The following is a 72089-nucleotide window of genomic DNA, read 5'->3' as shown; positions in this document are numbered from 1 at the left end:
CATCCAACACACATGAACATCAAATTTCAGATGCTTTTCTTTTCATAGCATTTTCTGATTTTGTAACAAAATTGACAATAGTCTTGCCATCACATGCTTTCTATTAAATATGACTCAAAAGTCATGATGATTGCCTTAAGAAAAACATTTTAAAAGCAAACATTTCCCCTCAGGGTTCCAATAGTGATACAGGATACTTAGGAAAGCAAATATCGACATTCACTGATCAACCGACATGTTAGCACTGCTGAAAGTTCATAAAGCCAAAGCTATCAATGTTCTTCATATCCTCAGGCTAGTTAGTTTCTCAATGTGACCATTCATCCATAAAATACTCTGGTCTGCCCCTGCAACTGTTCAACTGTAATTCATTTTGAAAAAGTAGAAGCTTTTAAAATGGTCATATAATTTCTTTTTTTTATCATTTTATGTTTTCCTCTAGGGTCCACTTACAAATATTAGTCAACGTTTCTTGCACCAAAAACAGCTGTGACTTGGATGTACATTACCATTTTTTTACTCTATCTCTCTGAAAGAGTAACAACAGGAGGGAGCTTTGAGTTTAAGTTAAAGGTAGAAAACTACATGGCACATCAAATTCAAAGCGCAAAAGACTCCTTTCAATGACCACAGTCAACTTCACATATAAACATTCACCAACGCACACATCAGATATGGTAAACCAATGAGGTTTGTTCTCGCACGTCAAGTAATGCTGTTTGCTAATGTTTGCTGATCACTGTGAATAAAAGCCTAAATTCAAAAATCTGTTCATCATATAAAGCGATCGTGTCGATTCAGAAAATTCGGACTAAACTGCTCGATGGATTAGTTTTAGTGTCAAAGTGGTAGTTGCATATACTGTCAATGTAGGGACAGGAATCTCTAGATTTCATTAAAATATCTTCATTTGTGTTTCGAAGATGAACGAAAGTCTTAGCCTACAGGTTTTGAACGACAGTTATTGATGACAATTTTTCTAATTTTGGGGTGAACTAGCCCTTTAATACTCACCAACGGTAATGCCAAATATCATGCATTTTAATGGTAGCAAGCCCACATGTAACAAAATTCACATCTATCAAATAACTTTTAAGATGGCTAAAATCTCCCAAAACTGCACAGTGAAAACATAATAATGAATAATAATTTGTAAAGCTCTGTTCTTCAATAAATGGTTTCATTACAGCTGTGCACCCTGACAAAACATTTTTCATGCTTTATAAGCATATGTTCACTGATTGGATATTTTGTGTACCAAACAGATGACTTGGACAGCTGTGCTATTGACCTTTAAGCTTTGAGCACATGATGTCAGTATTATGCCAAAAATGAATGCAATGAAATAATTTATGCACACTTGTAGCAGTCTACTAGTCTGATTGTTTTTACTCCTCCATATGTAACTTTTCCCCTGACTGTAATCTTTTAGGTATGGCAATTAGATATCCAGACATTACCAAACATTATGCATTTCTTTTCTTAATATAAAAATGTAATTATATTTAAAGAAAGTTTGATGCCTTAAAGATTAACCAGCTGGTCACACTTCAGTTGTAATAGTGAACATCAAGGTCATGGGTTTGATTCCCAGCACTAAAAAATTAAGGGTAGGATTTATTTTAAATACTTTCACTCAGTAATAGCTAGTGAATTTCACAGATAATTACAAAGAAATGGCAAAGTAACACAATGAATTAAACGTGAAATTTAGAAAGCCTAGTATTTTCGTGAATAATGTACTCCAATAATCTTTGTTTTATTTACAACTTCAAACTATTTTTTTTACAGTAAGGGAATGCAGTGAAAGTCACTTTGAATAAAAACATTAGCCAAATGCATACATGTAAATAAGATGCATAATTACTTACAGTAACATGTAAAATGGAAGTACTGTCAATGGGGCAACAAATGTTATAAACAGACATTTGTCCACAGGCATTACACTATCGGAGAATGTCCATTTACGTTTTCATGAGGATAAAAGCGAAAGCTCTTCACTGAATTGCAGAAAGTATTTTTTACATCATTGCTACTCGGCCATCTAAAGCAGCGAGAGCTATGAAGAAGACCTCAGAAGATCTCTCCTCTCCTCAGCAGTGCAGATACATCAGAGGAGGAGATATTTACCAAGTCAGTTTCATGGCTGTGATAGACTTGGTCTCTCACTGTTAAAGACCTCAGCAACTCCTCCTTTTCTAAGGGGGAGAATATAGATCTGATGAAGTACCTGTCTGCGAGCTAGTCTGTCATCCTGTTGCCCAAGAGCAATGGAAGCCCGGGGTTTAGCTTGAACTTCCGTGAATCTCAAATGCATCACAGAGTTTGATCTCTATCCTGTTAGTGGATGACTTACTGGTACTTCATCAGTCCCCTCAGTCTCCATAAAAGGATGTTGACATAAACTAAATCCTGTTGACCCCAGAGTGCTAGGGGTCTATTTCACAAACTGTGAACTGTTTAAAGTTCTCTGGGTTGACTAGAGTTCAACTGTTTGATCTGCAACCAATTCTGGATGGAAATTTCACACCTGTCAAAGCGGGAAAACTCACTGGATCTCTTAAAATCCTCATTTAAAAAGTACTCTGTGTGAGTTAAGATACAATGAGCTAGGCAACAACATGTTAAATGTTGATGAGTAGTTGCATAGACTTTTTTTTCTTTTTTCTTTTTTTTACAATAATTGCTATGGATACAAAGGATAAACACAAAAAGTTAACAGTTTTTAACAAGAAAATTATACATTCCAATAAAATCCACAATTAAAGGCAGCATAAAATGGCATTTGCAAACCATTTTACCTCCCCATTGTCATACATTTCTGATTGAACCAAGACATTTAATGACTCAACTTTATGCAACAAGAAAGATCATCATTGATCATCACTGTCTTGAACTGATCTCTTTAATGTTGTTTCACAAATACGTTACATTACGATTGAACAAAATAACTTGTGAATGCTTGATTTTAACAGAAACTAGCCAATATATACAACAAAATGTGTAGTTGGTGACATGTTAGCAAAGTTTTGTATAGATCCAGTCAAGGCTTGACTGGATTTTTGAACTTATGGTAAAACTTCCTGACATGGTCAAGCACTCTGATAATACAAGAGTTTACTAGCCCATCGTTCATTTGAACTGTTGTCAAAGTCAATCATAAAATCTCTGAGTGATGATGTACCTATACATGACCTTTCATAAGTGCATCCTGCGATGCATGTGACATTTCATTGCACATGTTTTAGCAACAATAACACACATTGGAAATGGACTTTTATGCATTATAGTGGCTGGTCACGCCTCACTTTCACATTTGAACATAATTTGAAGCATAGCCAGAGTGAATCACAGTAATTCTTAATGAAACTGAATTTTGTAGTACAAAGTTGAACTTGACAAAACATGAAAAATTCAGAATTTAATATTTGGCTGCCTTTTGCTTCATGCAAATGAATTTGAAATGAATGGGCCACAAAACTCAGGACATTTCAACAGTCCCACAACCACAGATTTCCAGTAGTCCAACAAAAGCAAATAAATAAATAAACTTCTAAATTTTAATATGACATTTTTATAATGACTAATAATAGCAATTTATTTATTATTAGGTTAAATGCATTTTAAAGCAATCAACAAGGCAATTAATATAACATGAATATAACGTAAATATAAATATAACATAACATAACATAACATTTAAATTATGTTGTGTGTTGTGTATATTAACATGTTTATGGGTAATTCATACTGGAAAAAATTTATTAAAAACTGGAACAACCTCCCTCCTTATTGAAATAAAAAGCCCAAAATATGGTTGGCATTATGAAAAAAAAGCTTCTCGGACCAGGTTAATAGTTTGGATATGTCGTATTGACCAGGTAATACTGCCACATTTGATATTGATTACTCATTTAGACACACAAATAGGCTCAGACAGCACGCACAACATGAAAAGGACACAGTCAGCACAAGAGGGGTAATTAGTAAACTGGATCAGACAGTGACAGTTATGCCAGTGGACTCGATTCATTCACCCTCTCAGGGTCAGTGCGGCAAGACAACAGAGGGAAGAGAATAGACAACAGCCTCATATGGCCAGAAAAAAGGTATAGTCTTCAAACAATGGCATGCTATGAGCATTTTAAACTTGTATTCTATATGCATCTTAAAGGAGATTGTGTCCTAATCTACATAATGTGTGTTGAATCTGTGACATTAGAAAGTACTGTTATCGAGTGATAAATATAATTTCTAGCAAGAAATTACTATCAAAAGTGGAAAACGTTTGTCAAAAACGTACATTCACACACAAACTGACCACCAACCTCAACTTACAGAAGCCATCTTTATTTTCTAGCTCAACTGCCACAGAATGGAAAGGATTGTTGGATATCAAAGGCAGCGAATGATACATATATGCTGCCTTCAAAAATCGATTAAATAAAGGTATCTCAGGAGACAGGAAGTGAAGCTTACATTGGATTTGGACGTGCCTTGATGCCTTTCTACCTTGGAATGCATCCTCTGAAGGCAACATTTTTAAGCTTTCGGACACAGCCCTAGTAAGTAAGCTTTAACAATAAAATAGAATTAAATAATTCACAATACATGTGAATAACCACAACTGTACTTGCAATACTATAAAAAATTCTCATTTTTGTACATGTAGGTAGGCCTTTCACAATCATCAATTTTGTGCTGATAATTAATTGTCATATACATAATTATGATTAACTAATTTAATTCTTTTTTTTTGTTCATGTCACTTACAGTGTAAGCCAAATATGTGATTTTTTTTAAATCATATATCATATAATAATAAAAATTATTATATGATATTATATGATACAATTTACTTGATATTATATGATACAATTTACTTTAATGCTGTAAAATATATATATATATATATATATATATATATATATATATATATATATATATATATATATATATATATATATATATATATATATATATATATATATATATATATATAATATCATATAATACAATATAGTCTGATTAAACCCACAAACCATCATTATATATAAATATATTTGTATACCTTATTACTTTGTGCACTTTTGATTTTATATTTTTTAATCTTTCATCGAGAAAAGGAGACACGATATTGTGCATTTGATGGCATTTCTTTAAGCGCTTAAATTTTCCCTCATTTGGATAGCAAAATGTGATGCGAACTTTTTAAACTGCACAATTATTGCAGTTATCTCAAAATGATTGCAATTAGATCGAATAACCATAATCAGACCATTAATCAATAATCGCGACAGGCCTGCTTGTAGGTATTCTTGTAGAGTACCACATGCATACCATGGTACATGAATTTAGTAAACACTCAGTCAGTACCACAGTATATATCATAATACCATGGCTAACAATTTATTTACCTCCTATAATTGTGCAATAATTGTAATGATCAAAGACACAAATATACTTAATTCTGTAGGAAGCTGATATAAATCAACTTGGCTCAGAAATCTGAGGGGGCATCTGTTGGAGTTGACTTTGATGCAGATTAAAAACAACTTTGAAAATGTTTAATGGCTAATTGCTTTGCTGACTTGCCAAGTTGCTTTGGCCTTTTCCATTACCCAAGCTGTTATTGGCAAACAGAATGGTGTGGTAGTTATCTTATCCTCTTTTGGCAAGTCCTCTGAATGAACCAGGTCAGACTGCAGAGCTCATTATAGCCATTTTGACACACAGAGTTAGCCAGAGGCCTTTTCTTTTCTGTTTGGTATTTCGGTGCTGATACAGAGAATTAATGGATTCTCCTAAATGGTGGAGAAGCATAAAAATACAGCAGAACTTTTTAATCATTAAGTATGTTTAATAATACAAATCAGTGCATACATAGTGATATAATAGAGCTGGTTATGGATTTTAATATTTGGATTTGTACATGCATTATTTTGCATTGCATATTATGTTTGCTGGTCAACTAGTCTAAAATTAAGAAACCCTTAGAAAACAGTAAAAAAAAAAAAAAAAAAAAAAAAAACAGTAAAACATCCGTCAGTTAACGAATTTTAAAATAATACAAAAATAAATATAATGGATAATACAAAATGCTTTCTGACGTTTTGACAGAAAAAAACACAGGCAAGAACAAAATTTAAACTTAGCCCGTTAATTTTCATTTTACAATTATCTTCTCTCTCTGTGTGCGCACGTCTGTTTGTGAGAGAGAGCTTGCGCAGCACTGATATAACGGTACTTTTTAATCCATAAGTAACTAACGCGCTAGTTTTTATACAAAATAAATATGTAACATAATTAGGTACTTTAGTTATTATTAACACAATAACGTAACACAATGCAGGCTATGTTTCTCAACACTGAGAATGAATAAATAAACGCCTGTTTCTCCAGACTCGCGCTTATCAGTAATCCACAAATCACAGCACTCTCATAATCACTAAGCCATAGGGATTTCAAATTTATTTAGATTTATTGTTCAGCATTACTTGAGCATTTTATAATTTGCATGGCTGAATGATGTCTTCCTCTTATCTGAGTGAGCATGAGTATTTTAAAATAATCCATGCGATCACTCCCATGTGATCATCGAATCCAGAGGATTAAGTTAACTCAATACAATATTTCAACTTTCCACATCCATCCCAGGCCATATACCTTCAAGAGTTAGAAGTACCGTGGAAGTGCCGCGGGAGTGGAAGGGGGATTGAGCGGGATTCTTTATTGGTGTCGATTTTCAGTCTCTTTTTAATGATAGGCCTTACGCATCTGTCAATCATCCCCACTTGCTATTTGGGGAATGAACCCAGCGCTATGATTGGTCAAGCTCTTCTTCTTTTGCTGGAAGATTTGAGGACTGCACGTGCACAGAGGCGTCACCAGGTTTTTGCGTAATTTAGAGTGACAAATCGTACCAGCGTACTTTGAGGTCAAAATGCGTATCCGCTAAAATACGTACAGGTTGGCAGGTCTGCGTTCATGACCTCAAGGCTAGATTATTGTTAGTGTAATAATGCTCTAATGGGTGGTTGCCCTACACGCTTAATAAACAAATTCCAGCTGGTCCAAATCGCAACTTACCAGAAACAGGAAGTATGACCATATAAGCCCGGTTCTGTCAACACTGCATTGACTCCCTATTAAATATACATTTTAAAATCTTGCTAATTACTTTCAAAGCACAAAATAGTTTAGCACCTCAATACTTGAGCGAGCTCTTAGCGCATTATAGTCCTTCACGTCTATTGCAATCTCAAAATTCTGGCCAGTTGATAATGCAGCTGGTAGATCTTTTTCCTATTTAGCATCCAAACTCTGGAACAGTCTTCCTTGTTCGGTAGACACACTCTGTCACTTTGGATCTAGACTTAAAACACATCTCTTTACCTTGGCATACACATTATCACATTTCTATAATTCACAACCGTTAAAGGATTGTTGGGCTGCTGGAATTAGGTCAGCCGGAACCGGGAACACTTCCTAGAACACCCGATGTACTTGTTACATTGTGAGAAGAATGGCATCTACACTAATATTAGTCTCTCTGTTTATCCCGAGGTTACCGTAGTCAGCCGTATCCATTCCGTATCCAGATCATATGGTGGACCTGCAGCTAAACAGGACCACAACGAATCCCTGAATGTCAGCAGAGACCGTGTCAAGTCAAGTCAAGTCACCTTTATTTATCTACTACACAATCCCCTGTGAAGGCCTCATCGACACGACAGTCATCGAAACAGATCCTCAGCAAAGACTAACTACAAGTCCTCTGCACAGACCCTATATGGCAGCTTCATCTCCATACTGGCGTGATGAATCCGATCTTCAAGCATAAGGAACTGGATGAAATGCTACCGATCCACAATCTGATTTCTGACTTGTGATGGAGCCTGAATCATAATGACACCATGTTTGTTCATTGGCCAGAGGAGAACTAGACTGAGCCTGGTTTCTCCATTCTGTCACCTGATGGAGTTTGGGTTCCTTGCCACTGTTGCCTCTGGCTTAGTTGGGGACACTTATTATTCAACAATATTATTGATCTGTATCTTTATCTGACTGTACTGACACTGTTGTATGTGATCTGAACTGAGCTGGACGATGACATCATTTTATGCAGAACTGCTTTATAGATGAAATGAACTAATTTACCAACTGATGATCTTTACAACAGAACTGAATCAACACTGAACTGACTTCAGCTGAACAATGACACTAATTTCTTTAAGAGCTGCTTTACAGCCGGAATTGCACATCTTGCATAATGTTCCTGTTATCACTGTAAAGCTGCTTTGAAACAATATGTTTTGTACAAAGCGCTATATAAATAAAGGTGACTTGACTTGAAGAACTTGATTTTTTTTCTTGGTATCTTGAAAAATCTGAGCATTGTTTGTGATATTGTTGAGATGAGATCTCTTGAAGATACACATAAAATTACTAGATTTTTTTTTTCTCAGGAAAAAATCTAAGAAGCAGGTAACTTAGTAAAAAGTCTCCATTTTCTCTAAATTTTTTCTAAAAGAAAAAGAGCCACTTGTGTGACTCACTCCATGATATTTGAGGATAATGTGTGGATTCCTAGAAGTGGCACTTGTGTGGCAGATGTGTACATTCGGACAGTCCAAGTACTTGTTTTCTTTGTGTCTTACAGGCAACTACCTCATAAAAAGTTAAACTTCAGTCTGCTTTCCACACACTGGGTAGTTGTGCACTTATGTGCACAGAAGAGATTCTAATGCAAAATGATTTACAAAGGTTAATTTGTAGTTATTTTTTACTCATTAAATGCTCTCAAAACGACATGAAACATAATAAACACCTCCTATACAGATGTTATGGGCTGATTTTAATGTAGTAACTATCCCAATTTGACATATAACACATTATTTTTTAATTATTTAAATAAACATTTTGGTTTATCATTCTGAACTGAGAATAAAATTGGGATCTAATTGTGATCCTATTATTTGATCCTGAATCATCAATCATTTGCACACATTTTATGCACAGTCACATACACATACACACTGAATGAAACATGATCCTGTAAATACATAAAAAAAGATTTTTCCACCTCTAATATATTTTATCCTTACAGCAGTCTGCAATGTTCTGCTAACTGCCTCATACAGTCAAAACACAAGCAACCTCCCCAAATGCTTATTTCAGCATTTATTTTTGAATAATTAGCTTAGATATCGTGTGCTCTTCCCTCATCATTCAAAACATCATTAGTGAGGTGAAGAGAAGAGAAGAGTCCCCTTGGGAGAGATGGTGAGCTCCTGAGAAAAAAATGATTAGCAAAAAGCCCAGGGATTAGATAATGATCTGCCAAAAAGAAAGTTCGCCACTGAGGAAATGTCCCACATGTACACGCCAGCAATTAATGCTCAATACCTTACAGATACGGTTCTAGGTCTAATTGTCTCATTCATTTCTTGCGGATCTTTTTTCATTTTGAAGTAAGCATGTGCTTCTGAATCTGTTCAGCTGCAGCCCATGATGAAACCCAGAGGGCATCATAAATGAGCATCAGACGAGCCTATCAGGGTGATTTTACATCTGTTACACTATTGATAGTTGCTAGAGGGGAAAACAAACATATCAGGAGGTTTGCAGTGGGAACCGATCAAAGAATCACTTTTCAGTGCACTTGTCAGTGGTGTTGGAGCTCATTGGCCACGTTTACACAGCATCAGAATACAGTTGTTAGTCCTGTGTTTGAGTCCTTAATACTTTATATACCTTAATAAGTGTGCTACACATACACGCGACTCAAATGATCCGCTCTCCACCCAGATATAAACACTGCTGTCGGATAATAAAGATTTAATGGATGAACTCGCAGCTCGATTGGACTCTTGTTGTTTTAAAAGTGGTAAGACATTTCAGGATGTCGCCATTACTGTTGCTATGACACATACAGACAGTATTTGAGACGCTACTGCAAGTTGCTGTGTGAACGGGACATGAGTGCATGCGGTTGCCGATCCCAAAAACTGACAATGTGAACGTTGCCATTTTGTACTAAAGTGTCGTCTACAATGCATGCTAAAAGTACTGGAAGGATCAGTGGTGGCAAAAAGAAGCTTAAAGAGCTGTAGAGTCTAACATCACAACCTCATTGGTTATTGATACATTAAAAGAGCAGTTTCGCTGGCACTTCTTCATCTCAGTGGTCATGGACGTTATACTGACCCCTACTGCCACGGATGCTGCAGATTCACAACAAATCCGTTTATCTTTTGTTTTGTCCATCTGTTTTTCTCCATCTCATCTCATGTTATTAGTATTTGTAGAGGTGGGCACATTGATCTTGATTTGAGTAATTTTATTTCACAATAATGATATTTCACAATATCAGCTTTCCTGACGCACAGCATGGCAATGTTACATGAGCGTAACCGCGATAGTCCAAAATCTCTACCAGTTGACAAATTTCTACCGGTTTATCATGTCTACTGGTGTATTGCCCACCCCTAAGTATTCATATGTTAAATTTACACATATAAGTGTGTAAATATAACATAAAATTACTAATACATTTACTTGTATGCATTCTAGTACTGTATGTTTGGTTATATGGTCAAACATACAAAAGGGACATATTGACAGAATCCAAAATAAAAAACTGAATGAATCCCTTATATTATAAATATCTTTTCTATAGCTAGATTTTACTACAATATAGATATTTCAATCATGACAACTCTCAGAATAGTTTTAGCATGTCATTGAATATGGCAATGTTATTGTATTTGGTCTGGGCGGACTAGATTTGCAACGCTGCTGCTGCTGTTGATGCTTCTGCTAGTAGATACACAGACACGCTGCTGTGAGCATGTAAGATATGCTGCTGCTGCATAAATCCTGTAGCAGATCTAGGCAGGTGGAGCTGGGGGAGGTTGAGAGTCTCAGAGGAACTCTGATAGCCTACAGCAAACACTGAACCAGACGATTTAAATCTCATTGGCTGCAGGATCAGCAGAGACCAATCAGCTTGTGCCATACAGCAATGATCTGATTGCTTTGAGATTGCATGTAAAGGACCTATCAGCTCGCGCCCTGAAAAGAGTCTAATGACTCTAAATTACTTTCAAGAGATTAAATTTAGGGCTGTCAAACGATTAATCGCGATTAATCGCGATTAATCGCATCCAAAATAAAAGTTTGTGTTTACATAATATATGTGTGTGTATGGAGTATAATTATTTTCTATATATAAATACACACACATGCATATATATTTAAGAAAAATGTGTTATTTATATATAAAATATTTATATATAATATAAATATATATACACAGTATATACATGCAAATATTTCTTAAATATATACATGCATGTGTGTGTTTTTATATATAGAAAATAATTATACACCGTACACACACATATATTATGTAAAAACAAACTTTTATTTTGGATGTGATTAATCGCGATTAATCGTTTGACAGCCCTAATTAAATTATTAACTTATTATTAAATATTGACAGAATGTTTATTCAGTAAAAATGTATGCTTGGCTGATTAAAAATCCGAGTTAAATGTGGCATCAGAAATGACATTTGTACATCTCTATAATTATTCATAAAAATTCATTGAGGATCTCTTGCTGATTATCCTCAGTCTGTTGTGACCTTATGTATCAAATTTTCAGCAACTTGCACAGCGGTTTAAAATTCACATTTGAGGTATGGCCGTGTGTAACTTGTGTGCCGTAAAGTCTCTCACTTTGCAAATAAATCGATCACTGCTATTCTAAAAACCCATTAGAATATCCCAAGAGAAGCTGAGGCAAATTAGCTTTCTGGTTTGGCCAACAAATTGACGTCATGATTGAACAGGTCTTGTGTGTGATATTTTAAAACTCTGCAGCTATTGTACTGCGGAAAGATATAATGTGTCGTTCCCGTCCACAGACTAGGAGAGAAAGGAGGTTGACAATTAAACTAACATTAATCTCTATTGATTTGCCCCAAGCGTTTTAATTACTTCAGTCCTTACTGTTTTTACTTTCAGAAACCTGCTGCTAATGAGCCACATTTGTCTGAGCTGTAAGATATGGCGCGACTCTTCAAAGCAAAATTATTGATTGTAAAAGAAAGAGATGAAAGACCTGAACTTCACAGTGCCAGAATAGTAACATTTCAAATGGACAGGCACATTAAAAATTAATAGTAATAGAAGTTAATTAAGGTTTGCACATTTTATTAGCCTCAGCCTCATACTGTGTACTCAGATGGAACATCATATATCTTTGTGTACACGGTTTTATATATTTTGTGTTCTGCTCTGAATTTCAGACAACAACAACAAGCTACTTCAAAGCGTTTAGTTCTGCGAGATGTCAGCGGATGAGTGAATAAATGGATTTTACCTCTGAAATCACTGACAGTGTGAAATGAAGTCTACATTCTCAAGTCTCTTTTATCTTACTTTAAGAAAATGTGCTGTATGATGCTCCTTTTCCCTTCTGATGCAGAACAAGAGATGAGGTTTAAGGAGAGCAAAGCAAATCAGAAAAGATCAGTCCGTGAAACAGTCCAACCAATGTTTCTTATCATCGTCTCCCCTCAAGTGTTTGTCAAACAAATGCGCAAAACACAGGCTGGCCACTGGATCGGACAGACATCGCCTGAGGGTCAAAGCAATGTCAGAAAATCTGATGTGGCAGTTGGAGTCAGTCAGACACCGTTATCTCACTCCTCATCATGGCAGCAAGGCCCATCAGATGCATTACTGGAGCAGAAACATTACCGCTAATTTCACATGGCATGAATATGCAAACTTAAGAAACATCACAACTTACATAGCTCTATTTAACCTGACAAAAAAAAATAAAAAAAATCCCATTTTCACAAATTTCTGCCTGTAGAGAGATCAAATCAAAAATGACATCTCTACAATTGTTTCTCCTAGACAGCAGTGACATCAAATTGAAAGAATATGCAGACTACCCATATTTCATCGGCTGAGAAAAAGACCCAAATAATAATAATACTAATAATAATATCATCTCTTCTAGAGTTTCAGATCTCGATAACTGTGCTCAGGTTTGCTACCAAAGTCTGCAATCAAACGTCTTAATACGAACTCAAACAATTCTCATCACTTTCAAGAGCTATCAACATTTTTTATTTTATTTTAATATCAACATTAATTTATGGTTTAAAGCTACAGTTCACGATTTGGGTTCCATTTAATCTAAACTAAGATCTAAAAAAGGTATGTGGACACCCCTTCCATTTAACAAAGAATTCTTTGTATTGTATATGCTTCAGTTTAATTTAGTTTTTAAAAGGGAGGAAATACGAGATAAGTTCTCTTTTAGCTTCTTTGCCAGCTTGGTCACATGACAAAAAGGCATTGATATTGCATAGCAGTAGTTGAGTTTCGTTAGACAACAATAGCGCTTTCAAAAGGCCCCTACTCTAATCTGAATGTTCTTTGCTCTAATAATAACGAAATAAGCCAAAAAGCTACTGAAAACATACAGCAATCTGCAACAAAATACACCAAATAAATAAATAAAGAAATAAGCGTCTGATGTTTCAGCATCCTTTGCACTTCAAAAGCTATCCATTTGTGACTCCAGGCCCAATAACTCTCCAGACAGCTTGCTTCTATGGATAAAAAGGATTGTGGAAACAACTCTAAGTGGTAATTTCAACTCATTTGTTTTTCAATCTGGATAGTTTTGTGTTTGCATGTTCCATGTTCTTTTATCATCGCAAATAACAGAATATGGTGTAATGAACACATTGAGGAGGGGGGGGGGGGGGGGGGATAATGGTGATATATATATATAGTATTTCGTAGTCAACTTCACAGCTCTGTGCTCTCCTATTGATTATCAGGCTCACAGTTTGTCTAAGCCAGTGAAGCATCCACGTGTTATGAAACCTGCAGAAACCAATCATTTGAGCAAATACTGTTGAATTTTTCTAAGAAAGCATTATTCTTTGACTGACTTACAAAACTCAAAAGCAAACAGCCTAATTTGACTATATTTATCATATATTGCTGCAGCGCAATTGCCTGAAACTCACGGTAGAAACATACTCTATGCGAGTACGCAGATGTCAATGCTTGGCAAACACATTTTAAGCCTCCTGTCCAATTGTACAAACAGTTATGATGATGGTAAAAGACATTAGTACTCAAGGGAGTGGTAGAGTTAAGTTTAAAGTCTATTCCATTAAATGTTACCTAACTTTCTCTGCCAGATTTCCTACAAACCGTTGCTCCTCCATGACAGCAGTTGAACTGAAAGAGAAAACTAACCATAAAATAACAAAATTGCTTAATTTAAGTCAATTGCCTACAAGAAAAAACAAAACAAAAAGTATTTATTAGAGAAAAAAAGTTTGCACTATACTACAAACAAGATGAGTTACTATTTTTCACCCATTTTCAAGGAAGAAACTTGCGTATATCTGCTAAACGTTTACCTTTTTTTACAACTACACTCTCAGAGGAAATGGCCTTAAAGCTTACAGCTACGGACTAAAAGAAACAACATTACTGTGTAAATAATGGTATGACACACTCAGAACTACAAAGAAAAAACATTTGGGGGCACCCAGCCCACCTTCACAATATTGATTTTGTTAAAACTGAAAGGGCTGGAAATAAAATTGAAGTTATTATCCTCAAACAGTGTAAGCACAGGATTCTTGCGTGATCATCATAACTCTCTTTCAAGCCATTTTCATACCACTTTGGTTATTACGCTAAAAGCACAATGAATAAAGCCTTTTGTGTGAACACAAAATCAGGAGCCAATGTGCTTTAATTTCTGCAAGATCTGCCATTAGTGTCATTTATTTAAGTGTTTTGCTCTTTCATCACAGTATTTCAGGCATGTTGAAGGTTCTCAGATTTCTCTGATTCTATTTGTTGTCCTCTCTTTGCAAGTTGATAAGCCTATTTATGTTGCTATCCTATTTTATCATGGTTATATTGAGAGTTGCGATTCATTTCATGCATTTAACATTGATCTCGCCCTGCTTTATGCGCCTTCATAAAAACAGACCTTTGACATGCTTTCGGGTCACAATCCACAAGTTATGAACCAGTGTAATAGACATAAATAAAATGGAAATGTAACAGTATAAATCAACAGCCACATAGACAAACTCACGATCACCCCACCTAACATGGCCTTTACATATGAAAAACCACAGAATCATTTTGAGGTCGGTAACTGATTTAAAAATGAGGCAATGGCCGTTCCCATTCCACTGGGACAACAAGTGAATGTGAAAATACATATTCATTTTTACCCATTCAGCCCTTTGCAAACGGCCATGAACCGACAGAGCCACGTTTAAAACACTCTGAATGATATGCGCTTGGCATAGAAGTCACATTAGTCAGTTTCTTTTTTCAGGCATTTTCAAAAAGAGACACTTTTCTCTTGCACCATACAAGGAGATCTGCTCTGTCTCTTCTTCATAAATAATTAACACACAAATGTTTAATGCTTCAAGCTGAAAGAAATCAATGAGACATTAGTCCTTTTAATCTTTAAGTGAAATGTGTTCTATCTAAAACTTGAGAGGATAATTATCAGAGGAGCTGACGGATGAATACATACCTTTTTGACGAGTGATGTTAATACATTTTTCTAGTGCATACCATATTCACGCATACTATTTTTTTTATCATAACCGTAAGCCTATAAAGGTCTATATCTTTTGAACTGTTTTGAAAGTTTTCCAATCCACACAGAGTCAGCTAGAACATAATAATTAGGTTAATATAACTGCATTCATTGTATGAATATAATATATAGTTCTACAAATATGAAATACTAAAACACTGAAAAGATCATTTCAAATATTACTTTGGTTTGAGAGATAATTTTTGCATTTTTTATTTTGTGCAATTAGTTGTGGTTTGTTTCACTCTAAAAATAAATAAACTTTCATTATTTCCATCAGTTGGCAGAATTAATTCAACTTTAAATTACATTCATTTTAATTAATTCTTAAAAATTACAACCAAATCATTGCCATTGTGAAAATCATGAAACTATAATTAATGTTTACGCATCTGAGCTTAAGAGCTTATTTGTTAAAAGGAGTTTATAGAAATAATTACTTTTACAACAGATGCATATAATTTTTTTTGAAAGTTAACAGGAATGACTCCCTAATGGCTTGATCTATTTCAGTTGATCTAGTGAAAATATCATCTTAAAATATACTGAAGCCCATAGTCTTCATGTCCTCTAAAGTCCAAAGCAGACATGTTAGCGATGGATTATTGCGTTCTATACTGATGTTACACAGATGGACATTTGATATCCAGCAAGAAGCAGGTCTGGCTCAATCGTATCAAAATTCCTGGCACTGATCCAGGTGTCAGTTGAGACTGAGGTCAGGATGAATTACTGTGGGGATGCGCTTGCCCTGGTCTGGGAATCTGAAATTAAATCAAACTGATGGTGGTAAGACACAGCTACATCTCCCTAGATCCAACAGGACCACATCTGAACCACTGTCACATGTCATGCCAGATTTATAGCTGTACAAAATCTACCCAGAATGCACACCATATCGGCCGGGCTCAATGGGCCAGTCCAGATGCCATATAAAACATAAATTCTAAAGCACAATCTCATAGTAAACACACACTCCACCATAAACCACAACTGTTAAAGGGATAGTTCACCCAAAAATTAAAATTAGCCCATGATTTACTCACCCTGAAGACATCCTAGTATATGTATATGACATTCTTCTTTCCGATGAATACAATCGGAGTTATATTGGTCCTGGCTCTTCCAAGCTTTATAATGGGAGTGAATGGGTATATTTTTTTGGAAGTCCATCAAAGCACATCCATCCATGATAAAAGTGCTTCACGCGGCTCTGGCGGGTTAATAAAGGCCTTCTGAATTGAAGAGATGCGATCGTGTAAGAAAAACATCCATATTTTAAACTTTATCAACTAAAATATCTAGCTTCCGGCAGATGGCCGTACACATTGATTTTTTTTGGACTTCCAAAAAAATATACCCATTCACTCCTATTATAAAGCTTGGAAGAGCCAGGACATTTTTTAATATAACTCCGATTGTATTCGTCTGAAAGAAGAATGTCATATACATCTAGGATGGCTTCAGGGTGAGTAAATCATGGGCTAATTTTCATTTTTGGGTGAACTATCCCTTTACCAAATTAAATATCAGACATCTATTTTTAAAATGCTTGTGTGACTACAGCTATGCTACATTAAAATATATAGCTCTATACCTTTACTGTATGCCACAGATTTCTCATTTGTTTCTGTTATTTTAAAATAACTTCTAAAGCTTAAATGAATATGCGAAAACCCCAAGTCTCCTGGGCTGTGAAAAAACAACCACTGAGCAAGAAAACCTTCCTCTGGGTTTGTAAGAACCTACAGAGTGTACTTGTGTAACAAAAATGTTGCATAACTGAATGACCGTGAACCAGTTTTTACTGTATACGTGAAGAAATGATGCACCTCAGAATTCAACATTTTTCAAAACTTGCGCCTTGGAAACTTTTTCTAGGTTTGCGTTCTCGAGCCACCAAACAGTGTTGTGTACAAACCAACTTGTCTGTGTGGTGTGAATTTGCCTTTAAACAGAGTATATTAAGTGTGGCATCTCGAAGCATGTGTCTGCTCCCTCTATTTGCAGCTTATTTGAAAAATCCAAATAACAAATAAGTAAAAAACATTTGCCTGTGGTTATTTAGAATACATGTAGCCCAGCCATGCAACATCGTGGCAGCTTTCGTTCAAGCTCAGTTTAGCCGCCTAAGGTGTTGATAACCTCAGAAACTCTGTGCCTACTCTATCCGGATCTCAGCCCGGGGAGGGCGGGCATCACTGAACCGCCTGTCGTTAATCATTGTTGACATCGGTGGGCATGGCTTCCTGCTGTCCGCACGGAGGACGGAGAGAAAGCGGCACACCGGCTGACACTAGGAGACAGGTGCGCCGATGAGGCACAGAGTCATCGCGGCAGACAGCGACAAGAGACCGCTTAATGGAAGAGAGCGTTCATGCAACACTTCACTTCCTCCGCCACAATAATCAGTGAGAAAGAGAGGGATAAAATGAGAATGTGTTTGAGAACTCTCATGGATTACTTGCCAACGTTTGTTACGACAAGCCAGAAGCCTCCCTCGGTGCACGCACCAGGGCCACTCCATCACATGCTGCCAACAGCTCTTACTCACACCAATAATAAGCTTTCATATTGGTATACGAACGCCCCTGCAGGCCCCCGTCGAGTCTGCATAAGCAGTTGGTGACACTATACTGATTGATTCTGGAGTGGCTGAAAAACATGCATATTGCTCATGCTTATGGCGAGGTATTTTTCAAATATTAAACTATTGCTATTGCTTTTCTAACAGGGCCACATCTGAACCTACACATGTCATGCCAGTTTAATAGCTGGACAAAATCTACCCAGAATGCAATTCATATCAGCCGTTACTAGGCCAGATTCTAAGTAATCTGATGTATGATTTTTGCTTAGACAATAAATCATAAAACAGATAAACATAAAAACCATCTTTTTTTGACCATCTTCCCAAACTTGTAATGAGAAGCGCTTATAAACCGGTTTCCTGCAGTTTTCTGCCAATATAAAAGCTTGATGGTTTAGCATTTGAAAATAAATGAATTAAGACAGCCTTAAATATTAGTATTGTAATTTTATAGTTGTACAATTATTATTAGGCCTATATTTCTTTTATCATTTTTTTTATTTTATAGTGAAATATTACAATAATAATATCGTTTAATATTTTTATTTAGCAAAAATAATAACAACAAGTATAGTAAAAAAATGATAATTATCATTATTAGTCATATTGATATATAATCACATTTATGCATTTGGCAAATCACAAAATGTTTGGCCAAATTGTGCAGCCCTACAAAACAAGCACAGCAAAATTTGATCAAATGCAAATATCACAATTTCTATCAGAAATACGTGGACTAGTAAGCAACTGGCCAAAACCCTAGAAACCAGCTAGCAACACCTTAATAACCACCCAAAAAAGGAACCACAAAGCAACATCCTCCTGGCTAACAACAGCTTTGACACCGTTGTTTGTTACTTGTTATATAAATGAGATCAAGATGAGATTTTTAGCTGCTTTGTTCCTATTTAATTTCAAAGGCATCTGAAACAACAGAGATGTCACATTTAGAAACATCCCTGTAGCAAAGACTACCACAAATTCAATATACATCAATGGACTTGTATCAAATTGGATTTATATCAAATAGAGTTTCAAGAGAGTGGACCTGAATAGATCTCATTGGCATTTCGTAGCTTTTCGAGCATTTAGTGGCACATATACCGGTATGCTGAATATGTCGTGAAGGAAAACAAAATTCTGTTCTGTAGTGTGATTCTATAGCTGAAAGAATGCTGAAGGACAGCTTGTCATGCATGATGGTGATACTATGAAATGTTGTGATCCAACCAGACTTATTTCTACTTCTCCAAGGTGGAAAGAAAGAAAAGCTTTACAAAAGTCAAACCTGTCTGTCTGACTACGTCATTCTGCCATCAACTCTGCCCCCAAGATGGAAGGGTTACTATAGCAACTGCCTGGGTTAATAACCCCTCCACAACAGTGTGTCCAAGCCCCACATTTTAACACATAATATAGGCCTATAATTTTATCCAAGAGAAATGGGAATGGTTTGTCTTAATGGCATGACAAATACAGGCTCTTGAAAGCTGCAATATCAAAGCAATTGCTGTCAAATCTTAAAAAATATTCATACTTGTGTCAGTAGGAGGAGCACATCTCAATTGCTAGCAATGAGTTCAATTGGAGAATTTTTATGGTTTTGATTTTGCAAGACCCTAGTTTCTCAGAAATTTCTCAGACATTTCAAGATACCAAACTAAAGTCTGCAATCAGTAAAGTTCCGCAGTAATGGTGTATTTTTGTAGGCCAACCCGGAAGTTAGCATCACCCTGTTTTCCACTGGCTTTAGTAAAGATAACAAAAGCTTATGATTATTATACGTTTTGATCATAGTGATAGCCATATTGAAGTGTAAATACAATCGATGGAAGTAAAAAGCTAAATGTAGGCTCTCTCGAGCAGGAACTCAGTATTTACTTTGCGACCACTAAAAAAGTACTTTCTATAGGCTATATAGTGTGAATGTGTGTACACTCTCAGAAAATAAAGTACATAATTGTACCTTTAGGGGTACAATGGCTTGTCACTGGGACTGTACCCTCAAGGGTACAATACTGTACCTTAACCTTTAAAAGAAACGGTACATATATGTACCTTTTAATGGTCCAATAATAAGCCCTATGCGGTACGTTAGTGTAGACTGTACCTTGGGGGACAGAAATGGAGTCCTACTGTACCCCTATTTCTGACAGAATGTTGTCATTATCATTTGAAGAACCAGTTGGTTGCTTCACCATCATTCACAAATCCTCTCCTGTGGCCTCATGGGAAAGTAAAGTATCCATCAAATGCACACTTCAAAATCTCCCCGGAAAAAGTAGGTCATCCGGGTACTTTTTACCTACTCTTTTATGAGTACTGTGAATTGGGATATAGTACTTCTTTTGTCACATACTATTTTTCACCTACAGTATAGCAGGGAGTACAATATAGCATATATATCAACATGGTGAATACAGTACATACAGATTATATTCATACTATACACACAGAATACTTTTTTAGCGGTTGTGAAGTAATTACTTATTCAAAATAAGTACCTACTAAAGACACAGCCAATGTTTTCAATATGAATGCAAATATTTCATTAAATTTCTCTAAGATCTGTTATACAATCCAATGTTACAGCTCTTTACTCTTACTGTACATTAAAAATGTCTAATTTGTGTCTCTTTATACTTTTTCAAGAGAATTCAAAGAGAAACAACTGAGAAACATAAATAATATCTCCAATAGGCACTTCCCACAAATAAAGTACATTTTGGTTTACTTTTTAAAGCCCAATTACTATCTTTCTTCTCATGAGATTGATTGTTTTAAATATTTTACATATCTATATTATACTACTGTACATAAAATTAAACATTTATTTTATAATTATTGCAACAAAAACACACAAATCATGGTTTTAAACTGTACTTCAAATGCTAATCATGAATAGAAATCCTGAAAATGAATAGAAGGAAAGAAAGAAAATAGCTCAAAATATATTTCATTTGACATCCTGAGGTTGGAGAACAACATTTTCTGAAAGTCTAGCTCCATCACTTAAAATCATTTGCTAAAAAAGACATTAATTAATTTTCAGGCGTTTCATGCCCTGTTTTGTACTGTTCGTTGAAAGTGGCAAAAAACCTCCTGAGCTTTGAAAAAAAAAAAAAAAAACCTCCGAGCAATAAAATCATCCTTTGGGAAAGGTTTATTTGGAGCAACCCAAATAAGGGGAATATGTTTAACTTTATTTATTATTAAAGGGGAGTTAATACATTTCAGAGAAACATTGCTTTTCTTTCAGATGTCCCTCAACTTTAGCCCATGGGGAGCTGATGGGGACAGGTTTTATCGTTTACTGTGACTGCAGGCGGCATTTTAACCCAGCATTTGAGAGCATACAAGCAAAGCTGAAGGCTGGCCTCGGGAGATTGTAAGGATAAAGCGTCTATTTAGACTTACCCCAGAGGATCATGGGTCAGACGCAGGTATACAGTGTATTCTTAGCTTTTAATGGAGAAAGAGCTATACAGCTTTATTGCAATGCAAATTCTAATTAAAACTCTCTAATAGAGGTTTAGGACGACACTTTATACACTCTCGTCATCAACACAGACCTTACTCTCTTTTCCAGTTTGTGCTTGATGTGAAGATTTTATTAAATCTTCACATTTTAATTAAATCTTTTCATCGTATCTAGCTGCTGAATGACCCCTGTATATTCTGCCTTTTCCTTTTTAAATTACACTGTGGCCAGCGAGAAAAGAGGAATGAGAAAAGAAACATGTCCGTTAAGCTAAATCATTTTAAAGCGCATTTATAGAATCGATATAACACGTCGTTCCTGCTGGCTCTGAAATACATGGTTAGTATATGTTTTATAATGTCTAATCTGAGGTATACTTTCATTCCACGACAGAAAGCAGGCTGTATCAATTGAAATCGATTGTGAAATCAGGGCTTACGGCCTTGGCTAAATTGTAAGTGTCAGTAGGAATCAAAATTCTATTATTTTCCAAACAATCACAGATAAAGCTGTATAAAAATTCCAATGCCTGGTCTCTGAAAGCGCTTGTTTGCTGTACCTGATTGAGGCCGCTCTCGGCAGCCTCGTTCCTGTCCTGTGGGACGCGCTCAATTTTCCGCAGGCTTATCTTGCCAAGGTGGCCAATTTAGGAACCTTTTGCCGCTTGGCTTTTTGAGATATGGCCCCATATGTGACTCTGGATCACAAAACCAGTCATAAGTTGCACGGGTATATTTGTGGCAATAGCCAACAACACATTGTATGGGTCAAAATTATCTATTTTTCTTTTTTGCCAAAAATCGCTCGGATATTAAGTAAAGATCATGTCCCATGAAGATATTTTGTAAATATATAAAACATTTTTATACAAAGCAATTTGTGTGAGTGAATGCAGCACAATCTCAAACATAAATGGACAACTTTAAAGGGGATTTTCTCAATTTTTTTGCACCCTCAGATTCCAGATTGTATCTCGGCCAAATATTGTCCTGTCCTAACAAACCATACATCAATGGAATGATTATTTATTCAGCTTTCAGGTGGTGTATAAATCTCAATATCAGAAAATTGACCCATGTAACTGGTTTTGTGGTCCAGGGTCACATATTACAAACGCAGGTGGAGGCAGTTGCATTTGTTGGAACGGTTTCTGGGTTCTGGGGATACAGTGAAAAGCCTGAATTAAAAACTTGATGGCCTTGTAGCTTAATGATCCAGAGTAACGAGTATGTTTAAAGGAATAGTTCAGCAAAAGATTTGTCAGCATTTACTCACCTTCATGTCATTCCACAATTTGTATGAGCAGAAAAGTTGAATCTTTTAAGCTGCTCTTTTGCATATAATGAAAGTGAATATGTCTGCCTTTTGTCATTTTCATTTTTATAAAACTATCAATTAATGTTAATTATTCAAAAAAAAAAAAAAAAAAAAAAAAAAAGTCCTCCGGTCAGCAAATAGAACTGATTGAAGACTGCAGCTGGCATATCTTTCAAACGTTGTGTATCTTTTCTTGACCATAAAAAAAGATCTATGAGATGTGTGATAATCCTGATGCTGCATGTGGTTTTAATAAATCTCATTTCTCTACTCCAGCATTAATTAACATGATCCACAACACTCACACTTACATTTATCCATACATTAGTGCTGCACGATTAATCATATCGCAATCGCGATGTCAAGCCTATGCGATTATATGACGCAAAATGCTGCGATTTTCGATCCGAGTCTCTGTCAGCAGCGGCCGGTTTTAAAGGGACAGCAGCCAATAAAGCTTTCTGTCAGTAAAGTTAATCAAAGAACAAAGGGAACAGAGAAAACTCTCACTGCTCTTGACTAAAGAACTATTGTAGCTTTAATACGGATTAGTCTATATTTAATTTATAATAATTTATGCTGTGCAGACTGTTTGATAACTTTATTCAATTTCTGTATATGTCCTACCTGTTAGACAGGAAGGGCACCGGTAAATATGACATTTATTGATGGTTTATGTGAGGAATGTTTGAAGTTCACTTCAATAAAAATTTGCTATATTTTTTTTAAGCCTAATAAATGTAAAAAAAAAAATTACTGACTGAATCACTGTAATGTTGGATGGCTATAATTAATGTTAAATAAAGGGGGGGGGGGTCATTTTTATCCAGACATTATAAGCTGTATTACGCTACATTTACACGTGGCCGGTTATTTTCATAAACGGACATTTCACCCTCTCCGTTTTCAGAAAAGTGTTCATTTACACAAACCCGTGTATATGCCGTCAAGAGCATGCCAAACCTGTAGGTGGCAGTGTAACGAGAAGCTCAAGCCCATGTTAGCCAATCAGAATCACGAAAATATAGGTCGCACCTTTGACGCAGAGCAAGTTCTTTCGCATACTGTGACGTCGACTGCCTAAAACTCTGTTTTTCTCAGTTTACATGCAAACGTGCAAACAGAATTTTCCAAAATCTCCACTCTGCCCGGAGTTTTTAGAAAGAATCGTTTTCAGAGGCGAATTCTCCGTTTGCGTGTAAACGAGGGGCACAACCGAAGGGAAATGTCTCTGTTTTTCAAAAATAACCATGTACGTGTAAACGGGCCCTTAGTATCAGTGATACTTGTAAGGGTCCTCTGTTCCTGCCTCCAGTACCACGCCCTCTTGTCTAGTCGAGTCCTTGTTTGTCTGAGTGTTGTCACCTGTTCCTCATGTTCTCTGCTCCCTTGTTGAGTCCTCATTTGCCTGAGTGTGTTCACCTGTTCCTTGTCTGAATGTGCTCACCTGTTCCTCTTGTTCTCAGCTCCCTTTATGTGTGTTCTCTTGCCCTCATGTTTTGCCAGTTTGTTATATACTTTCTATGTGCCATCTACTATAGTTTCTAGTCAGAGCTTACTTTAGTCTCACCTTGTCTAGTCTCGTCGTGTCTTGTGCTTGCTGTGTCTTTTGTCTTCCCTAGTTTGTCCTCCAAGCTGAGCATCCCCGGCCGCTTACACCATCAGCCAAGCAGCAAGACCGGTGCAGTAATTGTTTGTGCCCTGAGAGTCGATCCCCTTGTACTGTGTGATCCTGCCTGGCACTTACTGTTCTCCTCTAGTCTCTTGCTGCCATTCAGTGTCTACCCTCCCTCCTATAGTCATCCTGGGTTGGATTCAGCGGTCGATCTCTCAGCCTGCCTGTCTTTGTGCCTCTGGTTTGGACTGTTTGGCTCCTCTCCCTCACAATATCCTGTCTTGTCTGCTGTCTTTCAAATAAACCCCTGATCACTCATTTCTGCATGTGAGTCCTCCTTCATAGATCTATAAAAGATACTGACCTTCATTCATAAAAAGATGCCAATAAATAAGTATTTAAAATAAACTGTAAAATACACTTTAAAATATACAATTTTATGCTGTCTACATTCATTTGGAGATTAGCTGTGAAATTACATTATAAAATAATTATATTACATTATAAAAACTAACAAAATATCTTATTTTCATGAGCGTACGTACAAATGTTCTTATTTATTGTTCTATTTATTTTATATTGAGACAATAACAAGTTTGCAGTAATGCAAAGATGTCATTCTTTAATTTTGCAAAAAATATTATTTTAATTTAAAAACACTGTGCATTTAGGCTAGTTTGAGTTGAGAAATACACATTTCAGCATTATTGCTAATCTGTGTCTGCATTTTCCTTGAAAACCAAGCAAGTTGACTCATGAAACCATTTGTATATTATATCGCAATCGCAATATGACATTTTCCCCAAATCGTGCAGCCCTAATACAAATTACATAACACTTATTACTTAGCAATGCTAAAGCTGATGTATTATAGACATCGCTCAAGAGTGCTGTACTCCATCTATCATTCATGTTGTAACTGTATTGACTGCTGAGGGCTCACTGGCTGGACCTGGACAACTGCCTGTGCACACTTGTTGCACACTGCCATCTACAGGAATGAACGCGCAATTACAACAGTTAAAAAAATAAAAAACATAGGCTAATATTATTTCAGTACCAATGACTGCAACAAGAAAACAAACACCGTAGCAAAAAATACCTAAAAAAAAAGTAGCACGGTAATACTGTGTTTTTGGACATGTACCATGGTATAATATTATGGTATTCTTTACATGTAAACAGATACCATGCACTTCACTTATAAAAAGATGATGATACTACCACGTTTTTGGACGTTTACAATGGAACTACCATGTCTGGACATTTACCATCTAACCATATGTCAAAAAATGTCTCATTTGTGTGTCTTTATATATTTCCAAAGGAATTTAAGGAGAAACAACTGAGCTAACTAAAGTCTCCAATAGCCACTTTCCATACAGTTTGGTGTCCTATTTTTTTAAAGCACAATTTCCATTTTTTCTTTTTCTTCTTGTGAGACTGATTAGATCATTTAAAATAAAATAATATGATATAAAATAGGTTTACTTACATTAACTTCAATTAAATTCAATATTTTAGGCTAAGCGTTAAGTTTATTGAATAATTATCGCAAAAAAAAACACAAATCAGGGTTTTAAATTGTAATGTTGGTAACAGATCTACAAAAAAGTAAATTCATATAAAATGAGTATAAACCAGCTCAAATTGTATTTAGTTTGACCTCATGAAGTTGGCGAACAACATTACATGTTAGTATGCAAAATTATCACTGGAATACCATATAATACCATGGTACAAGAATTTCCATACATCAAATTACCAATATCATCTGACACCATCACTTTACCGTGGTACCACAGTGACTGGCATAGCCTTAAAACATAGCCTACCATACGTTACAAAATAATAATAATAATAATAATAATAATAATAATAATTATAAACACAAGATACAATAATTAATCAATAAAATAATAATAAATTGATAAATGATAAATGCAGCTTTGCCAACGAGTGACAAAGGCCTCAAGTTCAAATCCAAGCCAAACCAGGAGCAAACGTATGTTAGTGGATGTATATTTGAAGAAGGTACATTAATGTTGTGATTTGATTACCTTGACCAGCTATGTGTAGTACTTTTATCATCCATCCCACATTTTTTGGCTTATGGCAGGTGTAGGACTCGACTTTCGAAACACTGCTTCATGAAGTTTGTTGTTTCGTTTCCAATCTGTGGTTCGGAGCTTGTTCGCGTGGAACTTGCCAAAGTCACGTGATTTCAGCAAACGAGTCCAAAAAGGGTTTTCAGCAGTTTGATTGTTGATCATTTCAAAGCCTTAGAATTTCATGTATCAAATATGACACAATAGACCTTATAGGGTTAATACAGAAAAGGACAATAATATTTAATTGCTCCTAATTGGTCTAGTTTGTAAACCCCTGCCTAATAATATACAAAACAAGAATATACATCAATAAAATAACACAAGTGGTTTAACTGATTCAGAGTTGCGAAAAGCGAGGAGTACTTGACTACTTTTGACACCGCCAAAGAACTTGTGGTGCTCAGTGCTCAGTACACCTCCAACCTATAGGTGGCGCTATAACAAAAAAATAAAAAATAGTCTCGGGTCATTGTAACTCGGGTTAATAAATAGCTAAAAATAAGATAACGCTACGTTTTGCGTTATATTATATCTAAATTACATATATTCTCCATAATTTGAAAAAAATTGCCATTTATTAGCATCTGATATAACAAGTTTCGTAAGATCTTGTGTAATTTTCAGGGAAGGGAGGGGCCAGTATCGCTCTCATCCGGTGGAAGAGTCTTTTATCAGCAGAGTCAAGAACATGGCGGCGCTCCGTGTGGTCGTGTTCTCCGGCACCGGGAGAACCCTCCTTAACACATCAAAATCTCTTCATGCTCCTCGGGTATGGACGCATCTAGTATTTTATTTTTTAATTTGCTCTTTTCTCGCATTCTGGTGTCGGAAGGGTGTAAATATACTCCTTTATTCGTTGTCATGTCCCGGTGTCTCTTGCAGTGTATTACCTAAAGCAAGGTCACCGCATATGTGGCTCTTCTTACATTCGTATTATGACATTTCTGCTTTTATGTTAGTGTCGTTACACATTCGGCCTATCTAATAAGAAGTATTATTTGTTAGAAATCATGTATAGTTTGATTTAAAAAGCACTTGAAGTCTAATAACGGATGCGAGCTGCCATTCCTTGAGTTTATCCTTGGTGACATCATTGGTCTTTGACAGTCAAAGCTTATATAACACATTAGTAATCCTTCTAGTTTTTACAGAACTTGACAACTGTTTCTGTTTGTTTTGCAGTATGCTAACAATTTATGTCAAATGTTGATTTGAAAATGTAATATCTTAATGTCTTAGTAGCCTACTTGTTTTATTGACAGCAGAATTTGAGCTGGCATAAGCCAAGTGTAAGACCTGATGATCCTTGAAATCTAGCATGGTTTGACAATGTTACTGATTTGTTGGTCTGTATTTTTCACAAAGGATTTAACATGGTAAAGTCACAACTTTGCTTAGTACTTTGTGACCTTAGATATCATGCATATTTCCTAATCATTTCACAGTTCTTTATTTAATTTTTTCAAAATCCTAAACCCTCAAAAATCCTCAATAACATGTTTATGTGTTCCCAGATTTTTGGGCTCCACCATATTTGTTATGACTCACCATATTGTTATGCTATATTTATTAGTAGCCTACGTCTTTTTAATAGAAGCCAATGCATTGTAACAATGTAAGGAGTTTTTGTCATTTAGTCATTATTTAAAAAATAGTTTTCATGTTTTTTTGGACATGAATTCTTGAAGTACCTTGGAGTGGTATATAAATACCATGGTATATGAATGTGAAGACCGTAGCGTTGTTCATCTTATTAGTAACAATTTCGTATCATTTCTCAATGCCGTGTCGTTTTTGACTTGCATCTGTGAATGTTGGGATGACACTAATCGAGTTGCATTTATGCAGAGTTATCCATCAAATTACTAACTGAACTAATCCTTGGCAATGTTTTTGTCTTTTGTAGGCCAACATGTCATTCGCTAGCCTGCCGAAGGGGAAGAAGATAGCCCTTACCACGATTGGAGTGCTGACGACAGGAGGAGCAGGTCTGGCTCTAATGCTGCAGCAGTCAGTCAAGGCCTCTGATTTGGAGTTGCACCCACCATCATACCCCTGGAGCCACAACGGATTGCTGTCATCCCTCGACCATGCCAGGTACCACAGCCCACATCTTGTGCACTTTCCAGAGCACACAAAATGATGTTGTCTACTGATGTTATAGCAACAGTACGTTAAAGGTTATGTGTGCAATTTCTACATGGCGACTAGCGGCTTTTTTTTTTTAACCAGTTATAATACTTGACCCATCTACCATTTTTCAGCCAAACAGGAAAGCCCACCTCAAACTCGCACCATTTGATTCAGAAGTTCTGCTTAAAGGGTTAGTTGATTGAGAGATACAAATAAATGTTCCTTGTTAGAGTATAAAGAATGTAAAATCTTTGATGATTTTAAAACTTTGCTGATTCTTTAAAGGGATAATTCACCCAAAAATGTTTTAAATTGTCATAATTTACCCTCAAGTTGTTCTAACCTGTATGAGTTTCTTTCTTCTGTTGAACACAAAAGAAGATATTTTGGAGAATGTTGGTAACAAGATGGTTGACGATAGCATTGACCATTTTTTCCTACTATGGAAGTCAATTACCAACATTCTTTAAAATATCTTCTTTTGTGTTCAACAGAAGAAAGAAACTCATACCGGTTTAGAACAACTTGAGGGTAAATTATGACAATTTAAAACATTTTTGGGTGAATTATCCCTTTAAAGAATCAGCAAAGTTTTAAAATCATCAAAGATTTTACGTTCTTTATACTCTAACAAGGAACATTTATTTGTATCTCTCAATCATCGTGTTATGTATTGTGTTATGTTTTGCCCCCTCACACTAAAAATATACAGAGCTTTGATCATAAAGCGAAGCATTTAATCTTGAAAAGACTTATTATTATTATTATTGGGATATACAGAGTGATATTTTAAGTAGTCTGTTATATTTTTATAAATATCTCATTGATTTACATTACAAGTTATCAATTTAATCTTTTTGGCCATTTAAATATCAGCAACTGCACCAACTTGCATATTTTTGTTTAGAGTGTGAGCTCCATATTTTTCTAGTCCGATGTCACACTCTATGAGCCATAAAGTCACAAAAATTCACACACAAAAAACACATGCAATTTTTTTTTGATTTTATAAAGCTTCAATAAACTCAGGCTTTACAGAGTTAAATGTAATTAGGGATATTGGTTTTATATAATTTCTCCCTGTCTAGTGGAATTCATGTGGCATAGCTTCCCCTGCTCTGTTATACAGTTATTAAATATTTGCAACGGAATATCTATTTTCAATATATTCCTTGGCTTGCAGTATGATAAATATTTAGTCTCATTAACCACCTATAGGAGGAAGTGTACAAATCAATGGACAATATATCAAAATACAGAGAAATTACAATGCTCTGAGTTAACTATTCTTTCAATGGCCTTGTTTTTCAGTATTCGTCGTGGGTATCAGGTGTATAAGCAGGTGTGCTCGGCCTGTCATAGTATGGAGTATTTGGCCTTCCGTAACTTGGTAGGAGTGTCACACACAGAGGCAGAGGTCAAGACCCTGGCTGAAGAGGTCAGATTTCTTATGATGTTAACACACATAACCAGTGGTGGATGAAGTCCACAAATCAAGTACTTGAGTTAAAGTACAGATACCCTGACAAAATATCACTCCAGTTGAAGTATTCAATATTACTTGAGTAAAAGTACAAAAGCACTTGATTTTTTTTAATGTACTTAATTTACTTAAGTTAAAAGTACTGATTGATGAATGTTCATTTTAATCTTGTGTTAAGTTTTTACAAAACGTACCCTGTTCAGACAGTAATGCAGAAATGGTGACATGTCCAAATTCAAGCGTTTCATACGGTGGGCTTTAAACTACTCGCCCTTTTACAGCAGATTTAGTTCACAAACTGACAGTCGTGCCCTAAATATGATTTTCATTTGCAACAATAAATCTTAAAATTTGGCAGTAGTAACTTCGTCAGGCTTGTGAATTCAATGAACTGTTAACTGGAGACTCGCTATGAGTTGTTGACTTAAGAACAGATGCAATGAAATTGCTGCAGTTCTTGTTCATGAATCTAATTTTATTATATATTTATTAACTCATAATCTAATTGCACCACTGAGTTTATTGGAATATTTTGTAGTGTTTCAAGGCACAGCAATGCAATACAAATTTTTGCACTGACAAGCAAGCACCACTATCATTTTCTTTTGGAAAAATAAAACAATGTGGAGTCAGTGTCTTGTTAATGCATCTGTCACCTTAATATCTTTGACGCACATCTGTAATGTGGTTAACATTCTGTAATGTAGATTGAAGTTGTGGATGGTCCTGATGACACGGGAGAGATGTTCACCCGACCTGGAAAACCCTCAGATTACTTCCCCAAACCCTACTCGAACCCTGAGGCTGCCCGTGCTGCAAACAACGGCGCTCTGCCCCCTGACCTCAGCTATATTGTCAGTGCCAGGTAACGAATTACTTTGATCAGGTACAAAAAAGTCTCCATTTTACACCGTAAAAGACATTTCTGCCATCTGAATCCTCATAAAAGCATCACTAAAAGCCCTTTTTGTGGTCCTGTTTGCTCTGGCATTAAAAATTGTTCTACTACAAGCAATTTTTTTAACCAAAAAATGTACCATTTTTATATGATCGAGAGAGATTAAACTCCATAGATTTGTTGTAATCATACTGCTGTTTTTCTTTTCCAAACTTGATCTTATAGTTGGTTTTTTCTTACATTTTATGATTTCTATTTCTCTCTCTCTCTCAGGCATGGAGGGGAAGATTACGTGTTCTCTCTCCTGACCGGTTACTGTGAGCCTCCGGCTGGTGTGTCCATGAGGGAGGGGCTTTATTACAACCCTTATTTCCCTGGTCAGGCCATTGGTATGGCACCACCCATCTACAACGAGGTGCTTGAGTTTGATGATGGTGAGTTTTTAGTTTTCTAGTATCATTGCCCCTTTTGAGATGCACTCAAATTCATATTTCTTCTAGGACTGACAATAGATAATCTAATGTCTGTCATTAATACAACTCATTACTTTTCTTTTTGCCTAAATATAGTGCATTCATTTTGAATTCATAAAATTCCTTTTGGTGGAAAGGAGGGAATAAAATAACAAGATTTGTCAGCCCGCTGGTGGCATTCTCATTAACGGTATATTTTACTCATGGGTTATATTTCATACTTTCTGGGCTTTGATTATAATTAAATTCTGCCATACAAAGACTGCAAAGGACTTTTCTGTGTTAAATATCCCTTCTGATTTTGATTTACATATAAATTAGCCATTTAGAAAGTTTTTTTTTTTTTTCCATTTACTAAGTTAATCCTCTCTACTGGATTGAAGTCATTATAAGATAATGCCCATTAGGTATATAACATATGAAGTATTACATACCGTAGGTCAGAGTTTTTTAATAGCTCACTTTTTCTCCATAGGAACCCCTGCCACCATGAGCCAGGTTGCTAAAGATGTTTGTACTTTCCTGAGGTGGGCGTCCGAGCCAGAACATGACCAACGCAAACGTATGGGATTGAAGGTTTGTGTTTTCCTGATTTCTTCACCACCATTTTATTTCTTCAGGCTCAACTGGCATCGTTAGATATTGGTAGAAGGTTAGAGTTATGTAATGCAAAACTACACTGCCCGGCCAAAAAAAGTGTCTGTTTGGATTTAAATAGGCAAAAGAGTCTATGTTTGGATCATTATTGCAGGGGTTAAAAAAATGATGCACCTCTTGATGGAAATAAATGTTGTGATGTTATTTCCATAAAGAGGTGCATTTGTTTTGCTCAAGATCTTGTATTGACTATGCAAGAGTCCAGCACTCTGTAAAGTCTCCTTCAGCACATCCCAAAGACTTTCACTGAATTTAAGATCTGGACTCAGAGGTGCCAATTCATGTGTGAAAATGTTTCTTCATGCCTCCCAACCATTCTTTCACAATTTGATCCTGATGAATCTTGACATTGTCATTTTGGAATATGGCCATGATGTGTCTACCTACATGGTTGTTTAAGAAATGAAAAGCTACACACTCCATCAATTAGGGTTAGAAGAACTGCTGCCAAACATATAACATGATAGAAACATAATAATCACTGCAATAATGATCCAGTCATAGACTCTTAAGCATTTGACAATTTAAATCCAAACAGCACTTTTTTTTTCCTTTTCTTTTTTTTGCTGTGCGGTGTCAATGACCACAGTATAACAGAAAAGCAAAACATGCATGCTAAACATCTGAGAATTCACCCCATTTAAAGCACTACTTCTAAAAAATAGCGCTAATTGTTTTTCTCTCATTCTCTCTGCAGTTGGTGATGGGCGCATCCATACTTGTTCCTCTGGTCTACTACATGAAGAGGCACAGGTGGTCTGTGCTGAAGAGCAGAAAGATTGCCTACAGGCCTCCCAAATAAAGCCAAACTGCTGCCTTCACAAGGCCTGACACAACATAAAAACCTGATTCACAATTCTCCGATCTATTTCAGAATGCACAATGCTTCAAGATAAGGTTGCTGTCATCAATAACTGCTGGACATCCTATCAGATAGATGTCCTTGCTCCTAAATGACTTGGGGAGTGGGATCTGAGACAACCTTTATGATGTTTTACTGTAAAATAAATATTATCTCAATGAATGATTTGTGGTTGTTTGCAAGGCGATGTGTTCAGAGGCAAAAATCAAAAATACATTTGCAACCTTCTTGTGCTTTGTGAGATCTGTCCTCGCTCTAGGTTCTCTACACCTTGTTGTATAAATATTTAATAAAAGCGGTATACCCTAATGACCTCTTATAACAATTCTGTTTTCTATTTGATTCTGTCTTATTTAGATTCATTCATTTAGCTGGTTTTTATTTTATTTTATCCAAAGCAACCTAAAAATTAGGAAATGCTAAAGCCATTTATTGAAAACGACAGTAACAAATTATATGTACTGCAATGTTTTTTTTAACGTCCCAACCTTAGAACTTTATAAGTTCATAAAAGAGTAGTTTAGAAGTGTAGAAAATGTTGAGAATTAACTGTTTGTAGACAGTCTGTGTTTTCTGAGATGTCCTGAAGGTTGTGTTAGACTGTAGGCCAGAATACTAATTTTGCTGTTTTTAAAAATAAATGTTTTTATAACTTTCTCTAAATTTTTAGATAATCATGCTCCGAGATCTTCATAACTGCAGGTCTAATCTACTGTCAATAATATAGTTTTATCAAGCAATAGAACGCTGAATACATAAGATATTTTGACAGACCTCTCAAGATGATTGTAAAAAATACCTGAAATTCTAAAAAAAACAAGTGTAGAGAAAAATGTTTGTGCTTAGATTTGACAACATAAGGCAGAAACAAGATGATTTTAATAGGTCCCATTTTAATAGGTCTTGATAGGACTAAATAGGTCTTTAAAAGGACTAAAATGATTTGAATAGGTCCCAAAAAAGGTTTGTACAACTTAATACAACTTATCCTTTTAACTTTAATGACGGAATGAAGAATGCAAAACTGAATCGAATTAATGAAGACAAGCGGTGAAATGTATATTAAAAAAAATTATAACTTACACACACCTATATGGTATATGTATACATTTATAAAATAATATATAAAACTACATGAAAGTAAATTAAATTGATATTTACTTATTAGCAATCCCTAATTTTTTAAAGTGTCATTTGTTGTGAAATTTAGGTCGAAATAGAGCATATTTCTTTGTGTATAGAGAAAATAAAAGTTTAATACTCCCGTTTTCTCGTTAGTAAAGATTAATAAAATATCTTTAAGTCCATAATTGACTTTGATTGGTAACATTGAAACAAAATTCCAATATCCGATTAGACTTGCAAAATAAATCAAATAAACGCCACAAAATATGTATTTGTTAATATCTGTATATTTAAATAAAGCTGCATTGCATGGTTACGTTTTGCAACTTTGATCTATCATCTTACTAATTAATTTAAAGTCTACTTTTTGTCTGTAATGTCATGGGTGTATAAAACGTTAAGTGACTAATATAAAAAAAGAATATTAATGTCGGTCTAATATGCATATCAGCGTATAAAAACAAATATTAAATGGTAAGAAATGATTAAATAAAAAATATCTTAAATAGTTTTTACGATGCAGATATTTCAGACATCTACCACTAGAGCGTCAACAGAGGAGAGACGCTCCAGCTACGCGGTGGAATCTGATTGGCTGGGAGGATTCCATCACTTCCTCGATGTACCGGAAATGGGTCACTGGAAATAGAAGTGACGGCTAGCTTTACCGCCGCACGAGAGGGAGAATGGATGCGTTAAATAAACTTAAACAATTTGACGCTTATCCGAAAACTCTAGAGGACTTCAGGATCAAAACATGTGGAGGAGCCACGGGTGAGTGATATAGATCCACCGTTAACTGTAGAGGTGCTGAGCGCCATTCATACACACAGACTCATGGGGAGAAACAGTACCGAACAGGCTAATTAACATAACGTCTTAAAATATGTACATCTAATTACATATTTAAATGGGTCTACATGAACGTAGCTTGATTGGAAAATGTTTCTGGGGGCTCATAAATCCAAGTCTGTATGAGATAAGAGTCATGCCTCTTGTGACTGTGATTTAAATGCCATGTAGATCACTTGTTTCCTAATTCACATGTTCTTTGTTCACTTTACAGTGACCATCATCAGTGGACTTATCATGTTGATTCTGTTCTTCTCTGAGCTGCAGTATTATCTAACTAAGGAGGTGGGTGAATGACTTCATATAAACTTGTGCATAATATGTCTAACTCAATCTCATGACATCTGTCAGTCTATAGTGGCTGTGGATGGAGAGTTTATTTTCTTAATAGTGCACTGTTCATAAAGTTTTGATGAAACATCTTTGGGTTCTGGGTTCTCTTTTAGGTCTATCCTGAACTATTTGTAGACACTTCCAGAGGAGACAAACTAAGGATCAACATTGATGTTATATTTCCACATATGCCTTGTGCCTGTAAGCAAACATTTTGTACTTTGTTTGGGTGGTCAGTCCTGCTGAATACTTTGTAGATGAAAGTTATGTCCTGTTGTTCATGTGCTGTGAATAAAATCGTTTAAGAAGTTATACTATAAGTTATAATGATAGAAGGCCCTTTACTGTAAAATGTGTTGAAAGACCTGAAATGATCAGGTCATAGTATATGTGGATTGCAGCCTGTCAAGAACATGTCCGTGTCATATTTCACCCCAAAGACAGCTGACACTTACCCAATCAGTGTTGGTGTCAGATTTACTCCCGCTGTTTTACTTATTATTGTTATTATGTACAATTACTGTTATTATATACTAGTTATTTTCTCTGTGTGCAGGTGTTATTGAGATGTTTGTTATCTTGTTTTCGTAGATCTGAGCATTGATGCCATGGACGTAGCAGGGGAGCAGCAGCTGGACGTGGAGCATAACTTGTTTAAACAGAGACTCGACAAAGATGGCCAGCCAGTCACAAATGAGGCTGAAAAACACGGTCAGCATCATCATATCAAGTGCTTCAACAAACTGATGTTCTTATATTCTGCTGAAAAATGTAAAGTGTATCATTCTTGAAAGCTGCTCATAAAGTGATTTCACATCAACTATACTTGCATGAATGCAATTTTCAAGCTAACTTTAACCCCATGTTCACACATACTTCAAATATTTAAATAAAGTATTAGTTCAACCATAAGTGAAAGTGGAAAAAAGTGAAGAAAAGGGATATTGTTGCGGTGCTTGTCTTGTTTTGTGCCATTTGTGAACTTTAAAAGATTTCAAATCTTCAAAAACAAGAATTGTATTAATGCAGTTGTCAATCTAACTTTAATGAACTGTTTGAACAAGTAATTGTTCACCCATAAGTATTGAGGAAAAAGGAGAAATGTTATTATACTTTGCGTTTGTTCTCTTTGTGCACTTTAAAATATTACAATTCTTCAAAAACAAATTGTGTTAAAAATGCAAATTCTAAATAATAAAAGCTATAAAAGAGGGACATTTTATTACAAACATGGTTTTACAATAAAGATCACAGATTGGAGAATGAATGCCTTGATTTGACTTCCATCCTGTTGTTTTCTGTGCAGATTTAGGCAAAGTGGAGGAAGGGGTGTTTGACCCCAGTACGCTGGATCCTGAGCGCTGTGAGAGCTGTTATGGAGCTGAGACTGAAGATTTAAAGTGAGTTTCACTACCACAAACTGAGCGGCTGTGGTTTTATGAAAAATTAGATATTTGCTTAAAGAACCGGTCTTTCTACTGGTGTGAAACTGGTTCTGAATACCTAAGTTACGATCCTTGTAGTTGACTGACACTTCAAGATAGTCAAGTTTGTCAAGATAGCAGCTCAAGTTCATAATCAGTAATCACCTGGCTGAATGAGGAAGAGATGGATGATAAGTTTAAAAATAACATTTGTAGTGTAAACTCTAATGTTTCCTGCAATAGACTTTCACTGGAAATGAGACATGTTAATATAAAGTACATATGGCAATCTGTGATATTGTAGTATTAATTATCGATGATAATAGAATTCAGTATTTGAATTGGTTTTTATTTTTATATTTCAGTTTTCGTTTAATTTTAGTTTGTTGTTATTTGTTTTAGTGCTTCAACTTATTTCATTTCAGTTAGTTGCCAAAGTAACATTTGTAATTTTCATCTAAAGGCCCATTCGCACCAAGGACGATAACTGTAATGGTAAAGATATAGTTCTAAAAAATTGTTCTAAATATGAAAGTGTAGTAGAGTCCACACCAAAACTATATCGATAAAAGCACAGGAAAATGGTATCGGAATCACTTTCAGAACGACTTTTTCCAGCTGATGAACGATAAAAACATTGAGAGCCAATCAGAATCCATCCTGAGTGCAATGCATTTAAAGTGGTAGACAACAAAACTGCAGCACACGCTTAGAATAAACAGAATATCATCCGCTGGTATGGATGCTAATATAGTTATCGTTATTCAATTATGGAAAAACTGGATCTGAGACTGATGTTAATACCATGGCCAAAGTTTGTGATTGTGATTATGATTGTTCTTCAGGTGTTGCAATACCTGTGATGATGTGCGGGAGGCGTATCGGCGGCGCGGCTGGGCGTTTAAGACCCCTGACACCATTGAGCAGTGTAAGAGAGAGGGCTTCAGCCAGAAGATGCAGGAACAGAAGAATGAGGGATGTCAAGTCTATGGCTTTCTGGAGGTCAATAAGGTAACACGCAGCCCATGATTTGATTTCTGAACCAATTGCTGCGTCCAAAATCAAACACTTCCATTATATATAGTATGCGAACAGAGTATGTCCAAATCTATAGTAGGCGAAAAGTACCTGGATGACCTACTACTTCCGCCGAGATTCTGAAGTGAGCATTTGATGTACACTTTACTATCGCATGAGGCCACAGGGGAGGATTTGTGAATGGTGGTGGAACAACGCAACTGACGGCGTAGGTCACACGACAGTGACAACATGGCGGATGTAGACGTCCAAATTTAATTCATAGTACAACGTGCTTTTTTAATGGTCATGAAGAAAGTTTCAAAACAAATGTAGTACAGTATGGGATTTTGGACAAAGTGAGTGTTTTAGGTTAAACTACAAGCTTATATATTTTTTAAAAATCACAACATTTCCTTTATATTTCTCCAGGTGGCTGGAAATTTCCATTTTGCCCCTGGAAAGAGCTTCCAGCAGTCACATGTACATGGTAAAGACTCATGTTTAGTTATCAAGTATGAATCAAACACAAGTCAAAGCTTTTAGGTCTGATGCAGAGGCATGTTTAGTAGTTTTAGCCTATTAATCTGTTTAAAGTCTGGATGCCCAAACCTTTAATGTTCTGTTAAAGATTTTGATTATTTTGATCAAATTGAAACGGATTTTGAATAAAGCCTATGAGCCAGTATGCATCAGATCTTAAAGTCTGGTCTGCATGTAGCTTCTCATTTCTTACTATGTAAAGGAGTGTATGGTGAGCCATTCAGTGCCGCTAAGATCTGTCTTTTCATTTGCTTTTTCTGCCTGCTTTCTCAAAACTGTTCATCAGTCTGTCTGTGCACCTGAGTATCTGCAGTTTAAATCACCTCAAAGTCCGTTTTATATTGGCCAGTTGCCAAGTTTCTGGGCTGATGAACAGTTTCTTGTCCCGTCATTGTGTATGCAAGTGTGCCTTTAAGATCGTATTAATTCCTTTATGCATTCATTACCTTGTGGTGTTGACCATGGATGCTGTAAATCAAAGCGGTTTTATTAATGAAATGATTTTTGGGAAGTCTGGGTTTTTAACTTGGGGACAAAAGGTTTCTACGCTTTCCCACCAAAGCTCACAATCTTTCTCAGTAACAAGGTACAGAACTAACACCGGCTACGCTTGGTCATGCAAAGGCTATTCTTCCAATAGCTTAAGCGCATATCCAATACTTCATTAATAGACCCTGGATTCAAGTCCCAAACATTATTTCAATAGCCCTACTTCAGGAAAAAAAAAAAAAAAAAAAAAGAGAGAGAGATGAGTCTCACAATTTGGCCATTGCAATTTTACTCTAGTATTGGAATGAGCTTAAAGGGCCAGTGGTTGTCACAAATTCCTCTTGAAAACTTTGCTTTCCAAAATCAAAGCCATTTAGTGACTATTTTCTTTTCTTTCTGCAGTGCATGCTGTGGAAAGTAAGTTGATCTTTTATATTTTAATAAATCTTTATTCCAAGACAAGTTAGAATTTACCTTGTTACTACATCAGTAACTCTGCTTTTCTCTGCACATTATTTAAGATTTAGTCTATAACAAATAGTCAGTTTGTGATTTGACATTGCAGGGGCTTCTATAACATCAATTAATTTGTCACGATTCTCATCAGCAAGCGCATCTGTGACCACTTAATGTACTACGCTCTGCCTTTGTTTAAAAAAAATTGCCAATTCCTTGGCTAAACCAAGTTTACTCAGTTGAGGTGCATTTACAAATTGTGGGTCTTTCGAAACATTTATTCATGTTGTCAATTGATTCCTTTATTTTCAGTTCATGATCTGCAGAGCTTTGGACTAGACAATGTGAGTTGCTTCACTTCTTTTCAATAAGACTGATCTGCCATTGCCCACCTAACAGAATTTGTTTGGTATGACCATAGATCAACATGACACATTTCATCAAGCATCTTTCATTCGGCAAGGACTATCCTGGAATTGTCAACCCTTTAGATGAGACTAATGTAGCAGCACCTCAAGGTAAGTGTGTGCCGTTTCTTATTTTCACGCCTAAACTAAAAATATGTGTTTCAAAGAAAATAGTGTTGTCCAGAATTAAAGAGCCCTTCATCATCTTCTCTGTGGTCATTTCATTGCCAGCCCTCCATAAACAGCAGAAAGGTCACTGTTAAAGGTCAATCCCATGTAGCTTATTCTACTGGACACAAATGAAAAGTAGGACTGTTTTCAAAGTGTCAGAATCTAGTTACCATCAACAGTTAAATCTTAGATTGAGCCCAATATTTACAGAAAAATCTGTTTTCTTCAATCAGTCTTTATTGACACCTGTGTCCTTGAATGTGGGTATGATAACAAATAAATGAATCTACAAAAGTCCTATCAGTTGAGAAGTGGCATTAGTGTGATCTCAGCAGCGGATGCCCATCCCAATCGCCATGAAGGTTCCGAACGTGCCGCCGCTTTGCATCATCGTCTTCCCAACTCCGCCCATCAACTCTCGACCCCTCATGCCGATCCTGAATAGAACAAAATTAAAACAATTTAACAGCTTTTCTGCCAAAATACCAGCAGCAGTTAATATTACTGAATATAATGTATTATAAATAACCCAAAATATGACAGTCTTCATACCTGAGACAGGAGAAAGTTCCGAACATGGCTCCTGCAGCCATGCCCACGGCAAACCCCATCATGAAGCCCATCTTGACTCTGTCAAAGCAACTGGGCTGCGTCTGTCCATACGGTCCTACCGACACCGGCATCTGGAAGGAGGATGATGCAGACTTTATTTGCCAAAAAATTATTCATGCAACATGTTTTGTATATATATATATATCATTTAAAATATTTAATCTTTCATTTGTCGCCTTCCGAGTTATTTAACATATAATGACCTCTATAATGCCCTAAAATGCTTCTCGTATTCTAGGTAGTAGCTCACTGTTTTTTACTGATAAACTAGACACCTGCGTTTTATATTAGGAAATTTAAGGAGCAACTTAACTGGAATGGTCTTATTTATGAGGTCTTAATGACTTAACATTAAGGTTGAAGTAAAACTAAAATCTATAAGAGCTAATTTATTGCACGTGAGTCGTCTATTTCGTTTAATGTCACCAAGGTCTCTAGCCTTGAACAAACTGTTATGTTACGTATCAATACATTTTCGGGAAATGTATTTGAAGAAAATCTGCTTACCTTGTTCAAATCGCTATGTGAGTGCCTCTATTAGTTAGTTTTCTGATAGATTTGTTAAGTGTTTGTTATAAGACTGCTTCACACAGACGCCATTACTAGACAGGAAGTGGTTGGGGTTTAAAGTACAAGCGGAGGAGAATGCGAGGCTCTAAACTGCAACAGCGCTCTCTAGCGGTGTGTTCCGAGCAGGAGATTCACCCTAGCGGTGAAGGATGGAACTGCAGGCTGTTTGTGATAATGTCAAATTAGTTTGTTCTTGTAAATGTGTTAACGTCAAACAATCACGTTTATTCACTTTTTATAATCTCTTATACAAAAGCAATTTTTTTTAGATTTGTTACTCTTCATAATGGAAAGATTATGTCAAAAATGGTAACACTTCCCATTGACATGTCAAAAAAATGTGTTGTCAGTGCAAGGGTATTATAAGAGAATAATTTGGAAATAATAGTTCAGCTGACACAAAACGTTAAGATACTGTATGTTATATTGATCTATGCACTCTTTTGCTCTACAGCATCAATGATGTACCAGTATTTTGTGAAAATTGTGCCAACGATATACGTTAAAGGAGATGGAGAGGTAAGGGAGCTGAGCTATTTGGGGAATAAAAACATTTAAAAAAAAAATTATAAAACTGTGGCTACTTAGTATTAGTACCATTGGCAAAAATTTGTTTTTATTTATTAAGGTTTTACATTACTGGCAATAACTGAGGTAGTAATAATATATTGCTGGTTTTTATGGTAATCTTTTATGTTAATTAAGAAGACTCTTAAAGGTGTTTTAAACAACATGTTTTTCCTTTTACTTTAGGTTGTTAAAACAAACCAGTTTTCAGTAACAAGACATGAGAAGGTAGCGAATGGGCTGATTGGAGATCAGGGTTTACCTGGTGTGTTTGTGCTTTATGAGCTGTCTCCAATGATGGTGAAATTCACAGAGAAGCAGAGGTACGTCTCCTGCTATTGTTGTTCGTTCTCATTTCATTACACTGCACACATTATGTTCACTTTGTTTGAAAGAAACTGTCTAAAGCGGTGTGTTGCATGAGGGAATGTAGCGATTTTTAGTGTTTAATATATTTTTGTATGGGCTTTCCTTCGCAGGTCTTTCACCCATTTCCTAACAGGAGTTTGTGCTATTATAGGAGGAGTTTTCACAGGTGAGATTCCAGTTTTCACAGAAATGCGCTATATGGGCAGGATGAAAGAATGCAGACTTCATAAACCTACTTTTACTGCTTGTTTTTACTGTGGCGGTAACATTTATGTGCTGAGTGCACATCTTTTACATGAGAAGTGTGTAAAATCCAGACAAACCATTTCCAGTTTAAATGCTTGAAGATTAGTTTTTACCTTTTTAATTGTTCAGTTGGACCATATAATGAAGGAACAATAGTCCAGAATGCATGTAAACACCTCTATAACTCTTTCCAAAGCATCATGCATCAAATTGTTTGAGAGAAAACAACAGTGTGGCGACTTCGAAAAAGCTGTAATTAAAACTACATGCTTTTGGAAAAAAAAAAAAAAATTCTGTTAAATATTGTGATTGCGATTTTAAAATGTATGCATTATTATTATTGTTATTAACTAAATAAACAATAAGAAATATTATTGTAAAAAAAAACTGTACAACTGTTTAACAACATTCTGTCACTCTAAAACACATATATAAATATAAATATATATATATATATATATATATATATATATATATATATATATATATATATATATATATATATATATATATATGTATGTAAATATAAAATAATAATGAATATATAATATATACTTTTTTTGTCACTCTGTGTTTTTGTCACTCTAAAACACACACACACACACATATATATATATATGTATATGTATATATGTGTGTGTTTTAGAGTGACAAAAACACAGAGTGACAAAAAAGTATATATTATTATTTTATATATATATATTATAAGTATTTTAATTTTTTTATTTTTTTGTATTTTTTTTTTGCAATTTGATAATCGCTCTAAGCTGAATCGTGATTTAGGTTTCATTTCGATTTATTGTGCATTGTGCAGCCCTTATTTATGATATAATTTATTAGCATTTTTTAGCTAAATAATCCCCATATTTATTTTTTTATTAGTTGAATCACTTTTTTCTAACTTTACTGTGGACTGTTAACACAGCATGCAGACAGCAGCGTGTCACTCCAGGGATGTAGATGGGCTCTTTATCTCACCTAGTCTGTTCCTCTCCTGTTCCTTCAGTTGCCGGACTCATCGACTCTTTGATATACCACTCAGCAAGAGCCATACAGAAGAAGATCGAGCTGGGTAAAGCGTCCTAGCAGCGCAGGGAAAACCTCCGTTTTAAAGGGAAGACGCCACAATGAAAGCCCGCAGACTGTTTGTTGTTGTGGCCACAGAGCAGTATCCATCGACAAACAAGCACAGGAACCGCACAAGGACCTGTGACTAAGACACTGGCCGGCTGAATTTTGGAGGATCATATGGACCTCAGCGGTACGTCGATGCATCAGTGGTTTACCTCTGCAAATCAAAGCTTTCTTTTTGAGATTTTGGCCTTTGAATTATTTGTTCTCCTTGGTTGATTTAAAAAATTGTGGTGTTACCTGATCAAGAAACCAGTGTTTTCCTGCCCGTCATACACTGTCAGAGTTTGGCAGACTAAACCAGCAGTTTTAACAGTAGTTTGAATGAGTTTCAGTCCCTACAGAAGAATCAGAAGCGACTCAAACTGGAAAAGACACACGTGATCTCAACAGGAACCCTGTTCTGTCATCAAGCACACAAACTACTTACAGAAACAGAGACTGCAGTCTGTACAGATGTCTGATGTTGCTTTGTTTTTTGTAATTGCACCTTTAACTCTGAATTCAGGGGCTGAGGGGTGTGTGTGTGTGTGCGTGTGTGTGTGCGTGTGTGTGTGTGTGTGTGTGTGTGTGTGTGCGTGTGCGCAGATGGGTGTTTGTATGCGAGAGTTTTCGTCATGTGTCGTTGCTGGTTTATTTTTTGTGTGGGGAAAATGTATTTATATTTTGATTGTTCAAAGCGGTTTTTAAAAATGAGAAATAAATGTAACACTGACCTTCAGTGACTTTTCTCGTGAATGAGCAACCGGTGGAATTGGATTCCTAAATTCGTCTCACGACACTTTCACTTTCACTTTCACTGTCACTAAATTCGGAAGATGGAGGTAATGCTGCACAACAATGATGATGTTATTATATTTAACCATCTGATTCTGAAGTTTCTGATCATTTTTGCTTCATTTCTATAAATTTGATCTTGAGTGTTTAGTTTTAATTTAAATTTATTTTTTAATGAAACCAAGCCTAGATAGACGGAGAGACTCTGTTGGAAATTGTGTACAATTCTTCCTTTTTTTTTTTTTTTTTTTTAACCTTATTTTAAGGTGATGTAGTTACATTGTACTTAAGTACTGAGTAATATTAATTAACTACATGTACTTACCATAGTTATGGTTTGGTTTAGGGTTACTTGTAATTCTGCATAATTTACTGTTATTACTATAGTAAGTACATGTAGTAACGTGTAACTACGTCACCTTTAAATAAAGTTAACTTTTGTTTGTACATTGCAAATGTTCTCGATTCAACTTGTTTGTAGTGTTAATTTTTGCATCTCTTACTAATCTATTTAATTGTACAGCCAAGAGGTATGACATTTTTACACAAAATTAATTTATAAATGTGAAATAACGCTCTTATTTCCAACATTATCATTATTAGTTGCATTGTCAAAATAAGCAGGTTACTTTTATATTGTTTTTAGTGTCAGTTCTAGTATCTATCTAAACTGATTATTTAAATGGACAGCAAAGAGTTATGACATTATGTCTTATTATGTGTATATCGCCAAGTGCAGTACACAACTAGAGTATCCCACAATGCAAAGCTCTGGAATTGATCTTCTATTTATAATGAACTGCATTGGAAACAATATGAACCACAATTTTAATCATCTTTACTCATTCTTAACTGCCAAGACATTTACCAAAAGTTGGATTTAATTAGCAAAATACCCCTTTATTTTCTAGATACAGGATGCAACAAGTAATTAGGTCGAGTGGCAACATGTAACATACTGCTGTTTGAGGTTTTTTGTTTGCATAATGTGCTTCAAACTAAATATGCTAAATTTAGTGTGTACAAAGAAAATGATTGTACAGTGTAAATGATATGATCAATAAGTTTGACATGTTTTTACATTGCTTTAACTCATCAAATAAGTTAAGCAATTTTAATTTTTTTTAGGTTATACAAGATTCAGCTAATTGTTAAGTCTTTTTACAAGATTCAGCTAATTGTTAAGTCAGTTTAATGTCGTTTAAGTTGAAAGAGCTTAAACATCCAAGTTGATTGCCCGAGTTTTGCAATTTCCTGAGGATGAACTTAAAGGTCATTCTCTGTAAGCAAACAGTCTTTTGCTGTGTATTAATTATTTCATGTGACTGATCCATTGACCTTCTTTTCCTAAATATTCTCCTCAGTCAGAACAAAGACCTGTGTGTTTGACTCTTTTTCCTGCGTCTGAGAACAGGTAACGTTGGCCACCAGGTGGCGCTCTTGTATTCTTACTGCACACGAAGCTCAGTCTCGATTTTTTTTCCCCCATTCTTTTTTTATATAAAATGGGGAACACGTTTATAACGAGCTGAACACACTGCCATGAGTAATTTCCGGGAAGTGTGTCACAACTGCCTTTGTGCTGAAACATAGTCGAGAAACCAATTTTAGCTCATTTAATTGATGTGGCGGTGTTATACGAGACGTCCAGACCAAATCTTTAGAGACTTTTGTCTAATTCATTCCATATGGAAATGTTTCTTGAATCAGTGACTGAACTTTAGTCATACTAGTCTACTACTTGCTGCATAGTATTTATTCATAATGGTATGTGTGTGAAAAAGTAGCCCATGCTGCTAGCGCTAGTATGCTACTTTATCACATGACCTCATCTCTTTTCATATTTAATTTAGCGAGTGGCATCCGGTTGTCTCAGAAATAAAAACAGTTATTTTGCCTTTTTAATGAGTCAAGATTCTGCAAATTCCAGCTGATATGACTTTCAGCTCATTCGTCTTGCAGGAAATTGAAGTTCAATTTGAGGGTTGCATTGTGGAATTCTGTTGTAAATTCTAGCATCCCAATTTGAGCTTCTCTTACTAAACTGTATTTAATTAGACAGAAGAGTAGGCTATTGTTTGTTTGTTTTTTGCCCAAAATTAGATTAAAATGGTTAGATCAGTGGTTCTCAATTCCAGTCCTCGGGACCAGTTGCTCTGCACATTTTGTGTGTCTCTCTTATCTGACACACTCAGTTCAGTTCATGGAGTCTCTCCTAATGAGCTGATGATCTGGTTCAGGTGTGTTAAATAAGGGAGGCATACAAAATGTGCAGAGCAGCGGGTCCCGAGGACTGGAATTGAGATCCACTGGGTTAGATACTGCTATTTTTTCCATTTTTAGTGAATTGCATTGCCAAATATTTGTTGTGTATACTGTAACATAGGCCTAGTATCCCACAATGCAATGCTATGGACTTGATCTCCTATTTATTAATATATAAATAGCAAAATGACTCATCTGGGTATTCAATGCATACAAAAAAATATGGAAAGTATAGGCCTGGCCTACTATAAATTGCAGAAATTGTAATCTAGTATGTTAGTATGCAACCGTTAGTTCCGTTCCATCAGTTTGATTGTTCAGAACAACAGAACTCTTGCTTGTGTGTGATATTGCTTAACTGCATTGTTGCCAGTCTATGTGTGGGAGCTTTTCTCCACATATTAAGAAATAAGGAAGATCTGAAAATTTTGTGCAACTTGGGAAAATCTTGCCAGTTTGCAAACTCTGCAAAACCAAACCAAACACTAATATTAGATATTGTGTGCAACATTGTGATTCACTGTCTGATGAGTCTGATATTGGAGGTCTGGACTGTTGTGAAACATGGAAGACAGGAAGGAAAGAAAGGAAAAAGAGGAACAGAAGGATCGTAAGAATAAAAGGAACCTGTTGAGGATTTGGGTTTGGGAGGATTTGGGTTTTCTGTTTGAGGATTTTCTGAAACAAATCCAAAATCTATTGTTATTAAAATGACTTGACCCCTTTACATAGGAAGAAGATGTGCAATTGATTTCTGTTTTACACCATGAACCATTTAGTTGTATGGGTTCTTAAATTTAAAAGGTTCTTCCATCGTCCATAAATTCTTCCGATTTATTTTTTATTTATTTTGCATTGTGAGATGTACATGCCTCTCCCATGACAGACTGTGAAACTCTTTTATATTTTCTTGTTGCCGGTTGCCTTGAAAAATTGATGTGCATGTTGAGCAGAAGCATTTGGAAAAGCTACATGGGTCCTAATCCATGTAAATAATTCATTTAGCTAACCGGCAGAGAGGGTGTTAATTGCTGAATGTGCACTAAACGCTGGCTGCTCGTCAGATGTCAATCCATGAAACAACCTCAGCATCCCTGTCGATGATGATGGAGCAGGAGGAAAATCAAACTGCATTCAGAGCGTTGCATGGCTTCTCGTCTCGCTGTAATCTGCAGCTAATCTCTCCCATATATATTTATTCAGCCATACTTTGACATGCAGATCGTTCAAGATGGAGACAAAGAGAGAAACTTCACAGCTTATGCAGACGCAGCTTATGCTAATGCCTGATGCTCAATGCATAGCTTATTGATCGGTCGTGTGACCCCTGGAGTGTTGAGGAAACTCAGGAGACATCTAGTCTTTACATGGAGGACTAGGAGAGACGGTGGGCCTGGCTCTATCTGTGAAGGGTTTGGTTATGCGCATAGGACAGAAGTTACTGAGCAGTTACTCCTGACGTGCCTCTGCCGATGGGACAGCTGTTAGCACAGCTCAATCATGCACTGTCACGTCAAACAGACGCCCTGCATTTGTTTAAAATGCCCATCTGCCTTTTTTGAGCAATAGTGATTACAGCCCTATTGACTGTTGAGTTGATAGTGGGGATCATGAACCCTACATTTGAAATGACAAAACAAATAAGAACAGAATAGAGTATTCATGGCCCCCTTACTGTGAGGTCTGAATGTTACTGTTTACATATGCAAATGATATTTGATCTGATTAAATATGCACTAGTTTGCACAATTTCCAAAACAAAAATCTGAACATTGGATAAAGAACATTGGATTCATTTTGCTGACATATAAGAGTCAAAGGATTATACAGGGGAGATTTTGGATACTCCTCGTTGATAGTCAATAGCCAGAACTAAAATAAAATTTTACCATTTTTTTAGGAAATAAAATGTTATATAAATCAGGCGGAATACATACAATACATATCATTTCAGAATACAGATAGGAATAAAGTTTGGTGTATGGAAGTGCTACTGAAGTGGAGACTTTTGGGGGGAAAAAATCACATTTTAAGAAAAAAGTCTTTATGTATAATTGAACTCTGCAGACCAAATCGATAAACCTCCGCTTTCAGACAAGGCTTAAGCCTAGTCCCAGACTAAAATGCATGTTTGAGCTGTTTTAACTGAAAGCAACTTGCACTGGCGTATCTTAAAGTATGTCAGTGCCATTGTTTTGTCTGAAGATGCGCACTTAATGTTTTTTTTCTAAGGCACATTTATGAAAGCTACTGAAATGTCCTAATTGAACTAAGACCTAATCCTGGCTTAATCTAAGCCCTGTCTAGGCCAAATTGTAATAAAATAAATGCTAATATTTTCTTTACACAAGTCTGAAAGAAGACATGTAATGGAAGCAAACGTTTTTTGCCTGCATAGTGACTCGTCTTAATGACAGCAACATCTTGAAGAACATCTCGGACTTTATTGGAAGCAAGAACATCTGAATTTTGGACAAAAACATACAAAAATTCTGTGACATAAAACGTGTGGCATAAAGTTTTAGAGTTTGGGTATGATGCTAGCCACTCTAAATTTAGTTCAATTTCTGAGCACATTAATTCTGTGAATGCATGGATACCTGTGTCTGCCAATTTTATATATGTCTTGTCCAGAACAAGTTATTTAAGGCAGTGGTTCTCAATTCCAGTCCTCGGGACCCGCTGCTCTGCACATTTTGTATGTCTCCCTTATTTAACACACCTGAACCAGATCATCAGCTCATTAGGAGAGACTCCATGAACTGAACTGAGTGTGTCAGATAAGAGAGACATACAAAATGTGCAGAGCAAGGGGTCCCGAGGACTGGAATTGAGAACCACTGATTTAAGGTATAGAGGTCAGGACACCAGTTCTAAGAGGTAATCATCCGTCAGCATAGTCGTGTGTGTCGTAATCTAGGGTAGATGTGAAACCAGGTTATGTAAGTCACAGGGAGCTGAACATGAGAAGAGCATGTGAAGAGCATGGACATTATTAGGACGCAATCATAATGCAATTTATTCGATTTTACAGATATTGTGATTTTCATCACAATAATGTATGCAAACTTTCAGTATGATGGTAAACGCCTCGAGTTCATTCTTGACAAAAATGTTTGTAAGACTTGAGTGAACTTTACAGATCAGTGAAATTGCCAATCAGGAAAATCATAGTCTATCACCAGTGTTATGCGTTTGGTTCTCAAACAACCTGATTTAAGGATAATTTCACCACAAAACTGTAATTCTCTCATCATTTTCTCACCTCCGTGGAACACAAAATGAGATGTTTAGGAGCTTTAAAAGTTCCCATAAAAGCACTAGTGGTCCATATGACTTGTGAACTATCTTACAAGACTTTTAAAGACATATAATAGCTTTGTAAGAGAAATTATTAACTGAAAATAATCTGTGGTCACCATTCACTTTCATTATATGAAAAAGAGCAGCTTGGACTGCTACATCTCCCCGTGTATTCTACGAAATTATAACAGAATTAAAATTTTGGAGTGAACTATTCCTTTAAATTTCTTTAAAGTCAGCATGAAACGGAAGTTGGGTAGTCTTTTCTGTCCTTTTGTGACATATATCTGAGTGAAACAGCTTCTCAAACAAGAAAAATTGTTGGTCGGGACTTTTTGTCCATTGTGAATTGATTGGGTCATTGGATGGTTGTGGTTTGCTATCGGTGGATCTCATGTGAGTGACAGGTTTTCCCGCCCTCGCGCCAGTAAACACGTCATCAGAGAAGAGATGTTGCTGCAAGAAGAGAAGATTACAAACATGAATTAAGAAAAAATGATGTGCAGATAAATAATTTTTAATAAATAGCTACTGATAGATTCCATTCCATTCCAGTCTTGTGATTTTAAGAATCTAAAATTTGCAACAACACCAAATTTGCCATATAAAGACAGCGGACAGTGAGACATTGTTTCTGAGAAGTTGAATGAATAGAGGTCTGAGTGAACACCGGTGGCACGCGTGGCGTCAGATTGCGGGTCAGTTGTGGTCACCAACTGCTATTGGGCATCTGTGCCAACTCTCTACCCTACATGGCCAGAAGGAACGGATGTGCTCTGCAATGTTCTGCTGATACAGGAGCCCTCTGGCATCTGTGGTGGCTTCGCAGTGTCGGTTATACACTCTTTGCTACTCTTTCTGAGTATGGTCTAAATTTGGAGGTACTATGGTGATGTCCTCTCTCATTCTGCCTCTCTTATTTCACTCCGCTTTAAATCGAGTTCCCTCCCACTGCATATTTCCATAGACTTCTTCTTGCTTCACCGCTTTTCCACTACACAGCAGCATTATAGCTGGGTTCCTGGAAAACAAACTGCTGTAAAGTTCAAGGAAGAGGCTGAAAAACAGATCACATCCTGCACATTCTTCACATGTGGGAGCCTTGTGAATTTTACAGAGGGTGCTTTTCGTTGCTTTGCTCATCCTTTTGGTCACGTTAGGACATCTGCACCTAAAAATTATCAGGTTGTGTGGTTAAACATTGGAATAAACATATAATTTTCAGGGAATTGAAGTGGAGATCGCTCTAGCCGGGATGACCTTGGTTTGTGCTGTCTACTGCACACATACAGATTGGGACATTGTTTCAGGACACTGTCAGATGGGGAAACCATAAAAAAAACAGGTGTTTCTTATAGAGACGTGTGTGTGTGTTTGTGTGTGTGTGTGTGGTCCAGGTAAACCCTACATTATGGGGACAAAATGTCCACACACACATACCAGTAATTATTGGTCCCCATGATAAAAAACAGCTTATAAATAATACCGAATGATGTTTTTTGGAAATGTAAAAATGCAGAAAGTTTTCTCTGAGGCCTGTGTTTAGGTTTAGGGATAGAATATACAGTTTGTACAGTTTAAAAATCAGTATGTCTATGGAAAGTCCCCATAAAACATGGAAACCCAACGTGTGTGTGTGTTTGCATGTGTGTTCGTGCATCTGTTTTTCATTCTAACACTGAGCTCCTTTTGTTCTTATGATCGTCTTCTCACTGGATGGATGTGTGCGTGAATGTGTGACATTTTCTGTTTGCATTCTGTATTGTTCATACTTTAACAATTAACAATATTGTTAATGATTCAAGCAAACCCCAAAAGTAATAAACTACAAAACTCTCTCTTTATCATTTGTACTTTTCTACACTCTTAAAAATAAAGGTTCTTTATTGGCATTCAATAAAGAGCATTTAGGTGGAACCTTTCCATTGTACAAAAGGTTCTTTATATTGGAAAGGGGTCCTTTAGATTATTCAAATGTTCTTCACACTAAGAAAAAAAGGTTTTAAGAACTGCTCACTGAAAGGTTCTTTGGGGAACCTAAAATGGTTCTTCAATGGCATTGCTGAGAAAAGGAACTTTTATTTTGAAGAATGCATGTACTCAGACTTACACATTTCATTTTTTTGTGTGTGTGTCTTGTGGTCAACAAAATGGATGAAAAAATCTTCATTGAAACAAGGACGAGATCCATATCTACAGACCAAAGTGTGCTCTTTTTTATGTGGGCCAATAAGAAACCACTAAGCAGTGTGCTAAAAACTTTAATTCATAGCAAGTTAAATACAATGGCTTTACAAAAAGGAAAAACTATAATTAATATTTCATGAATTTTCCTTTAGAGTTTGAAAGCAACGCTTGTGCTATACAACTAGCCTACAACTGTGTTGTTTAACAGATAGGCCTGTTCACACTGTGAGAGAGCGGGGCTAGTTGTAACACCCTTCACTGAAAAAAAATGATTCGTTGAATTTACTAAAAAAATTTATGGTAAGTGGTTCCACATAATTGATTTAAGCTACATTTAAACAAATGCATTACGCTGAACTTATTACATTTCAGTTCAACTTAATGCATTTGTTTAAATGTAGCTAAAATCAATTGTGTGGAACCACTTACCATAAACAATTTAGTAAATTCAACGAATCATTTTTTTCAGTGTTGTTTTAAATACTTCCACACATGAGCATGACGAAACTTTTTACTAGTTGCCATATCAACAGTAGTATATAGAGAAACAATTGTGCCAAAATTCAGAAATCTTTGGAAGATATCACTGAACATTTATTTAACCATAGCAAAAGTAAATTTCTTACTTATGTTAATTTCTCTAATCTCTATTTTTGGTGTTTATTTTAAATTAGGCAAATCTGATATTATTTTAATCTCCAATATGTTATTTAACAGTTGAGACCGAAGACACTCGCCGGGTTTAAAGTTTTGAACTATGTTGTATAGCTGTGTTTACCGGTGTGTTTGCTGTCAAACTCAAAAATTATTTTATATTTAATAATTTAAAAATGCCATCTTTTTATATGAAAAAGTTAATAATTGTATTTTATTGAGAAAATATTTTAATTAGTCTTGTATACTTTTTTTTTTATTAGATCAGAGAGCATTTTAAGCTGTCATTTGGTCATGTTACAATGTACCCCACCTATGGGGCATGTTGTCACATTTCACTTCCATTCTTTCGGGGTATATCAAGAAAAAAGTATATGCTGTATTAATAAAACAAAGCCACATAATTGTACTAGACATGTTGGAAATTAATGTGAGGAAAAATACCCGCTCTCCCCTACAGCATAACTATCTAATACTGTATAAGTAAAGCCAGTGTCAAAGAGGAAGGAAAACGTCATTCAAAAAAAAAAGAGGTATGAATTCCATAACGTTCATAGCTTCTGTACTGTCTGATTCGTCCCCACTGAGGGGCCCCGTAGGGTCTTTAACTGTTGGTGGTGTGTGGTCAAATTGACAGAGCATCAAAAGCAGAAGTGAAACCTGTCATGTGTCTCAGGGCAGCGAGAGGAACAGTAAAGCATGGCCGCTTCTTTGAAACTTATCAATGAACACTTTCAGTTTTACTCAACCTGTTGTATCGTTTCTACACCTCATTAGGTTTAAATCTTTTGACTAATGGTTAACATGGAAACCTCTGAGATAAAACCAATCTGTGGCATCAAAGTACCATTAAAGACGTTTTTTTTAAACCTATGCTGCATGTATATTAAGTTAATATAATAGTTAACATCGACTAACAATGAAGATACATTATAGTCTTTATTAGTCTTGGTTAATGTTTTCTACATATCTGAAAATTGTAATATATATATATATATATATATATATATATATGCATGGACAAATGTATACCTTAAATGCAATGTGTCTGTGGATAAAAGCATCTGCAAATGCATAAATACATAGACCAATATTAATATATGACTGAAAATAAATGCTGTGGAATTATTGCTAAAAGTTAAAATCATAAAAATAACATGTAAATATAAAAAAAATATATTTATATATTCATTTTTATGATTCTAACTACTCCATGCATCAGTGCAATGAAAAACAGCACAAAAGAAAAGAAAAATGTATATGCCCTGTGATCTGCTGAAATGTTTGAGTTATTTCCTGTGAGATCAATGTCACTTCTGCACATTAGAAGCCTGTTTAAATGCTTCCCAGTTCCGTATATGCCGGAAGCGAAAGTTAACTGACTAAAGAAGGATGCTGCAGGTAAATGAGTAACAGTCTCAGAGGAAGAGGATTGTATAAAATATCAGCTTCAGTGAATTGACCTTTACAGTCTGTGACTGTAGATATGCTGCAGCATCAGTGGATGATGTTCACCAGCAGGACCCCCGTGGAGCAGCGTTTTCTCAAAACAGTTACTATCACCAGTTTACAGGCGACACATCCCCCCACACACGCGCTTCTAAGGAAAGCTGTGGCCGCTTGTGTTGCAATGCTTGATTGCCTGCAGAAAACATTGTTAGGTAGTGTCTTCCTTTTTATCTTCTTTCTCTTCCTGTCTTGGTACCCCTCTCTGAAGATGACAATATTATCAGGGGGAACAGCAAAACCACGATATGCCATGGTGAACCTCGCTTACAACATCTTGTGGTAGAACTGTGTACGAGAACCTGCTGTCCGTCCTTATTCAAGCTAACATGAGCTGAATCAGCAAGGTTAAAGGTCAAAAGAAGCAAGAAGGGCCGAATTCAGAATGGCTTACTACGCATCTTCCTATTTCTGCCATATCTTTATATGGAAGAATAGTGTGCTATTCTGAATTCAGCTGCTATTTTAAAACCAGTTACATTTTGGTGCAAACTTATTTTTCTGTTTTCTTCGGTCTAAGCATTTGCTATGAAAATAATTTGTAAATATTCTAAGCAGAGTGAGGCAAAAACATTCTTTACACAACCAATAAGTGCACATTTTATAACCTTAAAATACTAAAAGTCATATAAAGGGTCATATAACATTAATACCTGGTTTCACAGAATGCTTAAGACTAAAATGCATTTATTAACTGAAAGAAACTTGCAGTGATATATCTTAAAATATGTCAGTGCCATTGTTTTGTCTCAAAATTCACACCAGTTTTTTTTCTTATGCACGATCATAAAAGCCACTTAAATGTCGTAATTGAGCTAAGGTCTAAACCTGGCTTAATCTATGCCCTGTCTGTGAAACCAGGCTTAAATATTTTAAAGACAAACATGCAATAAAACAAAAACATTAAGGTTATTTAAAACTTAAACTCATATAAAAATATGTATTAAATTCATATGACATAGTGTACAATAAATATACATTAATGCATTTCATTTCTAACAAAGGTTGTGTCAATTTACAGCAGTTTAAAAAGGCATCCATGATGCTTTCTTTATGTGATTCTTTCTTAAGGTTTCCTTAGAGGTTTACAAGTTTTTCAGGTTTAATCTGGATGTGAAAGTGTATTATTATCTGTTGTAGAAAACCCCTCTCCACAAGCACATTTGTCATCCATGATGATTCATACATTGTACCCCACTTCATTCGAGTGTACTTACTTTTTAAAAGTGATATTATTTATTAAGTATTAAAACTTTATTTTTTTTTACATTTCAAGCAGCCATACTAAGGGACGCTGAACTTTGCTTGTTAAGCCATTTAAATCATTTTGTTCCAAGCTCCAAGTTGATCCCAGTGTATTTCAGCAGGTTCCTTCAGCACTACAAGATGACAGCGTGTGAGTCTTTGCGCACCTTATGCTTATCTATACGTCTGTCTCAAACTCAAAATGTTCTCTTTTCATACAGTCCTGATAAGTGAAACAAAACCTTAATAGAACTGTGTAAATGCTTCTGCTTTAAAATTGCGACATTTCTTTAAGCATTGCTGATGAGGCAAACAAATGTTCCAAACAATGGGATTCTTTATGTGAATGAACACAAGCCATTTAAATGGCATGTCCACATGTCAGAAACATGTAGCTGGACTACATATGGGAGCTATTTAAGAGATAGCTAGAAGCAAAATGAATGAGTGATGCAAGACTTAAACAGTCTTGGACTACAACATGCCTCCCATTGAGTTTAACAACCACACATTGCCACCATAAACTGCATGAAAGCTGGTCTAACAACAAACTTTCTATAGGTGTATCCCTGAAAAATAAAGCTAAAGCTATGAACATAAAAAGAAAACTTTTGTGTCAGATCTATTTTGAGGTAGAGGATTGAATTGTGTAGGCCTATGCACACACCGTGACCTGGCTATGTTGAGATCAATGCACTCACTTATTACTAATGTTACATTTACTGAGCATTGCAATCATCTCATTTCATTAGTGGAATATATGCAAATATTAAATGCATTCTAGATCAAAGCATGGTTCAAATATAGAGAGGTTAGGTTATACAGGACATCTGCCGAAAGAAAGCAAACCGAGCAGTGCCGTAATGCTGTACATCTGTCTGGAGTTCACTAGGTCTTGATACACTAGCCTCATTCAATGGCCTCTAGGTGGCAACATTTATAGGACTTTCAAAATACATTAAATTCTGTCAATTTCACTCACTGAGGAGCAGTGTGATTTATTAAATGTTAGTTTGTGTATCCTGGATTATCATTGAACTCAAAAGGAATCAAATATACTGCATTTAAAAAAAAAATTAACATAGGCCTATAGATTTAGGTGTAAATACATAGCTAATTCATGATCATTTTCATACGTAGTGTTTTGGAATTTCCTGATAACCATGTTGCACTTAATGTGACGAGTTTTTAAAAATGCAAATACCCCATACTGTCTCTTTAATATGAGGTCATGAAAACGGCATACATAAAAATGATGTATAATTTTAAATAGTTTAAGACGGAATATAGCATGCTTCACTACAATGAACGTGTATGAGAATTACATCTTCTCTTTGTTGCATTCTGAGGTCAGTGGTCATAAAGAATGCAGGATTCCGCCCATATGTCGAATTCGCGGGAGACTCATAAATCATTCCCGCCACCTGAGAGGGGGTGACTTTAGACTGCACGTGTTGAGCCGGATGCGATTCTTTTGTTATGTAACCAACGCCTATATCTTCCTCATATGCTTTGCAGTCACATATAAGTTCATATATCTATCCCTTAAGTCGCGCGAGATCAGTTGTAACTGTGTATGTAAGGAGTGTCTGTTTGAGAACAGTATGTCCTTGTACGTATATTACCCGCCAAAACAGACCACAGCACAACGTGATCGCGGCTTTCTTTCTCTTTTTTTGTAGACAGTAGACACTACTATCGCGACCGGCATTTGTGAACTCGCACTCTCGCACACAAGTGTGTGAGCTTACAACCCCCCCTTCTTTTTCTTGGAATTGCATGGTTCATTGAGTGCACGCGCACTCCGCCAGAGCACTAGGTTGGACGTATATTCCCTTCATTACACCACGGCTATTCAACCGCTTTTGCGTGCAGGATTTTATTAAACATTAAGCTACAGACTTTAATTAGGCATCATCACAATAAGAGTTTTCATTCAATATTTGCTGAAAGAGTTTTGGCGCGAGTTTTCTAACGCGGAGGAATTGCGGAGTGCATCGCCCTTTAAATGAAATGGTCTCCATTCGTCGCCACACCCACTGCCAGCTCCTGTCCGCGTGGGCTCTGACATGCCGCAAGGAGGCTCTGCGGTTTTTACAACTATTTTTAAAATAATTTTACACATTTTTTTTTAGACTTACCGTCTTTGTCAAGCTCCCTTTTTCGCCATAGTGTTTAGAAAAAAAAGGTAAGACGTGACTTTTTGTTCTTTTCATGCATGTCTACCGGCTTCCTCCAATTGATTATACAATGCGAACATCTCTCTATTATAGTTTCGCAGGAAGTGCTTTACTCGTCAAGAAATCAGTAAAAGTGTCTTGGAAAGTAGTGCTTTTATGCTTCGCAGATACTTTATATGACTTTACTTATATGATCCGTTGTTAACTTTAATACGCGATTATATATGGCTTTTCATTCATTGTCTATTCATTCACTCACATGTCAATTTTCCTGTATTTTGTACAGTATAGCCTATATACAAGTATGTTAAGAGTTTTATTAGTTACTTTCAGAACTGCAGGGTTTTTCTTTTCTTTTCTTTTTTTTACTTTTCTACATAGCAACTTTTTTTCAGTTAAAACACTTTATTCAATGCCACATGAATACAGAATAGAGGTTTTTGTCACACTAGTATTATCAACAATATTGCCAGAGAAAATCGTTTTACATGAATTACAATTAATTTACGACATAACTTGTATTTTGTTTATTAGCTTTCTAAAAGTCAAACCGAATGATTTAACTTTTTGCTTTAAATGTGAGAAATTTAGTTTGGAACAAAACTCGTGCTGGACCTTTCCAGCTGTTCAGTGACATCACGCACGACCGACCGCAACTCCGCCCATTGGGCGGGGCCAACATTGTAAACACGAATAAAGTGAACGCGCGAGCCGGGCAACCTTACAATCGGCAGTGCATGAGAACAACACTTCGCAGGCCGTTTAGAAACAAGCCGCTGTTCGTCGGTAGCAGAAAGCCGGGTGGACTTTTGTATGCAAACTTTTTCTCTTTCTAAAGGATTCTTTTCTCGTGCGCTTTCCTGACAGGTTCCGTCAAGATGTTGCAGGCTTGTTCTCCATCGCACGAGTGGCTCTGCGACTCCGAGCCGCTGCTGTTTGACGACGAGTTTTGCATGAGTCTCATGAAGGACTTGCAGGCTATCCCCACGCCGCCCCAGTCCCCTCCGATGAAACCCGGGCTCGCGAAGAATTTGTCCACGGTGGACCAGTTGGAGTTGGTATCTGAACTTTTAATGGAGGATAGCGACTTTCTCCAACTGGACTGGAACTTTACCGGCACCGCGTCTGCCGCGGACGACCCGCTCTCGGAGGACTTACTGTGGCGCATCGACGGAGGCAAACACATCGAGGATAAACTCTCAGCGGTGCTCTCCACGAGTCCCTTGCTCTCCGATATTGACACTGAGATTTTTGCCGAAATCGCCGGCTCTACGCTGGATTGCCACAATGTGGCGCTCGCTTGTCAGGCTCTGGAATGCGAGGACTTACCGCTGGACAGCCAGGAGCTGATCGAGTCCACGTCTGACTACGGTTCACTGTCCACTGGGGGAGAATCATCCACAAGCGATTCTGGTGAGTCTTTTGATTCATTTACAATGTTTGTTTATTTTCTGATGCGCGCACATGTGTCCTAAAGTTAAAAGAGAGTGTGTTATAAGTTTGTTGCCAGATTGAAACCACATGGATCAAACTTGAACTAACGTGATTTGAACTGTTTGTGCTCCACAGAGGAGGAGATCGATGTTGTGACCGTCCGGAGGTCGAGCACACTGACACGTTCTCAACACCAGCAGCAGTTGGAGGACAGTCGGCGTGAGCAGCAGCTGGCTATCAAGCGCTGTCACTTTGAAATTCAGCAACAGCACAACTACGCCGCCCCTCGGCCCGCCTCTCCTCCTCCCCCGCCCTCCCCCCCTCCCAAACGCTCCCGAGGGTCCGGAGACTCCCACCGAAGCACGCAGAGTTCGGGACGCTCTCGCAGTCTGGCCTCCCGACAGGCGGTGGACACGGAGGACGAAGAAGAGAGACGGAGGACACACAACGTGATGGAGAGGCAAAGGCGCAACGAGTTAAAGAACTGCTTTCTTAAGCTACGGGACAACGTCCCCGAACTGTCCAGTAACGACAAGGCTTCCAAGGTGGTGATTTTAAAGCGGGCGAAAGAAAGCATCAGAAATCTGGAGACAGAGAACCAGAGACTTGCACAGAAGAGAGACAAACTTAGACAACGACAAGAACAGCTGAAAGCCAGACTGGAAAAGCTCAAGAGACTGTGAGCGTCTGGGACTGAACGTTGCCGGTTTGGCCACTAGATAGGCGTCCAAGACCCCGCTGGTTTGAGGACCGTAACACTTTTGGCTGACTGCGGAGACCTCAGTATCTCTTAGGAGATTGTGGATTTTATGTCACCGTTAAGTGCTGTTTTGAAACACGCATGGTCAATGCAAGAAACGTTCTCAGTGTTGTGACTTTGCTGTGTGTTAAAGTCATTTTGTTCACGAGTCTTAATATGAACCGTTTCATAGACTGTATGTTGGATGCATAATCAGTTAAAAGCATAGTTAGCCTTAAAAGAAATGAGCCCTAGATGATCCTCACACATTCTACCTATTTGTTCTTGGCATACACATTATTTCTTCTAATGTTTTGGGCTGGATCCAAAGGATGTTAAAATGAGGGGTTGAATGTAATTTGCATATGATAACATTTTTCTAGACTTAAAGTTTGCATTTAATGTGATGTTCAAACTGGAAAGATAAACTATATTGGATTTTGTGTTCATGCATAGCTCGTATTGTTGAGGTCTGGAGTAATGTTGGGTGTTCATTCCCTCTGACTCCATGTGTCTACTTTGTTGGTTATTGTATGTTCCCTCCTGTTTCTTTGTTTATCTACCTCTGCCAGGAAGAAGCCTGGCTATTTTATTGCCTTCATAATGGCAACTTTTTTTTTTTTTAATGTAAATACCTCCTGTTAATTATGTATCATAAATTATTTAGGCTTTTTTCTCTTGGTTCATTTGCAGGTTTTTGAAAAGAAAAAAAAAAAGAAAAAAAAAAAAAGTTCTGTTCATCCTCAACTGCACTTTGTTTTATAAAGTAATAAAGAATGAGCAAGATGACTCGTTGTGTTTGGATCTTTTTATTGGCACCATTCATAAATCACATCAGAACAGCATGATTTAATGATTTAAGGTGTGGTTTCTTCACAGGCACACACACACAAAGAGTTGCACAAGACTGAAAGCTTTAAAGAAAAGGAGGAATGTTTGAGTGGTGGAATTGGGGTCAAGGTGAGGGGGTGGCTGGCTTGACTTTTGTTGAAAGTCTAAAGGGCCTGATTGCAGCGGGTCAATAAAACATTAAAGTGTAGGAGTGTTATATTGATACAGTAGCACTGACTTGCCCATATAAACCGCAATCCCATAAGTGAACCTACATGCTCAAGCCTCGCTTTAAAGTAAACTGAATCATAAAGCATACACCATATACTTAAACTCAGTAAAACATACTATTTGGTTTAATGTATTGGTCCCTTTTCCCACCACAACCCTCTGAAGTGTTATAGTTATGAGGGCCTGTCTTTTCTCATTACATAATCATTACAATTATCTGAATGTATATATGAGAGTCATATTCTTAACTAGCATTTAAAAACACTTGATGCCAGTGACACTTTGGGTAAATATTTGACTTACTGCCCTAATTGGCTCTTGAAGAGTAGCACAGTTGTATGATTCACTTAAATGTCTAAAAATACATTGTTGGTCTTGGTAAAATGGTGGTAAATCACTTTTATTCAGCAAACATGCATTACATAGATCAAAAGCAAAGACATGTTACAAAAGATTTATAATGCCGTTCTTGAAAAAGAAAGGTTTCCACACAAAACAATAATCTGCACAACTGTGTTCCACATTGATGATAATAAGAAATGTTGGTAACACTTTAGTTTACAGTGTCCTTGTTACATATGTTACATGTACTTACCATAGTAATAACAGTAAATTATGTATAATTACATGCACCAAATCCTAATCTAACCCTATAGTAAGTACATGTAGTTGCTTAATATTACTCAGTACTTAAATATAAAATTACACTGTAACAATGAAGTGTAACCGAAATGTTTCTTAAGCATCAAATCAGCATATTAGAATGATTTCTGAAGGATCATGTGACACTGAAGATTGAAGTAATGATGCTGATAATAAATTACATTTAAAATAAGTTCAAATAGAAAACAGTTGTTTTAAATTGTAATTATATTTTACAATATTACTGTTTTTATTGTATTTCTGATAGAAAAGACCAGGCCAAGGACTGACAGTTATGCAACAAGTGTCAGAACGGGTTTTAGACCTCCATCACTTAGTCTCTTTCATCTTTTGTGCTTAAACCTGTTGGGTCATGGATGCTCAGGAAAGAATGAAAGCGAGGGTGCATTCAGCCTTTAAACATGCAAATGCTCTGTCATCTAGACTAGACCACTGGCCCCTGAAACATTCTGAAGTTGTAGACGGAGAGGTGCTAAAGGGACCAAGCTGGTAAAAGCGAGACCCTTACGAAAAACACCCTCTTCCAAAAGACCCTCTTCCGTTCTGAAAGCGCTTCCAGCATCGTCTCTTTATTTCTCAAGGGTCTTTGGCTGAAACCGTGCAGATTTCATATGAAAACTATTTCAACGAGCAAATGTGGTTTTAAATGTATCTTTTCCATCAACCATTACATTTCACATGCTGAACGTTGTGAACGTTAAGATCGAAAGTTGCAACATCTGTAGAAGGGTTGAAGACTCGCACGTCAGTGCACGTTAATCTCGTGTCCCGGGGCTGTTCAGCAGCGAACAACAAAACATCCTGACAAGGATTCCAGAGAGTTTCTAAAGCTCCTCTTTACACCAGAACCCTGCAAGAACACAGGGAATCACCTCAGGTCTGATCATAAATGATAGAAAAAGACAAAGACAAGAAGAGAGATAAAAATCTGTTTACTTCAGCAATACAACCATCTCTCTTTGAAAACTGGTGCTTCCACCCATCCAGTAAATACATGACCAGAGGAGTCATCCTTAGGAGGCTTTGGGGAATTGACTCATTTCTGTAGTTCTTTTTTATTGGGTTCGTTCAAGAGGTGGAATCCACTTTAAAATTCTTTGTAATTGAATGCATAACTTCCATTATGGCTGAAACACATCAAACAAAACGTGATTTGTAAGATATGCATCTGTTTTTGTCTTTTTCTTGTTCATGTTTTTTATCAGCGTTTGGGCTTCAGTCTGTCGGTCTGATGTGGATTGTCCCTGTTGTGTTTGCTTTCATCACACTAAAGTGTCTCTGGCCATATGTTCCCTCGCAGGAAGGTGACAAGAGACGGGAGCCATGTTTGCGCTGGGACGTTTCACTGCCTTCCTACTGTCATTAAGACATGAAAGCAGATTTAAGAGCCGATGACCATAAAGGTCACGCATTCATTCATGTCAAAGAAATCATTCAGTGAAAGCATCCCAGCTAACAGAACTTTGACTAATATTCTGGCAAGGCTCTCTCAAAGTTAAAAGCAAACATTCTTCCAGGAACGTTAATAGAATGTTTGTTCCAAGTTATCTGGTCATGTTCTCAAAACGTTAGCACAAAAACATCATTTATATTTTGTTCATGGAATGTTTTTTTTTTTCCTGAAACATTTTAGTGGGATGTTCGTCTAACGTTTTTTAAATGTTAATACTTGTTTCAGAATGTTCAAAAGTAACATTCCATAATGTTTGCAGAGTTATAAAATAGAACGCTTTCATAATGTTCACATAACCACAAAACTTTTTCAAAAATGGACTTTGTTTTAATAACCTACATTAGCAAAATGTTCTTAAAACCCATTTTTGTTTGCAAAAAAATTTATATATGCAATATATATATGCAAAAATATAATGCATGGGCTAAAATCTGATTTATGAAAGCATTTTACATGCACAATTGACCCAGAGTTATTTTCAGCAATGAGCCACAGGAATGAATTAAGTGATTGACACATAAATTCGATTTTGAGATATGAATGACTGCTGGCTGTTTTCTGAAAAATGACTTTTGGAGAGGTAGCAGTTTCTAAAGCACTCGAGGGATCGACACAAAAATACCAAATAGCCAGTGAGATCCACACGCTATGCTGACACGTGAGGCTTTTCAGAGTGGTAGACAAGGACAGGTGTGAGATCTGAGGCTAGGATACACCCTGTGGGGTATGTGGGAAGGGGACAGTCCTGGATGAACGTGTGGAGCTGGGAAAGTATTTGGGGGACAGTTTGAGATCAATGCATGTGTGTGTGTGTGTGTGTGTGTGTGTGTGTTCAGCCCTTGATTTATGAAGACACAACACGCACAAGCCACAGGGCTAAAGTTGGTCAATACCAAAGCACATCTTCCCAGCGCTCACAACCGGCATTGCAAAACACCACAGTCTTCAAATGGAGTTTTTAATAGAGAGTGTCTTTAAGTGGCCATTCACTGTAAACCCGAATAAGTTGGCAAAACTCAAACCTCAAAATATTTAAGTTAAGAAATTCAAAGTTTAAGCAAAGTTTATTTTGTACTCGTACATTTTACTTGTTCTTAACGTGAAATGTTTGAGTACATTAATCCATACATTTCACTTAAAATTTTCATGTGAACTTTTTTGTAGCTGGTTATAACAAACTAATTCAATAAATGCTAACAATAGACATACTTGCTCTCAAACCAAGCTGCATGCACTACTCTCCTAAAATCAACATTAACAAAAATTATTCTAATTTAGCATAACAAAACATTAAATCACTACTAAATCTCCCACTTAACATTAATCTTGCACAAAAAAAACCCACATTATATTACACTTAATTTCAACATTTACTCTCCCCTTTGAGTGCTATGGGCAAAGCATGCTGGGAAATAGAAATCCCAGCCCAGTTTCAGTTGAACTGAAGTTCGTCTAAAAAAAAAGAAATTATTTCATAAAACTCAAAACAATGAAACAGTTCAGTTTACGTAAAATATATCAGTTCTGTGAACTAGAAAGAAAAAGAAAGTGCTAAATACTCATAAAAGTTAATTTGACTGAACTAATTAGTTTAAGTTTGTCCTACTCAAACCAATTAATTATTTTGAGCGTTAAGTTAATTGTAATTGTTTACTAAAGGCTTGAATACACTACACAACCTCTGCCCAGATTTTCCCAGATTTATAGTTGCTGAAAGTCAGAGCCAGTCCGCAGATTTTGAGCAGTCAGAGTTGACCTATTTCACAGAAAATCGAGTAGTGAATGATCAGCACGGCCTCATTCGGATCCCATTCAGTCGGGGGAAATCAAACATTTTTACACACTGGTCTATTATTGTAGGGACATCAACGTTGCATTTTCACTCCTCTAAACATGATGCGGAACAAAATGAACTGTGATTGGTTGCTTTACACGTCAGTCAAACGGCCTCTGGGCGATCCTGGGCCAATGAAAGCTGCTCTGGACTCCAGACCTTCTACCATCAGTCTGAAGGTCTGGCTATGCGAGACTATTTAGTATAATGCCCATTTTTCTCTGTAACCACTTACAAAGTCAGCAAGTCTAGTGTTTTAAAATCTGTTCCGATTTAAAAAGTCATGTAGTGTATTCCTGCCTTTTAAGGGATAGTTCACCCATAAATTCTCACCCCATGTTGTTTGACTTTCTTCTGCAGAACACAAAAGATATTTTGAAGAATTTTTATACTGATTTTGTTAGTTTTTTGTGTTACTGCAGAAGAAAGAAATCCTACAGGTTTGGAACATCATAAAAGTGAGTAATCTCTTTAATTTAGGAAATATAATTGGCAATATTAGTACCATGAACACAACAAAGTAAAAATGAACCCTATTAATGCACATTGTTGTGCATGATTCATCATTTACTTGTCGTTTTTGTAATCTTATCAAAAAATTATCAACTTTTCCAAACCCTCCCTTCCAACCAACTGCCATAAAGAAATCGCTTTTTACAATCCAATTAAAACACATTGAGAAAAAGTCCCATCCGACATCTTATCTACCTGAAATATACTACACTGCTAAAGTAAAACGCCATTCAAAGACTGTTTCATGTTGACTTCAACACTGCTATGGTGCTCTTTGCATCTCAATGCCCATGAAACAAACATTACTCTTTCTTTATGATCTTATATTCTTTGTCATTTATAGGCCTCTACGTCAAACACACCAACAGAACAATGAGTGTGAACCATTTGCTATTATTAATATGTTTTGTCTTGAGAATAGCATTTAAGGAGCACAATACGGCTTGCTACATGGCACACTATTTCACTTTCATCAATACAACTGATAAAATATACATGATACTGTCAAACAACTGACTTTATGTCCCTCAAGAATACATGCCGTGATTGCCATGCAAGTTATCTTCTAGATGGTTAAGATAGGGACTGTTCACTAGTGTTTTACTGATTAACATGTAGTCAAAGTAACAATATATAGAAACTTGCCAGGTTTTTTTTTTTTTTTTTTTTACATAGAAAATAGCCAAGATAGAACAAACTATTGACTGATAATCTTATCAACTCGTTGTCGCAAAGATTAACCTTTTCAAAGAATTAACAGCAATTCTGAAACAAAGTGGCTTTATCTTAATCCTAATTTAAGTGCATAACGAGTTGCACTCAATGGATCTCAAATCCCTGTCATTCTTTGCCTTGTTTTGGGACAACTGATTTAATAAAAATGTATTTTTATGTACATAGAAACATTTATTCCTGTATTTCGTTATAATTTTCTGCATAATGATGTACACAACCTATCTAGACTGAGTGGAATGAAAATAACAAGAAACCATAAGTATTATATGAATGATGCTATTTGCTTTTAAATGCCCATAAACCTACTGGTCAGAGTTCATTAATCCCAGATAGATGAGCGTACGGGTGAACAGAGGTTTAGGGTCAGCCCCTAATGAAGCCTAATCCACCAAAGGTTAAAGGTCATTGTTTATCCACTTTCCTGGACATAAGAAGGCTCTTTCTTTTGTGGATGTTAAACCTCCTTTTCTTCATGCCCTCGGAGCATAATGAGAGTCCAGTCACAGTGAGAGGAGTGCCAGGGTAATTAGGCGTAGAAGCAGATAGGGTGTCTTCAAACATTAATGGAATTTATGTGGATTGCTCCAAGTGTGTCAAATTGTGTCGGAAAGATTATTCCACATAAAGGCTTCTACTGACAAAGGGATGATAAAAGCTTGTGTTGACATGTTAGCTGCTTTACACAATATATTTCTTTTAATATTCTGAGGGTGCCAAAATGCTGTTCAGTCAGTTGGGTCACATGGGTATCGTGCATGCAAAACACCTCATTCTTTGAGAAACTGCTCCATGTTTCACAGTGAGCTGGGAGTAAAGTGCCACTCATGCTGCATATTATGAAAAAAGATGAATCGTAAATCACAAGACCTTCCAAGAATCTTCCAAGACCTTCCATTGTTAAAGGAGCCACCGGGCCCCTCTCCCTTCAGCATGAGGCCTTTCCTCGGGCCGTTTCCTTCGCCGTGGGGGGCTTCACCCCCCGAGCTCCTGTAGGTGTGCCTGTCTGTCATCTCAAGAATGTCCTGCAACACATGCACATACACATGCAGAGGTTAGGGCACATATACAATCTTGTTTTAAGCATAAATGTGAAAAAAAGTAAAGTTTAAAATAGAAAAACAACTATTTGCCAGTGGGGTAAAAAAATAAAATAAAAACAACAACAAGGGTTAAAAATGATATGCCCGGTTTCACAGACAAGGCTTAATCCTCAGGCCTTAGTTTTAGAAACTAAAAGTTTTTAAAAACTTAATTCAATTTGTGAATTAATAATATATATATAATATAATATATATATACTGTATATATATAATTTTAGATTTCAAAATATATAATATAGCAGATTTAATAATAATAATAATAATAATAATATAGTATACAATAAATAACGCACACAGACGGTATCTGTATTTTAAGACATGTATAGACAAGGAAATGTATATTGTCTTGCCCCTTTAAGTAATTTTTTTAATATATTTTGGCATTTGAAGGTTTGAACAAAATTAATTAAAAAATATATTTCCTCAAGCAAGATTTTTATTTTGCCCTATGGGTTCCTACTGAAAAATAAGAAAAACATACTACAGTATATACAGTATATATAAATATAATAATTAATAAAGGTTGTCTGCATGTTTAAGGTTACAGGTAGACAAAAAAGTGGTAAAATTCTCTTTAGTTGCCCACAGGCTTAAATAGTTCATTGATGGTTTATTGGTCAAATTACTGAGACAGCATTCTTTCCTTTTATTCCTCTGAGTGAAACTCTTCTGTGGGTAAAACAGGTTAATGCGCACAGTGAGAGAAGAAAATGAACAAAAGACAAATTTATTGTTTTCAGATTTCAGAATTAGGAATTTATTGTAAAAATACAGCAGCCGCACACTCAAACACTGTGCAAGATCAATTTATTAGAATTAGGAATTTAGAAAGAGGAAGAAGCCAAGAAACGTACAGCAAAGAGAAGAAAAGAGAAGTAAAGAGAAGGTGTGACAGAGGGGAGAAAGATACTGTTTGTAGTGATGTGTTTTCATGTAGTAAAACAAGTGCAATGTAAAAAAAAAAAAATGCAAAGCATTATGTTTTTCCGCTCACTATCATGGGAAGTTGTTACGGTCCACGTGTGTTTGTGTGTGTGCAATAGTTGCACATGATTTTAGTGCTTTGCATCATTCTGTTGACACACACCCAGTATATTTGTTCAAAGGTAGGTCATTCTTTAATGGATGCAACTTCCACATTCATAGTACATAGTGTGTGCTTAAAAACAAACAAACATTGCAGCTAATATTTTGTTTCTTTTGTCATGTTGAAAAGGAAGAGTGCATTGCATTTATGGATATTGCTGTACAGCCTGGCATGCAGAATGTAGAAAATAAGTACAAGTAGGATGCTGAACATAGCTATAGACCAAAAAAAAAAAAAAAGCTATTCTTTGTTTAGTTCATCCATCTGTGTGTGTGTTCTCTGGCCGTCTCTGCCTAGCTAATAGCTCATGACAGCCTGAGGTCTCGGCCTGTCAGCTCTACCTGCAGGGGTCTGGCCCAACGCCTCGACAGGGTAATTGTTCTGCCCCTTCCAACCCCCTTCTCAGGCTTTAATCCCTTCCCCCAAGAACGCTACGGAGGGTCAAGGTGTATGAGGGGAGAAAGCGGAAAAGAGAACGTGTGTGAAAGAATTCAAGAGCAGTTGCTGTTTGAAACTAATTATAACTGCATGTCAGCGCAGTCAATGTAATCTCAGTTCTGCACGCCACCTCAGGGACATATCTACACTTCGTCAAGACACCAACTGAACAACTGTGAGAACGTGCCGTTACATAATGCTAGTGCATGTGTGTAGGTAAAACTTGCAAAATAAGCATCATTTGCAAGCTAAGGGTACGTTTACAGGTCAATGATGTTCTAAAAACGAAAAAGTTTTTCCTTTTGCGTACAGACGACAACGTTGTCAAAAAACACTGTATTATTCATGCCAGGCCAGTAGTTGGCGATGTCACTTTGTGAAGAAACACTACGCCTATAGACTAAACACTAAATATGCATGTGCATGACGTCACCGTGTACACAAATTTACAATTGAGACGCTAAAGGTATCGGTTTCAAAAACGTGCAGCTTTGAAACCTATTTTCAAAAGTTAGCATTTTCAGGCCCCCAAAACGTTAGCCTGGTTAAAACCAGACCATTCTCAGTAGTAACTGAGTTATGGTCTGGCAAAGCTTCATTAATAACTCATTTCCAAAGGGGCGTCACCAACGGACGTCGCTCAAATGCCTCTGGGCGCAATTGGATAGACCTAAAACCAATCAGAGCGATCGTCATTGTGTAAAGCCCTATGCTGCGTCCCAATTCGCCTAAGTTACACTACGCCATAAAAGTATGTACGCTTTTTGTGAAGAAAAGGTATTTACTTTTGAATGTGTAGCAAAAAAGTAGGCAAGCTTTGGGACATACTACTTCGTCATCTTTATCGGACGGATCTGTCGCGTGCATCCTGTCACGTAAACTGCCCTGTCAATCATCTTGTCACAGTTAAAATCCTCTATTAAATCTAATTAAATTTCCTACCGTTTCAGAGAGAAATGTAGTAGCACGTTCATCTGCCAGTGGGTCTTTCATGGAGACTGTCCTCATGTGTTTGCAATTTGAATATAATAATGCATTTAAAAGTTGGTGCGCTTCACCAACGGACGTTGCTCAAATGCCTCTGGGCGCAATTGGATAGACCTAAAACCAATCAGAGCGATCGTCATCGTGTAAAGCCCGCCTCAACGTTTCTGATTGGTGCTTCGATTTGACGGATTAGAAATCGGCTTGAATGGGCTCTTTGACAGACTACTTGCAGAGCAAATCTAAATTTGCCGGAAGTTTGTCTGGGTTTTCCCAGGCTACCAAAACGGCATTGTTGTGTAAAAAAATGGCCTCCTACTAGATATGTCTCGGGTTCCCTTTTCAATGTTAGGATTTTTTTTTTAACCCACCAAAAATTAACTTTTTTCTGTTGACTTTTTTAAGTAAAAGTACTTAAGTGAAATATTAGTTAAAAAAATAAACTGAAGTGACACTTGTTGCACACTGCAGTGAGCTAGATCGATATTAGGCATGGTAAATATGGTACTCGTGGTAAATCAAGAAAACGAGATTTAAACAAAAAAGACTTACTGTGTTGAGCTGTATAACAATGATTCATTTTCTGTCGATTAATGTATTCAAACAGTTGCTCACCTGTCTAATAAAACACATCATATTTTAAAGCGTCTTTGGTATTTCCATGGTTTCTACAAAATAAAACTGGAAATTGAGGGTAACGCGGGTATGATGTAATTGACAGGCGACACACGGACACGGTTCGTGTCCTGGTTAAAACTGCTCATTTCATTCTGAGAAACATTTGGGATAATTTAAGTACACATCAACAAAATATATAACATTGTTCTAGTGGTTTTTGGACATTTTAATGACATTAAATGACATTCAATTCAAGAGACTAGACAGTCATTCCATCTCCTCTCCTTTGTTTCTAAAACACAAAGTTTGGATCAAACAGTTTAGAAAGCACCGTGAGCTGGGGTCAATGAGTCCCTCAATGTTGTTTTTGTTCAGCAATGGCACCTGTTAAACATTGGCTAGGATGGAGATGCTCTGTGAGGCTTTTCCTAGAAACTCAACTCTCTCTGGTTAAGCTGAAGAGGCAACCTTCTGTATGTACAGTATGTGCTCATGTGGACACTGAGGGGCTGAACACAGGGGGCGGAGAAAAGCCCTTCATCCCAGCCTACCAGACGCAAGGGGTGATCCCACACACGTGGACCACACTCCAGGAAAATTCATAGAAGTACAGAGACATACTGTACATGAAGACACAAATGGAAAATAACAACCACTCAGAGACAGGAGGGGTCAGAGAATCTAGACCCAAGTCTGTGTTTCACTCCGGGAATATAGACTGAATATGATTAAATCTTATTTAGCTTACTTTAAAAGAATAGTTCATTCTAAAGTCAAAAATTCTGTCATAATTTACTCACCTTCATGCTGTAATATGACTTTATTTCTTCGGCCGGTCACAAAAGCAGTAGCTTATCAGGATTTCAGAGGTTCTCTGTACTGTGAAAGTGAAGCTGTCAGTGTCAGGAGCTTAAAAAAGGGACCTAAAAAAAGCATCAAATTCCAACTTGCATGCTTTTTTTTATTTTGCTGTAAATGCATTCCTCTCATCAGGAAACTATGGCTATATAATGAAGCTCTTATGTGACATTTTTAATTACCTCAAGGAAAAACTGCTTACACAAGACGCTCTGCCCTTGTTTCGCTGTAATTTAGCGTTCTCCAGCATGTGTGGTCTGTGACTAGCCAACAAGCCTGAAAATAGAAGCCTTGAGAAAAGTTCTGTGAAATCTGGGAGACCAAAAAAAGGCAGTTTAGATGAAAATAGTAACATCTCCTAACCATTCCATCACTATTACTTTGCAATAATATAGTTATGGTTAAAACCATTTACATCAGTAAGACCATTGCCATGCAGCTCTGTGCATAGTTTTACGCAAAACTCACGTAATTCATGAGTTGTGATTGTTTAACACACACAAAAGTAGTTTGCCTGTGTAAAACTTAGTCATGACGCCAGGCTGTTGTGTTGTTACTAGGGTGCTCTGGGTGGTTGCCAGGGTGTTGCTAGGGCGTTCTACATGGCTGCTTACCAAGACAAAAGATCTAAGGTCCCAATATGACTCTGCATTGCAAGTCTATCATATTTGTTTGGTCGTTTTATTGCGCATTGTGGGATGAGTTAATAACTTTATTATATTAATACTTAGGATTTGTTTAAATCCCTAACCTTAAGTATGACCAATGATACTACCGACACTCGACTTAGCGAGAGAGAGAGAGAGAGAGAGAGAATACATGACGCCCCTTTAAAAAGGTTCAT

At 36.5% G+C, this 72089-nt stretch overlaps 4 protein-coding genes and 1 long non-coding RNA gene across 7 annotated transcripts in view; 3 read left to right on the top strand and 2 right to left on the bottom strand.

The window, feature by feature from the left end:
• The first annotated feature begins 27226 nt into the window (after positions 1-27226).
• cyc1 (cytochrome c-1) lies at positions 27227-33623 on the top strand. The gene is made up of 7 exons (XM_079882790.1): positions 27227-27561; positions 28699-28889; positions 30237-30363; positions 31116-31273; positions 31580-31740; positions 32255-32355; positions 33134-33623. Exons 1-7 carry the CDS (start codon positions 27481-27483, stop codon positions 33236-33238), a joined length of 924 nt encoding a protein of 307 aa, XP_079738916.1. The 5' UTR covers positions 27227-27480; the 3' UTR covers positions 33239-33623.
• Positions 33624-35042: 1419 nt separating this feature from the next.
• On the top strand, positions 35043-45755 carry ergic3 (ERGIC and golgi 3). 2 transcript variants are annotated; one of them, XM_079883596.1, is made up of 14 exons: positions 35043-35197; positions 35490-35560; positions 35722-35809; positions 36200-36319; positions 36915-37008; positions 37878-38043; positions 38482-38539; positions 39484-39498; positions 39850-39881; positions 39959-40055; positions 41752-41816; positions 42051-42187; positions 42344-42399; positions 43486-45755. In XM_079883596.1, the coding sequence occupies exons 1-14, from the start codon at positions 35110-35112 to the stop codon at positions 43563-43565; spliced, it is 1167 nt and encodes a 388-aa protein (XP_079739722.1). In that variant the 5' UTR covers positions 35043-35109; the 3' UTR covers positions 43566-45755. The 2 variants fall into 2 exon arrangements, with proteins under 2 accessions (XP_079739722.1, XP_079739723.1); XM_079883597.1 differs by lacking the exon at positions 39484-39498.
• Positions 40335-41367, bottom strand: romo1 (reactive oxygen species modulator 1). The gene is made up of 3 exons (XM_079883598.1): positions 41235-41367; positions 40668-40798; positions 40335-40552 (listed from the first exon to the last, which is right to left on the bottom strand). The coding sequence occupies exons 2-3, from the start codon at positions 40796-40798 to the stop codon at positions 40444-40446; spliced, it is 240 nt and encodes a 79-aa protein (XP_079739724.1). The 5' UTR covers positions 41235-41367; the 3' UTR covers positions 40335-40443.
• Positions 45756-56839: 11084 nt separating the features above from the next.
• On the top strand, positions 56840-60683 carry mych (myelocytomatosis oncogene homolog). Of its 2 annotated transcripts, none has more exons than XM_079884929.1 (3): positions 56840-56896; positions 58595-59140; positions 59297-60683. In XM_079884929.1, the coding sequence occupies exons 2-3, from the start codon at positions 58606-58608 to the stop codon at positions 59842-59844; spliced, it is 1083 nt and encodes a 360-aa protein (XP_079741055.1). In that variant the 5' UTR covers positions 56840-56896; positions 58595-58605; the 3' UTR covers positions 59845-60683. The 2 variants fall into 2 exon arrangements, with proteins under 2 accessions (XP_079741055.1, XP_079741054.1); XM_079884928.1 differs by lacking the exon at positions 56840-56896 and adding an exon at positions 57061-57735.
• Positions 60684-66100: 5417 nt separating this feature from the next.
• Positions 66101-72089, bottom strand: part of LOC307166511 — a 42282-nt gene continuing 36293 nt past the window's right edge. Inside the window, exons 9-11 of the long non-coding RNA XR_013822641.1 lie at positions 71428-71557; positions 71188-71296; positions 66101-67182 (exon numbers count right to left, since the gene is read on the bottom strand). This is a non-coding gene — a long non-coding RNA (uncharacterized lncRNA). The remainder of the gene's footprint in view (positions 67183-71187; positions 71297-71427; positions 71558-72089) is intronic.

This window comes from Squalius cephalus (genome assembly GCF_949319135.1).
Source record: "Squalius cephalus genome assembly, chromosome: 10".
NCBI classification, from domain to species: Eukaryota; Metazoa; Chordata; class Actinopteri; order Cypriniformes; family Leuciscidae; genus Squalius; species Squalius cephalus.
Note: the sequence above shows the minus strand (reverse complement) of the source record. Positions and strands in the feature narration are given on the sequence as shown.

Bases quoted from the DNA above. Each gene is read 5' to 3' on its own strand.
- romo1 (XM_079883598.1), bottom strand. From the start codon at position 40,798: ATGCCGGTGTCGGTAGGACCGTATGGACAGACGCAGCCCAGTTGCTTT. The intron at 40,553-40,667 runs GTATGAAGACTG...TGTTCTATTCAG, and splicing joins GGAACTTTCTCCTGTCTCAG to GATCGGCATGAGGGGTCGAG.
- cyc1 (XM_079882790.1), top strand. From the start codon at position 27,481: ATGGCGGCGCTCCGTGTGGTCGTGTTCTCCGGCACCGGGAGAACCCTC. The intron at 30,364-31,115 runs GTCAGATTTCTT...TCTGTAATGTAG, and splicing joins TCAAGACCCTGGCTGAAGAG to ATTGAAGTTGTGGATGGTCC. The intron at 31,274-31,579 runs GTAACGAATTAC...TCTCTCTCTCAG, and splicing joins AGCTATATTGTCAGTGCCAG to GCATGGAGGGGAAGATTACG.
- mych (XM_079884929.1), top strand. From the start codon at position 58,606: ATGTTGCAGGCTTGTTCTCCATCGCACGAGTGGCTCTGCGACTCCGAG. The intron at 59,141-59,296 runs GTGAGTCTTTTG...TGTGCTCCACAG, and splicing joins ATCATCCACAAGCGATTCTG to AGGAGGAGATCGATGTTGTG.
- ergic3 (XM_079883596.1), top strand. From the start codon at position 35,110: ATGGATGCGTTAAATAAACTTAAACAATTTGACGCTTATCCGAAAACT. The intron at 39,882-39,958 runs GTGAGTTGCTTC...GTATGACCATAG, and splicing joins AGAGCTTTGGACTAGACAAT to ATCAACATGACACATTTCAT. The intron at 42,400-43,485 runs GTGAGATTCCAG...CTGTTCCTTCAG, and splicing joins TATAGGAGGAGTTTTCACAG to TTGCCGGACTCATCGACTCT.